Source organism: Eucyclogobius newberryi, unplaced genomic scaffold (genome assembly GCF_026437365.1).
Source record: "Eucyclogobius newberryi isolate DKJ021-1_F unplaced genomic scaffold, fEucNew1.0.hap1 SCAF_98, whole genome shotgun sequence".
Classification (NCBI taxonomy): Eukaryota; Metazoa; Chordata; class Actinopteri; order Gobiiformes; family Gobiidae; genus Eucyclogobius; species Eucyclogobius newberryi.
The window spans coordinates 12,033-84,121 of NW_027316541.1; the positions used below are offsets into that span (position 1 = coordinate 12,033).

Below are 72,089 nucleotides of genomic sequence, written 5' to 3' on the forward strand. Positions count from 1 at the left end.
GGTCTAGAATCTACAGCACTCTAGAATCTACAGCGCTCTAGAATCTACAGCGCTCTAGAATCTACAGCGCTCTAGAATCTACAGCGCTCTAGAATCTACAGTGCTCTAGAATCTACAGCGCTCTGGAATCTACAGCGCTCTGGAATCTACAGCGCTCTAGAATCTACAGCGCTCTAGAATCTACAGCGCTCTAGAATCTACAGCGCTCTAGAATCTACAGCGCTCTAGAATCTACAGTGCACTAGAATCTACAGTGCTCTAGAATCTACAGCACTCTAGAATCTACAGTGCTCTAGAATCTACAGCGCTCTAGAATCTACAGTGCTCTAGAATCTACAGCGCTCTAGAATCTACAGTGCTCTAGAATCTACAGTGCACTAGATTCTTACAGTGCTCTAGAATCTACAGTACACTAGAATCTAAAGTGCTCTAGAATCTATAGTGCACTAGAATCTATAGTGCCATAAATCTATAGTGCTCTAGAATCTACAGTGCACTAGAATCTACAGTGGTCTAGAATCTACAGTGCACTAGAATCTACAGTGCACTAGAATCTACAGTGCACTAGAATCTACAGTGCACTAGAATCTACAGTGCACTAGATTTTACAGTACACTAGAATCTACAGTGCTCTAGAATCTATAGTGCACTAGAATCTATAGTGCTCTAGAATCTATAGTGCTCTAGAATCTACAGTGCACTAGAATCTACAGTGCTCTAGAATCTACAGCGCTCTAGTATCTACAGTGGTCTAGAATCTACAGTGCACTAGAATCTACAGTGCACTAGAATCTACAGCGCTCTAGAATCTACAGTGCTCTAGAATCTACAGCACTCTAGAATCTACAGTGCTCTAGAATCTACAGCGCTCTAGAATCTACAGTGCTCTAGAATCTACAGCGCTCTAGAATCTACAGTGGTCTAGAATCTACAGTGCACTAGATTCTTACAGTGCTCTAGAATCTACAGTACACTAGAATCTACAGTGCTCTAGAATCTATAGTGCACTAGAATCTATAGTGCACTAGAATCTATAGTGCACTAAAATCTATAGTGCTCTAGAATCTACAGTGCACTAGAATCTACAGTGGTCTAGAATCTACAGTGCACTAGAATCTACAGTGCACTAGAATCTACAGTGCACTAGAATCTACAGTGCACTAGATTTTACAGTACACTAGAATCTACAGTGCTCTAGAATCTATAGTGCACTAGAATCTATAGTGCTCTAGAATCTATAGTGCTCTAGAATCTACAGTGCACTAGAATCTATAGTGCTCTAGAATCTACAGTGGTCTAGAATCTACAGTGCACTAGAATCTACAGTGCACTAGAATCTACAGTGCTCTAGAATCTACAGTGCACTAGATTCTACAGTGCTCTAGAATCTACAGTGCACTAGAATCTACAGTGCACTAGAATCTACAGTGCACTAGAATCTATGGTGCTCTAGAATCTATAGTGCACTAGAATCTATATTGCACTAGAATCTATATTGCACTAGATTCTACAGTGCTCTAGAATCTACAGTGCACTAGAATCTATGGTGCTCTAGAATCTATAGTGCTCTAGAATCTACAGCGCTCTAGAATCTACAGTGGTCTAGAATCTACAGTGCACTAGATTCTTACAGTGCTCTAGAATCTACAGTACACTAGAATCTACAGTGCTCTAGAATCTATAGTGCACTAGAATCTATAGTGCACTAGAATCTATAGTGCACTAAAATCTATAGTGCTCTAGAATCTACAGTGCACTAGAATCTACAGTGGTCTAGAATCTACAGTGCACTAGAATCTACAGTGCACTAGAATCTACAGTGCACTAGAATCTACAGTGCACTAGATTTTACAGTACACTAGAATCTACAGTGCTCTAGAATCTATAGTGCACTAGAATCTATAGTGCTCTAGAATCTATAGTGCTCTAGAATCTACAGTGCACTAGAATCTATAGTGCTCTAGAATCTACAGTGGTCTAGAATCTACAGTGCACTAGAATCTACAGTGCACTAGAATCTACAGTGCTCTAGAATCTACAGTGCACTAGATTCTACAGTGCTCTAGAATCTACAGTGCACTAGAATCTACAGTGCACTAGAATCTACAGTGCACTAGAATCTATGGTGCTCTAGAATCTATAGTGCACTAGAATCTATATTGCACTAGAATCTATATTGCACTAGATTCTACAGTGCTCTAGAATCTACAGTGCACTAGAATCTACAGTGCACTAGAATCTACAGTGCACTAGAATCTATGGTGCTCTAGAATCTATAGTGCACTAGAATCTATATTGCACTAGAATCTATATTGCACTAGAATCTACAGTGCACTAGAATCTACAGTGCACTAGAATCTATGGTGCTCTAGAATCTATAGTGCACTAGAATCTATATTGCACTAGAATCTATATTGCACTAGAATCTACAGTGCACTAGAATCTACAGTGCACTAGATTCTACAGTACTCTAGAATCTACAGTGCACTAGATTCTACAGTACTCTAGAATCTACAGTGCACTAGATTCTACAGTACTCTAGAATCTACAGTGCACTAGATTCTACAGTACTCTAGAATCTACAGTGCACTAGATTCTACAGTACTCTAGAATCTATAGTGCACAGCTGATTGTGCTTCTAGTGAGCGTGTGAAGTTATCAAACCCTACTACTACTACTACTACTACTACTACTAATACTACTACTACTACTACTACTACTGCTGCTGCTGCTGCTGCATGAAGATGACTCAGTCTTTCACCTGCTGCACATGTGCATCAGCCTCTGTCTCTCTCTCACTCTCTATATAATACACATATATATATATATATATATATATATATATATATGGGACAAGGACGTGCTCAGTGAATGTCTCAGACAATGAGGAACAGAGGATGATGAGGTGCTGGAGGGACCATCATGGGAGGACACGCCCCTACATGGGAGGACACGCCTCTACATGGGAGGACACGCCCCTACATGGGAGGACACGCCCCTACATGGGAGGACACGCCCCTACATGGGAGGACACGCCTCTACATGGGAGGACACGCCCCTACAGGGGAGGACACGCCCCTACATGGGAGGACACGCCCCTACATGGGAGGACACGCCCCTACATGGGAGGACACGCCTCTACATGGGAGGACACGCCCCTACAGGGGAGGACACGCCCCTACATGGGAGGACACGCCCCTACATGGGAGGACACGCCCCTACATGGGAGGACACGCCCCTACATGGGAGGACACGCCTCTACATGGGAGGACACGCCCCTACAGGGGAGGACACGCCCCTACATGGGAGGACACGCCCCTACATGGGAGGACACGCCCCTACATGGGAGGACACGCCCCTACATGGGAGGACACGCCTCTACATGGGAGGACACGCCCCTACAGGGGAGGACACGCCCCTACATGGGAGGACACGCCCCTACATGGGAGGACACGCCCCTACATGGGATGTACCACCTGAACATAACTGAAGTGGCTGATATCACAAAATCTTACCAATGGCTAGAAAGAGCCGGTCTGAAAGACAGAGGCCCTGATCATGACGGGACAGGGGCAGGACAGGGGCAGGACAGGGGCAGGACAGGGGCAGGACAAGAGCAGGACAGGAGCAGGACAGGGGCAGGACAGGAGCAGGACAAGAGCAGGACAGGAGCAGGACAGGGGCAGGACAGGAGCAGGACCTGAACACCAGATCAATAGAGGCCCAGATCTACCACCAGACAAGACCCAAGGTGTAGCTGTGGGGGCCCCTGAGACCATCCCACACATAACGGCAGGTGCAGATGCTGCAGGTGCAGATGCTGCAGGTGCAGGTGCTGCAGGGACAGCACACATGGAGCTCCATCACCAGGAGCTGACATAGTGTAAGAAACATCTGAGCAGAGCACGAGCTGGAGACCCCAAGGACAAAGTGGAAACACCTCCAAAGGTGGAGAACGACCGAGCCAAGGTCCTTGGGTACTTCCAGATACAGACCACATGGTAATGGAACCAACCGGACATAGTGGTGGTCTCAAGGGTCAGAGGAGCCGTGGTGGTCTTAAGGGTCAGAGGAGCCGTGGTGGTCTTAAGGGTCAGAGGAGCCGTGGTGGTCTTAAGGGTCAGAGGAGCCGTGGTGGTCTTAAGGGTCAGAGGAGCCGTGGTGGTCTTAAGGGTCAGAGGAGCCGTGGTGGTCTTAAGGGTCAGAGGAGCCGTGGTGGTCTTAAGGGTCAGAGGAGCTGTGGTGGTCTTAAGGGTCAGAGGAGCCGTGGTGGTCTTAAGGGTCAGAGGAGCCGTGGTGGTCTTAAGGGTCAGAGGAGCCGTGGTGGTCTTAAGGGTCAGAGGAGCCGTGGTGGTCTTAAGGGTCAGAGGAGCCGTGGTGGTCTTAAGGGTCAGAGGAGCCGTGGTGGTCTTAAGGGTCAGAGGAGCCGTGGTGGTCTTAAGGGTCAGAGGAGCTGTGGTGGTGGACATTGCAGTGCATCATGGGATGGAAACATCCGGAATAAGGAACATGGGAAACTAGAGCAATACCACAGCCTCAGAGAGGAGCTGGAGAAGGTCTGGAGCCTGAAGGTGTCGGTGGGGCCCTCAAGCTCCTAGGGGCCTCTGGTCGAGGACCCGAGCTTGAAAAAGGACCACTCGTGGAGGGAGAGGTTAGAGTTATATAATTTACAGTTGATTTTCTAAATACTATTTATACATACTGTATACTTGACAAAGCTTACATGGAAATACACTAAAACCAGAGTAAACTCTGCGTGTACTCGAGTATCCAGCTGTGGTATAAAGTATTCAGACACATTGATTCATAATCTGATTTGTTGTGTAAATATGCACAATATGTTAAAGAACCAGACACAAAACTATATACTATATTTCTATACTTCTATATACTATATACTATACTTCTATATACTATATACTATACTTCTATATATTATATACTATACTTCTATATACTATATATTATACTTCTATATACTATATACTATACTTCTATACTTCTATATACTATACTTCTATATACTATATACTATACTTCTATATACTATATTTCTATACTTTTATATACTATATAATATACTTCTATATACTATATACTATACTTCTATATACTATATACTATATACAATATACTATACTTCTATATACTATATACTATATACTATACTTCTATATACTATATACTATATACTATACTTCTATATACTATACTTCTATATACTATATACTATACTTCTATATACTATACTTCTATACTTCTATATACTATATACTATACTTCTATATACTATATACTATACTTCTATATACTATATACTATACTTCTATACTTCTATATACTATATACTATACTTCTATATACTATATACTATACTTCTATATACTATATACTATACTTCTATATACTATATACTATACTTCTATACTTCTATATACTATACTACTATACTTCTATATACTATACTTCTATATACTATATACTATACTTCTATATACTATATACTATACTTCTATATACTATATACTATACTTCTATACTTCTATATACTATATACTATACTTCTATATACTATATACTATACTTCTATATACTATATACTATACCTCTATACTTCTATACTTCTATACTTCTATACTTCTATATACTATATACTATACTTCTATATACTATATACTATACTTCTATATACTATACTTCTATACTTCTATATACTATATACTATATACTATACTTCTATATACTATATACTATACTTCTATATACTATATACTATATACTATACTTCTATATACTATATACTATACTTCTATATACTATATACTATACTTCTATATACTATACTTCTATATACTATATACTATACTTCTATATACTATATACTATACTTCTATATACTATATACTATACTTCTATACTTCTATACTTCTATATACTATATACTATACTTCTATATACTATATACTATACTTCTATACTTTTATATACTATATACTATACTTCTATACTTCTATACTTCTATATACTATACTTCTATATACTATATACTATACTTCTATACTTTTATATACTATATACTATACTTCTATATACTATATACTATACTTCTATATACTATATACTATACTTCTACATACTATTTACTATACTTCTATACTTCTATATACTATATACTATACTTCTATATACTATATACTATACTTCTATATACTATATACTATACTTCTATATACTATATACTATACTTCTATACTTCTATACTTCTATACTTCTATATACTATATACTATACTTCTATATACTATATACTATACTTCTATACTTCTATATACTATACTTCTATACTTCTATATACTATACTTCTATATACTATATACTATACTTCTATATACTATATACTATACTTCTATACTTCTATATACTATATACTATATACTATACTTCTATATACTATATACTATACTTCTATATACTATACTTCTATACTTCTATATACTATACTTCTATATACTATATACTATACTTCTATATACTATATACTATACTTCTATACTTCTATATACTATATACTATATACTATACTTCTATATACTATATACTATACTTCTATATACTATATACTATACTTCTATATACTATATACTATACTTCTATATACTATATACTACACTTCTACACTTCTAATCAAATCAAATCAATTTATTTTTGTAAGGCCCAAAATCACAACAACAGTTGCCTCTGAGGGCCACAGGGAGAAATGAATCAACAATGTCTGTGGTGGCGATGAAGTCAGACAATGTCTGTGGTGGCGAGGGACGATGTCCCAGGGTCCTCTGCCCTTAGACTCTCCTTCTCGGTCAGGAAAAACTACAAAAAAAAAAAAAACCTCTTTGGGAAAAAAGCGTAGAAACCTGGAGGAGTTCCAGTGAAGGAGAGATCCGACTCTCACAGACGGACAGACGGACACGAGGGAGACTGGAGCTGGAGCCACTCTTCAGGCAGATGAGGGACCGTCCACACAGGGCAGGGACACTTCACCAGGAGAGGGACATCTGGGTCCACAGGTCCTCAGGAGTGAGAGAAAGAAAAAGAAGGCGGTGAACAGTTTGCAAGTGGAATCAAAAAATAAATGTTGTTTGATAGAATAAGTCAGAAGAAGAGGACAGAGCTCAAGCTGTCATACTTCCCCCAGCACAGTTACTCCTAGGGCAGAGGAGCTAAAGCTGTGGGTTTATGTTTCTGTTCCTAACTACTCTGACCATAAGCGATTTCGAAGAGGAACGTTTTAAGCCTGGACTTAAATGAAGAGACTGTGTCAGCATATTTAACATGGGTCGGAGCTGATTCCATAACACAGGAGCTTGGGAGCTAAACGCTCTACCTCCTACAGTACTTTTAGAGACTCTTGGCACCACCAGAAGGCTCTACCTCCTACAGTACTTTTAGAGACTCTTGGCACCACCAGAAGGCTCTACCTCCTACAGTACTTTTAGAGACTCTTGGCACCACCAGAAGGCTCTACCTCCTACAGTACTTTTAGAGACTCTTGGCACCACCAGAAGGCCGGCATTCTGAGAGTGAAGAGCTCTGTTTGGATGATATGGTTCTATAGCATCTTTGAGGTAGGATGGGGCCATGTCATTTATGGCTTTGTAGGTCAAGAGTAGAATTTTGAATTTGATTCTAAACTCGACAGGAGCCAGTGAAGAGACTCCAGCACCGGCGTAATGTGCTCTCTTCTTTTTGTTCCTGTTAGTAATCTTGCTGCTGCATTTTGAACCAGTTGAAAGCTTTTTATGGAGCTTTTAGGACACGCTGCAAGCAGGAGTTACAGGAGTCTAATCTAGTCGTTACAAATGCATGGATAAGTTTTTCAGCTTCACTTTTAGGCCGGATTCTTCTGATTTTGGTTCTTGTTGCGCAAATGGAAATAAGCTGTTTTACAAGCTTGATTTATATGAGCTTTAAATGAGAGCTCCTGGTCAAATAAGACTCCAAGGTTTCTTACAGTAGAACTGGAGGCTACACTGACATTGTCCAGTGAGACTATCTGCTCAGATAGAGCGTCTCGTAGATGCTTAGGACCAGCACAATGACCTCCAGCACAATGACCTCCAGCACAATGACCTCCAGCACAATGACCTTCAGCACAATGATCTCCAGCACAATGACCTCCAGCACAATGACCTCCAGCACAATGACCTCAGTTTATTCAGGGTTAAGAAGCAGGTAGTTTAGTGTCATCCAGGTTTTTATCTCCTTCAACACTTCTATATACTACACTTCTATACTTCTATATACTATACTTCAACACTTCTACACTTCTACACTTCAATACTTCTATATACTACACTTCTATACTTCTATATACTATACTTCAACACTTCTACACTTCTATACTTCTACACTTCTATATACTACATTTCTACACTTCTACACTTCTACACTTCTATACTTCTATACTTCTATACTTCTATACTTCGACACTTCTATACTTCTATACTTCTACACTTCTACACTTCTATACTTCTATATACTATACTTCTACACTTCTACACTTCTACACTTCTATATACTACACTTCTACACTTCTACACTTCTACAATTCTACACTTCTATACTTCTACACTTCTACACTTCTACAATTCTACACTTCTACACTTCTACACTTCTACACTTCTGCACTTCTACACTTCAATACTTCTACACTTCTACACTTCTACACTTCTATACTTCTACACTTCTACACTTCTACACTTCTACACTTCTATACTTCTATACTTCTACACTTCTACACTTCTACACTTCTACACTTCTACACTTCTACACTTCTATACTTCTACACTTCTACACTTCTACAATTCTACACTTCTACACTTCTACACTTCTACACTTCTACACTTCTACAATTCTACACTTCTACACTTCTACACTTCTACACTTCTACACTTCTACACTTCTACACTTCTACACTTCTACACTTCTACACTTCTATACTTCTACACTTCTACACTTCTACAATTCTACACTTCTACAATTCTACACTTCTACACTTCTACACTTCTATACTTCTACACTTCTACACTTCTACACTTCTACACTTCTATACTTCTACACTTCTACACTTCTACACTTCTATACTTCTACACTTCTACACTTCTATACTTCTACACTTCTATACTTCTACACTTCTACACTTCTACACTTCTATACTTCTACACTTCTACACTTCTACAATTCTACACTTCTACACTTCTACACTTCTATACTTCTACACTTCTACACTTCTACACTTCTACACTTCTATACTTCTACACTTCTACACTTCTACACTTCTATACTTCTACACTTCTACACTTCTATACTTCTACACTTCTACACTTCTACAATTCTACACTTCTACACTTCTACACTTCTACACTTCTACACTTCTACAATTCTACACTTCTACACTTCTACACTTCTACACTTCTACACTTCTACACTTCTACACTTCAATACTTCTACACTTCTACACTTCTACACTTCTACACTTCTACACTTCTACACTTCTACAATTCTACACTTCTATACTTCTACACTTCTACACTTCTACAATTCTACACTTCTATACTTCTACACTTCTACACTTCTACAATTCTACACTTCTACACTTCTACACTTCTACACTTCTACACTTCTGCACTTCTACACTTCAATACTTCTACACTTCTACACTTCTACACTTCTATACTTCTACACTTCTACACTTCTACACTTCTACACTTCTATACTTCTACACTTCTACACTTCTACACTTCTATACTTCTACACTTCTACACTTCTACACTTCTACACTTCTACACTTCTACACTTCTATACTTCTACACTTCTACACTTCTATATACTATACTTCTATACTTCTACACTTCTATACTTCTACACTTCTACTCTTCTACACTTCTATACTTCTACACTTCTACACTTCTACACTTCTATACTTCTATACTTCTACACTTCTACACTTCTATATACTATACTTCTACACTTCTACACTTCTACACTTCTATACTTCTACACTTCTACACTTCTATACTTCTACACTTCTATACTTCTACACTTCTATATACTATACTTCTATACTTCTACACTTCTATACTTCTACACTTCTACTCTTCTACACTTCTATACTTCTACACTTCTACACTTCTATACTTCTATACTTCTACACTTCTACACTTCTATATACTATACTTCTACACTTCTACACTTCTACACTTCTACACTTCTACACTTCTACACTTCTACACTTCTACACTTCTACACTTCTATATACTATACTTCTACACTTCTACACTTCTATATACTACACTTCTGCACTTCTACACTTCAATACTTCTACACTTCTACACTTCTACACTTCTATACTTCTACACTTCTATACTTCTACACTTCTATATACTACACTTCTATACTTCTATATACTATACTTCTACACTTCTATACTTCTACACTTCTACACTTCTACAATTCTACACTTCTACACTTCTACACTTCTATACTTCTATACTTCTACACTTCTACACTTCTACAATTCTACACTTCTATACTTCTATATACTATACTTCTACACTTCTACACTTCTGCACTTCTACACTTCAATACTTCTACACTTCTACACTTCTACACTTCTACACTTCTACACTTCTATACTTCTACACTTCTACACTTCTACACTTCTACACTTCTACACTTCTGCACTTCTACACTTCAATACTTCTACACTTCTACACTTCTACACTTCTACACTTCTACACTTCTACACTTCAATACTTCTACACTTCTACACTTCTACACTTCTACACTTCTACACTTCTATACTTCTACACTTCTACACTTCTACACTTCTACACTTCTATACTTCTATACTTCTACACTTCTACACTTCTACACTTCTACACTTCTATACTTCTATACTTCTACACTTCTACACTTCTACAATTCTACACTTCTATACTTCTATATACTATACTTCTACACTTCTACACTTCTGCACTTCTACACTTCAATACTTCTACACTTCTACACTTCTACACTTCTACACTTCTACACTTCTACACTTCTATACTTCTACACTTCTACACTTCTACACTTCTACACTTCAATACTTCTACACTTCTACACTTCTATACTTCTACACTTCTATATACTATACTTCTACACTTCTACACTTCAATACTTCTACACTTCTACACTTCTATACTTCTATACTTCTATATACTATACTTCTACACTTCTATACTTCTACACTTCTACACTTCTACAATTCTACACTTCTATACTTCTACACTTCTACACTTCTACAATTCTACACTTCTACACTTCTATACTTCTATACTTCTATATACTATACTTCTACACTTCTGCACTTCTACACTTCAATACTTCTACACTTCTACACTTCTACACTTCTACACTTCTACACTTCTACACTTCTATACTTCTACACTTCTACACTTCTACACTTCTACACTTCTATACTTCTATACTTCTACACTTCTACACTTCTACAATTCTACACTTCTATACTTCTACACTTCTACACTTCTACAATTCTACACTTCTACACTTCTACACTTCTATACTTCTATACTTCTACACTTCTACACTTCTGCACTTCTACACTTCAATACTTCTACACTTCTACACTTCTACACTTCTACACTTCTACACTTCTACACTTCTATACTTCTACACTTCTACACTTCTACACTTCTACACTTCAATACTTCTACACTTCTACACTTCTATACTTCTACACTTCTATATACTACACTTCTATACTTCTATACTTCTACACTTCTATACTTCTACACTTCTATATACTATACTTCTACACTTCTACACTTCAATACTTCTACACTTCTATACTTCTACACTTCTATACTTCTACACTTCTACACTTCTACACTTCTACACTTCTACACTTCTACACTTCTACACTTCTACACTTCTATACTTCTACACTTCTACACTTCTACACTTCTATACTTCTACACTTCTACACTTCTACACTTCTACACTTCTATACTTCTACACTTCTACACTTCTATACTTCTACACTTCTATATACTATACTTCTATACTTCTACACTTCTACTCTTCTACACTTCTATACTTCTACACTTCTACACTTCTATACTTCTACACTTCTACACTTCTATACTTCTATACTTCTACACTTCTACACTTCTATATACTATACTTCTACACTTCTACACTTCTACACTTCTATACTTCTACACTTCTACACTTCTATACTTCTACACTTCTATACTTCTACACTTCTATATACTATACTTCTATACTTCTACACTTCTATACTTCTACACTTCTACTCTTCTACACTTCTATACTTCTACACTTCTACACTTCTATACTTCTACACTTCTACTCTTCTACACTTCTATACTTCTATACTTCTACACTTCTACACTTCTACACTTCTATACTTCTACACTTCTACACTTCTACACTTCTACACTTCTACACTTCTACACTTCTACACTTCTATACTTCTATACTTCTATACTTCTACACTTCTATACTTCTACACTTCTACACTTCTACACTTCTATACTTCTATACTTCTATACTTCTACACTTCTACACTTCTATACTTCTATACTTCTACACTTCTACACTTCTACACTTCTACACTTCTATACTTCTATACTTCTATACTTCTATACTTCTACACTTCTACACTTCTACACTTCTACACTTCTATACTTCTACACTTCTACACTTCTGCACTTCTACACTTCAATACTTCTACACTTCTACACTTCTACACTTCTATACTTCTATACTTCTATACTTCTATATACTACACTTCTATACTTCTATATACTATACTTCTATACTTCTATATACTACACTTCTATACTTCTATACTTCTATATACTACACTTCTACACTTCTATATACTACACTTCTATACTTCTATATACTATACTTCTACACTTCTACACTTCAATACTTCTACACTTCTATACTTCTATACTTCTATATACTATACTTCTACACTTCTACACTTCTACACTTCTACACTTCTACACTTCTATACTTCTACACTTCTACACTTCTACACTTCTACACTTCTATACTTCTATACTTCTACACTTCTACACTTCTATACTTCTACACTTCTACACTTCTACACTTCTATACTTCTATACTTCTACACTTCTACACTTCAATACTTCTACACTTCTACACTTCTACACTTCTATATACTATACTTCTATACTTCTACACTTCTACACTTCAATACTTCTACACTTCTGCACTTCTACACTTCTACACTTCTATACTTCTATACTCCTACACTTCTACACTTCTATACTTCTACACTTCTATATACTATACTTCTATACTTCTACACTTCTACACTTCTACACTTCTATATACTATACTTCTATACTTCTACACTTCTACACTTCTATACTTCTATACTTCTATACTTCTATACTTCTATACTTCTACACTTCTATACTTCTACACTTCTACACTTCTACACTTCTATATACTATACTTCTATACTTCTACACTTCTACACTTCTATACTTCTACACTTCTATACTTCTACACTTCTACACTTCTACACTTCTATACTTCTACACTTCTACACTTCTATACTTCTATACTTCTATACTTCTATACTTCTATACTTCTATACTTCTATACTTCTATACTTCTACACTTTTATACTTCTACACTTCTATACTTCTACACTTCTACACTTCTACACTTCTACACTTCTATACTTCTATACTTCTACTTCTATACTTCTACACTTCTACACTTCTACACTTCTATATACTATACTTCTATACTTCTATACTTCTACACTTCTACACTTCTACACTTCTACACTTCTACACTTCTATACTTCTACACTTCTACACTTCTACACTTCTATACTTCTATACTTCTATACTTCTACACTTCTATACTTCTACACTTCTACACTTCTACCCTTCTACACTTCTACACTTCTATACTTCTACACTTCTATACTTCTATACTTCTATACTTCTACACTTCTATACTTCTACACTTCTACACTTCTATACTTCTACACTTCTACACTTCTATATACTATACTTCTATACTTCTACACTTCTACACTTCTATACTTCTATACTTCTATACTTCTATACTTCTACACTTCTATACTTCTACACTTCTATACTTCTATACTTCTATACTTCTACACTTCTATACTTCTATACTTCTATACTTCTACACTTCTACACTTCTATACTTCTATACTTCTATACTTCTATACTTCTACACTTCTAAACTTCTATACTTCTACACTTCTACACTTCTACACTTCTAAACTTCTACACTTCTACACTTCTACACTTCTACACTTCTATACTTCTACACTTCTACACTTCTACACTTCTATACTTCTATACTTCTATACTTCTACACTTCTAAACTTCTACACGTCTACACGTCTACACTTCTACACTTCTACACTTCTACACTTCTATACTTCTATACTTCTATACTTCTATACTTCTACACTTCTATACTTCTATACTTCTACACTTCTACACTTCTACACTTCTAAACTTCTACACTTCTACACTTCTACACTTCTACACTTCTACACTTCTACACTTCTATACTTCTACACTTCTATACTTCTATACTTCTACACTTCTAAACTTCTACACGTCTACACGTCTACACTTCTACACTTCTACACTTCTACACTTTTACACTTTTACACTTTTACACTTTTACACTTTTACACTTTTATACTTTTATACTTTTATACTTTTATACTTTTATACTTCTACACTTCTCTTGATGTTGATTGACAGTATTCAGCTTGACTCATGTGGTTATAATATTCATAAACACACGTTACACATGACAGTTATTTGTCCTGTTCATATGGATTTGGAGCGTGTGATGGACAGTTCAGCACAGCAGGACAAACAGGACAAACAGGACAAGCAGGACAAACAGGACAAGCAGGACAAACAGGACAAGCAGGACAAACAGGACAAACAGGACAAACAGGACAAACAGGACAAGCAGGACAAGCAGGACAAACAGGACAAACAGGACAAACAGGACAAGCAGGACAAACAGGACAAACAGGACAAGCAGGACAAACAGGACAAGCAGGACAAACAGGACAAGCAGGACAAGCAGGACAAACAGGACAAGCAGGACAAACAGGACAAGCAGGACAAACAGGACAAGCAGGACAAACAGGACAAACAGGACAAGCAGGACAAACAGGACAAGCAGGACAAACAGGACAAGCAGGACAAGCAGGACAAACAGGACAAGCAGGACAAACAGGACAAGCAGGACAAACAGGACAAGCAGGACAAACAGGACAAACAGGACAAGCAGGACAAACAGGACAAACAGGACAAACAGAACAAGCAGGACAAACAGGACAAGCAGGACAAACAGGACAAGCAGGACAAACAGGACAAGCAGGACAAACAGGACAAACAGGACAAGCAGGACAAGCAGGACAAACAGGACAAACAGGACAAGCAGGACAAGCAGGACAAACAGGACAAACAGGACAAGCAGGACAAACAGGACAAACAGGACAAGCAGGACAAACAGGACAAACAGGACAAGCAGGACAAACAGGACAAGCAGGACAAACAGGACAAACAGGACAAGCAGGACAAACAGGACAAACAGGACAAGCAGGACAAACAGGACAAACAGGACAAACAGGACAAGCAGGACAAACAGGACAAGCAGGACAAACAGGACAAGCAGGACAAACAGGACAAACAGGACAAGCAGGACAAACAGGACAAACAGGACAAACAGGACAAGCAGGACAAACAGGACAAAGAGGACAAGCAGGACAAGCAGGACAAACAGGACAAACAGGACAAGCAGGACAAACAGGACAAACAGGACAAACAGGACAAGCAGGACAAACAGGACAAGAAGGACAAGCAGGACAAATGGCCCAGTTATTTTAACCTCATGCATAAATAAACTCTCTATTTATCTGAGAATCTTTACATTAAACTGACAGATTGTGTTGGATCCTCATTAAAAACACAGAATCGATTGACACATAAGACAATAAAGCTGTTATTATTATTATTAGGCCCAAGCGCCACAAGCTGGTGAGAGGCCTATTAATCTCGTAAGGCCGTGCGAAGCACGGCTGCGAAAGTGCGCACGTAGTGTGCACGAAATCGAGCGCGAAGCGCTCGCCCACTTCCAAACACTCACTAACGCACTCCTTCACTCATGCACGCCCCGTGCATACTAATTAGTAGTAGGAAAATGGAACATTACCGTTGTAAACGGGCGAAGCCCGTGCAAAAGTGCGCACTAAACGAGCACTTTACATTGGGATGACGACCGCGTCGCCCCTGGCAAGTACAGTGAACTAGCCCATGCCGAAGGCATGGATCATGCATACTTACTCCTGCTATGACAGAAATAGTCAACAATTAGTGAATGGGCGTAGCCCATTCACTAATTGTTGACAACAGCAGCGCGAAGCGCTGCATTCCTCCAAAAACCCTCCTGGCATCGTCCCGTACGCGAGAATCCATGCCGCAGGCATGGGCCATGCTTGTATCTGCTCAAATCAATGGAAGTCTATGGGGAGTGGGCGGGGCATCCCGACGGAATAGGGTGTGACGAGCGCGTAAGCGCTCGTAATGATGACTCCACCCCATGGCAGCATGGGGAAGGCTTAGAGCTTTCAAACGATGTATAATTTGTTGTTATAGTGGAAACGGCTATATTGTTTTTGCTAAAAATATTATTAGGCCCGAGCGCCACAAGCTGGCGAGAGGCCTATTAATCTCGTAAGGCCGTGCGAAGCACGGCTGCGAAAGTGCGCACGTAGTGCGCACGAAATCGAGCGCGAAGCGCTCGCCCATTTCCAAACACTCACTAACGCACTCCTTCACTCATGCACGCCCCGTGCATACTAATTAGTAGTAGGAAAATGGAACTTTACCGTTGTAAACGGGCGAAGCCCGTGCAAAAGTGCGCACTAAATGAGCACTTTAAATTGGGAGCGGTCGTCATCCCCATATAAAGCACTCATTTGCGCTAAGTAGCTCACGAATACGTTCCCCATCTCTTGCATGTTCCGTGCATATAAGCATGTAATGCAAAAATTGAACATTATTACTGTTTAGAGGGCCAAAAACACAAAGTGGGCGGAGCCCACTCAAAATTAACGAAAGTACCCGTCAGTGACCAGGGACCCACACCATGAGGTAGGAAAGCGCGAGCGCTTTCCGAAAATGTATAGTTTATGATATTTGAAAAATGGGAAACATTGTTTTCGCATCGGAATATTATTCTTTCTTTCTTTCTTCTCGGGACCAACCCCCCTATTTTTCACCCAGTGAACATTGACAAAAAGTCACAAAAATGTTCACACCTCTAAAGATCGTGCCTCTCTACATTCTGGCTATTTCCTTTTTCTAAAATAAAAAAAATGTGCGCGTCAGCGCCCCCAAATGTACCAAAAATGCATTGAGAGATAGGAAATGACCCAAAAAAAATCTGATCGTAGAATCATGAAATTTGGCGCAGAGGTAGATGGTGACAAGAGAAGTAAAAAATATTATTACAGCAACGCCGTCCGCCCAACCAAATGTCGGCCATATTGGTTCAAAAATGGCTAAACATGACTTCGGAGTTTTTCCAAACGTCGTACTTTTATGAACTCCTCCCCTCAGGGCGTTGGCTCTAAAAAGCTGAAATTTGGTGAAAATGGTGCTGAGAAGTGGGACATCAAAAGTTATTCAAATGACATTGACCCTGTCACGGTTTCTGTGGGTTTGGGCGAAGCCGCAAACTTTAGCTAGAATTTCAGAAATCTCCCAAATTTAACATTTCTGCCGTTTGCGCAGATAAAGTCCGAATTGCGTCAAATTAGAATCAGTTGTTAAACTCTTTGCCCTAAACCTACTTGAGGTGAAATAAATTAATTTGGCGCCACAGCGCCCCCTACAGATTTTATATGGAGGTTAAATGTTTAGTTTTGCGAAATTTTATGAAATTTGACACACAACTCAATTTTGGCCCCATCAAAAAAGTCAATGACTCATGTCATAATTGTTATGTCGTTGCCGTAACGATGACCAAAACCTCCCATGTTATTCCAATGGGGAAATCGCCAGAACATGTTTACACTTTAGACTTTCACAAACTCCTCCCCCTCAGGGCGTTAGACCGTTTAACCTGAAATTTGGTGAGACTCATCTTCAGGACCATCAAAAGTTATCCACATTTTTATTCAAAGAGTCACGGTGTCTGTGCGGCAGAGCCGCACATTTTGCCAAGAATTCAAAATAAAATTGCTTTTTGACGTAAAACAAAGGGGAGAAGATGTGACAGCGTCACAGATTCAGCAGTAGGCGTAATAAAAGGACAATTGGGGCGCGTTAGCCACGCCCCCTCCTCTTGCGGCGTGGCGAGGGCCGATCATTGCTGCTTGCGGCTACATTTATGATTATTATTATAATTATGATTATTATTATGATTTAAACATGTCGTAGTGTTAAAGGTGGAAGAGAATTACATCAACTGTTGTTCTGGAAAAGACTAAACCTATTGTCTCATCAATTGTCTCATCGATTGTCTCACAGCTGGAGTTAAAAACACAAAACGACCCAAATGCTGCATTTTGAACTCTTAAACATTAATGCACCGTCACAATAACAAATGAATGTCCAATAATCTTTTCAGAGAACTGTATGACAGGGACAATGACAGGTGCTCTCACACTTTGAGGAAGACTGACAGGTGCTCTCACACTTTGGCAGGTGCTCTTGCATAAGCTGCTTTATATATTTATATATAATATAATATATTTAAATTGGACTCACAGGGGAAAACATGAAATAAAGAAAAATGAATTTCAAATTTGCAACTTTAACATGAAATGTGTTGTTTTTGTGCCAAGTATTTTATAAAGAACAATAAAAGTGAAGAACAAATGTAAACGTGAAGATGGACACACATACATACATACATACATACATACATACATACATACATACATACGTAGATAAAAAATGAAATTTCCCCATGTGTGGACAATAATCCATCTATATTGTTGATTGTACTAATACTAGCCACGTGTTCACCAGAACCAAGTCACACACGTTTATTTTACACATTTATGAGCTGTACATTTATAAATAGTCCTTCAGACCAGGTTTAGTCCCCTCTGGTCCCAGGTTTAGTCCCCTCTGGTCCCAGGTTTAGTCCCCTCTGGTCCCAGGTTTAGTCCCCTCTGGTCCCAGGTACACAGCCTGGGCCTCCAGCAGAGTGGTGTCAGTGCTGTGGCCCAGGAATCGAGCGGTCAGTTCCAGATCCTGGAGCCGGAGCCGGACTCTGGTTCCTCTGGGCAGAATCGAGCCGTCCTGAGTCCGGACCACAGCGTGAAACTTTGCACCGAAGTCCACGTACAAGTCCTGTTTGAGAACGTGGACAACTTTTCCCAGAACCACCTGCAACACAAGCACCGACAGGTCAGAGGTCAGAGGTCAGAGCCGCAGACACGAGACCCGAGACTGACCTTGTCTTTAGCGGGTCCCATCTGGACCAAGCCCGAGCTCCGAAGCAGCGACGCGAAACTGTCCGTGTGTCCGCCTTGAGAGCGCTGCAGCCCGGCTTCAGCCCCGGCCGCGTTCCGCAGACCGTCCTGGAGCTCCAGAGCCACGGCGAACCCGGACCCGGCCCCGGTCCCGGTCCCGGCCCGAGGCTGCTCCGGGGCAGAGTCCGAGGAGAAGCCGCGGGAGCCCGGACTCAGAGCGGAGCAGAACCGCAGCCGAACTGAGCTCCAGAGGAGACTACTGAGCCCACATTGCGCCGCCATCATGGATCTGTCCCAGCATGCACCGCGGGAGAGAGAGAGCCTTCTTCTTCTTGTGGACTTCCGGCAGGCACAGTGCTGCCTCCTGCCGGTCAGGCGGTCACACACCGCCAACGTCTAGTGTTTGGTTTGTTCTCTTTTAATCTCTTTTACAGCTTCTTCTCTCATTGAGACATCCAGGTCTTCATCATTTATGATGAGGATCGTTATAGCTGCACTCAAAACCACGTTTATCCAATCAGAATCCTCTTTGACCTTTGCTCCTGCTGCTCCTGCTGCTCCTACGGCTCCTGCTGCTCCTGCTGCTCCTGCGGCTCCTGCGGCTCCTGCTGCTCCTGCGGCTCCTGCTGCGCCTTCTGCTCCTGCGGCTCCTGCTGCTCCTGCTGCTCCTGCGGCTCCTGCTGCTCCTGCTGCTCCTGCGGCTCCTGCTGCTCCTGCTGCTCCTGCTGCTCCTGCTGCGCCTTCTGCTCCTGCTGCTCCTGCTGCTCCTGCGGCTCCTGCTGCTCCTGCTGCTCCTGCTGCGCCTTCTGCTCCTGCGGCTCCTGCTGCTCCTGCTGCTCCTGCGGCTCCTGCTGCTCCTGCTGCTCCTGCTGCTCCTGCTGCTCCTGCGGCTCCTGCTGCTCCTGCGGCTCCTGCGGCTCCTGCTGCTCCTGCTGCTCCTGCGGCTCCTGCTGCATCCTCAACTCTTTTGACTGCGTCGGATGAAATCTTCATGTCATTCCTGATTCCTGCTCTCTGCTCTAGATGAACGGCTCTTCGTCTGCCTGAGGAACGCTCTCTGCTCTAGATGAACGGCTCCACAGGGATCTACAGTGGGTGAATGATTTAATTACTCACTTCTTGAGGTTTGATCGGTCACCCGTCCCTCCCCCTGCACAGACCCCTCCCCCTGCACAGACCCTCCCCCTGCATAGACCCCTCCCCCTGCACAGACCCCTCCCCCTGCACAGACCCCTCCCCCTGCACAGACCCCTCCCCCTGCACAGACCCCTCCCCCTGCACAGCTGCACGTTCCCTCTTCCACAGCTGGACAATGCCCTGCATCTGTTCCTCTTCGCTTCTCTGCCCCGGACCATCAGCTCCCCACTTCACCTGGACTCACCCGTCCCCCCAGCACACAGTCCCCCTGGACTCACCCGTCCCCCCAGCACACAGTCCCCCTGGACTCACCCGTCCCCCCAGCACACAGTCCCCCTGGACTCACCCGTCCCTCCAGCACACAGTCCCCCTGGACTCACCCGTCCCCCCAGCACACAGTCCCCCTGGACTCACCCGTCCCCCCAGCACACAGTCCCCCTGCCACTGACTGTCACAGCAGCTCAGGTGAGGAGAGAGCTGAAGAGGATTAAAGTGAGGAAGGAGCAGGACCTGAGGCATCAGCCCCAGGCTCCTTAAGTCCTGCAGATGAACTGTGTGGAGTTATGGAGCATGTCTTCAACATGAGCCTGAAGCTGAGGCTGGTACCACAGGTCTGGAAGACCTCCTGTGTGGGGCCTGTGCCCAAGACACCGCGCGCCAAAGACTTCAACAGCTTCAGGCCAGTGTCTCTCACGTCCTGATGAAGACACTGGAGCTGGTCCTGGACCACCTCCGCTCCACCGTGAGCTCAGGACCTGCTGCAGTTTGTATACGTCCTGACATCAGAGTGGAGGACGCCGTCATCTCCTGCTGCACCGCTCTCTCTCTCACCTGGAGAAGCCTGGCAGCTCTGTGAGGATCCTGTTCTTTCATCTCTCCAGCACCTTCAACACCATCAGCTCCTGAGGGACAAGCTGGAGACGGCTCCTGAGGGACAAGCTGGAGACGGCTCCTGAGGGACAAGCTGGAGACGGCTGATGTGGAGTACGACCTGCAGAGTGGATCCTGGACCACCTCACAGACCGACCCCAGTTTGTGAGAGCCCGGGACTGTGTGTCTGACACTCGGACCTGCAGTGTGGGGGACCTGCAGTGTGAGGGCCCTGCAGTGTGGGGGACCTGCAGTGTGGGGGACCTGCAGTGTGGGGGACCTGCAGTGTGGGGACCTGCAGTGTGGGGGACCTGCAGTGTGGGGGACCTGCAGTGTGAGGGCCCTGCAGTGTGGGGGACCTGCAGTGTGGGGGACCTGCAGTGTGGGGGACCTGCAGTGTGGGGACCTGCAGTGTGAGGGCCCTGCAGTGTGGGGGACCTGCAGTGTGGGGGACCTGCAGTGTGGGACCTGCAGTGTGGGGGACCTGCAGTGTGGGGACCTGCAGTGTGGGGGACCTGCAGTGTGGGGGCCCTGCAGTGTGGGGGACCTGCAGTGTGGGACCTGCAGTGTGGGGGACCTGCAGTGTGGGACCTGCAGTGTGGGGGACCTGCAGTGTGGGGACCTGCAGTGTGGGGGACCTGCAGTGTGGGACCTGCAGTGTGAGGGACCTGCAGTGTGGGACCTGCAGTGTGAGGGACCTGCAGTGTGGGGGACCTGCAGTGCGAGGGACCTGCAGTGCGAGGGACCTGCAGTGTGGGACCTGCAGTGTGGGACCTGCAGTGTGGGGGACCTGCAGTGTGGGACCTGCAGTGTGAGGGACCTGCAGTGTGGGACCTGCAGTGTGAGGGACCTGCAGTGTGGGACCTGCAGTGTGAGGGACCTGCAGTGTGGGGGACCTGCAGTGCGAGGGACCTGCAGTGCGGGGGACCTGCAGTGCGAGGGACCTGCAGTGCGAGGGACCTGCAGTGCGGGGGACCTGCAGTGTGGGGGCCCCCAGGGCACTGTCCTCGCACCCTTTCTCTTCACCCTTTACACTGCAGACCTCAGACATGGACAGCTGTGTCCTGCAGAAGTTCTCTGATGACTCTGCCATCATCGGACTCATCACAGACGATGATGTGGAGGACAGAGGACTGGAGCAGGACTTTGTGGAACCTACTCCTCATCAACGCGGGGAAGACCAAGGAGATGGTGATGGACTCCACAGAGGCCACGCCCCCCTCACCAGTGAACATCCAGGGACGGGACATTGAGAGAGTGACTCATACAAGGACCTGGTGTTCATCTGAACCACAAACTGGACTCATAACACAGACTGTACAGGAAGAGCCAGAGTCGGCTCTACCTCCTGAGGAGACTCAGGTCTTTTGGAGTGACAGGGCCACTCCTGACAGGGCCACTCCTGACAGGGTCGCTCCTGAAGACCTTCTCTGACTCTGTGGTGCATCAGCTCCTGTAGGTGTGGCCTGCTGGAGCAGCAGCATCACAGAGAGGGAGAGGAAGAAGCTGGACAGAGTCATCAAGAAGTCCAGCTCCGTCCTGGACTGTCCTCTGGACTCGGTGCAGGAGGTGGGGACAGGAGGGTCCTGGCTAGAATCACATCTATGCTGGACCATGAGTGTCTCCCCCTGCAGGACACTCTGTCCCCTGCAGGACACTCTGTCCCCTGCAGGACACTCTGTCCGCTCTGGAGAGCAGCTTCAGTGAGAGACTGATCCACCCTCGCTGTGTGAAGGAGACGTTTCACAGGTCTTTCCTTCCTGCTGTTGTCAGACTTTATAACAAAAACTGTTAGTCCTGAACACTCACAATACTGACCTAACCTAATACTGATGTGCAATTCTGTCATATGTGCAATTACTGTGAAATTCATGTGCAATCCATGTGCCGTCGTGTTGTTATGTCATGTTACTGTCGTGATCACATGTAATGGTATTTATGTATTTATGTATTTATTTATTTGTCTATGGGAGTTTTTGTTTATAGGAGATCTTCTACTGAAAGTGTTTTTCAGACTTCCTATAAGTGATCTGTTCTTTTCTTCTGGATCTGCCTATGTATCTACTGCGTTGCAACAATGAAATTTCCCCATGTGGGACAATAAAGGAATATCTTATCTTATCTTCATCGGTCTGAGGAACGCTCTCTGCTCTAGATGAACGGCTCTTCATCTACCCGAGGAACGCTCTCTAGTCTAGATGAACGGCTCTTCATCTGTCTGAGGAACGCTCTCTAGTCTAGATGAACGGCTCTTCATCTGCCTGAGGAACGCTCTCTGCTCTAGATGAACGGCTCTTCATCGGTCTGAGGAACGCTCTCTGCTCTAGATGAACGGCTCTTCATCTGCCTGAGGAACGCTCTCTGCTCTAGATGAACGGCTCTTCATCTGTCTGAGGAACGCTCTCTAGTCTAGATGAACGGCTCTTCATCTGCCTGAGGAACGCTCTCTAGTCTAGATGAACGGCTCTTCATCTGTCTGAGGAACGCTCTCTAGTCTAGATGAACGGCTCTTCATCTGTCTGAGGAACGCTCTCTAGTCTAGATGAACGGCTCTTCATCTGCCTGAGGAACGCTCTCTGCTCTAGATGAACGGCTCTTCATCGGTCTGAGGAACGCTCTCTGCTCTAGATGAACGGCTCTTCATCTGCCTGAGGAACGCTCTCTGCTCTAGATGAACGGCTCTTCATCTGTCTGAGGAACGCTCTCTAGTCTAGATGAACGGCTCTTCATCTGCCTGAGGAACGCTCTCTGCTCTAGATGAACGGCTCTTCATCGGTCTGAGGAACGCTCTCTGCTCTAGATGAACGGCTCTTCATCTGCCTGAGGAACGCTCTCTGCTCTAGATGAACGGCTCTTCATCTACCTGAGGAACGCTCTCTGCTCTAGATGAACGGCTCTTCATCTGCCTGAGGAACGCTCTCTAGTCTAGATGAACGGCTCTTCATCTGCCTGAGGAACGCTCTCTGCTCTAGATGAACGGCTCTTCATCTGTCTGAGGAACGCTCTCTAGTCTAGATGAACAGCTCTTCATCTACCTGAGGAACGCTCTCTGCTCTAGATGAACGGCTCTTCATCTGCCTGAGGAACGCTCTCTGCTCTAGATGAACGGCTCTTCATCTGCCTGAGGAACGCTCTCTGCTCTAGATGAACGGCTCTTCATCTGTCTGAGGAACGCTCTCTAGTCTAGATGAACAGCTCTTCATCTACCTGAGGAACGCTCTCTGCTCTAGATGAACAGCTCTTCATCTGCCTGAGGAACGCTCTCTGCTCTAGATGAACGGCTCTTCATCTGCCTGAGGAACGCTCTCTGCTCTAGATGAACGGCTCTTCATCTGCCTGAGGAACGCTCTCTGCTCTAGATGAACGGCTCTTCATCTGCCTGAGGAACGCTCTCTGCTCTAGATGAACGGCTCTTCATCTGCCTGAGGAACGCTCTCTGCTCTAGATGAACGGCTCTTCATCTGCCCGAGGAACGCTCTCTGCTCTAGATGAACGGCTCTTCATCTGTCTGAGGAACGCTCTCTGCTCTAGATGAACGGCTCTTCATCTGCCTGAGGAACGCTCTCTGCTCTAGATGAACGGCTCTTCATCTGCTCTCTGCTCTAGATGAACGGCTCTTCATCTGCTCTCTGCTCTAGATGAACGGCTCTTCATCTGCTCTCTGCTCTAGATGAACGGCTCTTCATCTGCCTGAGGAACGCTCTCTGCTCTAGATGAACGGCTCTTCATCTGCCTGAGGAACGCTCTCTGCTCTAGATGAACGGCTCTTCATCTGCCTGAGGAACGCTCTCTGCTCTAGATGAACGGCTCTTCATCTGCTCTCTGCTCTAGATGAACGGCTCTTCATCTGCTCTCTGCTCTAGATGAACGGCTCTTCATCTGCCTGAGGAACGCTCTCTGCTCTAGATGAACGGCTCTTCATCTGCCTGAGGAACGCTCTCTGCTCTAGATGAACGGCTCTTCATCTACCCGAGGAACGCTCTCTGCTCTAGATGAACGGCTCTTCATCTGCCTGAGGAACGCTCTCTGCTCTAGATGAACAGCTCTTCATCTGCTCTCTGCTCTAGATGAACGGCTCTTCATCTGCTCTCTGCTCTAGATGAACGGCTCTTCATCTGCTCTCTGCTCTAGATGAACGGCTCTTCATCTGCTCTCTGCTCTAGATGAACGGCTCTTCATCTGCTCTCTGCTCTAGATGAACGGCTAGGATTAGTTAACCGCGTCTTGTCGCTTCTCTTCTTGTTTTATTTGTCATTTTAGTCCCCAGCGCGGCCTGCAGGCGGCGCACTGCAGTGACGCGCATATATGGACGCAGTGACGCTGTGACGCAGTGACGTAGTGACGCACAGACACAGAGACACAAAATGGCGGTGGTTTGGGTTCGTACTCCGGTTCTGGGCCTCGCACTGCGGCCGTTTCAGGGCTTTACTGCGGCTGCGGAGCTTCTGCAGGAGCTGGAACATTCTACGGTGAGAGTCTGACCCGGGACGGACCGGACTAACCTGGGTTTGACATGTTTAAGCACAAGAATTAGAGCCAGGCTAACGGAGTTGCTAATGCTAATGCTACAAACTCCGCAGACATGTCCAGAGTCAAACTGAACTAGAATCCACTGTATTTATTTAGTTCTGTTTGTGAGTTTGGTTTAGTTTCTGTTTGTGAGTTTTCTCAGTCTGTAACTGCTGGTTTTAATGAACAGTTTTGTTTGAAAACATCTAAATTAGGGCTGTAGCTATAGATTATTATCTTCGAATGAATCGAGTAATGTGTTTAGTTTTTGTACATTCCGTAAACCATTTAAAAGCCTATTAAACCATTTTAGAAATAAACTTTATAGTTCAAAGTAATTGTCAAATGAGGAGTTTCTGCTTAAAATATCAATTTTATTCTTAATTTCACTTGTCCCCAAAACGGTACCACGACCTCAGTGAGCGAGGGAAATGTAAGGTTTGAGGTCCTGATCCAAAGACCTCAGTGAGCGAGGGGCCAGTGAAATGTGGGGGTCAAGATCCTCGCTGCAGAGGAGAACGCTCTTTTGTTTAGACAAAAAAGGGTGTGGCGGGCGGTTCCTCTGTGGGTGTGGCGGGCGGTTCCTCTCCTCTGAGGGTGTGGCGGGCGGTTCCTCTGAGGGTGTGGCGGGCGGTTCCTCTGAGGGTGTGGCGGGCGGTTCCTCTGTGGGTGTGGCGGGCGGTTCCTAAAGTCTTCCTTTGTAAATGTCCAGGGCCTGTGCGACTTCTACGTTGTGTGTAATGGTCGAGTCGTGGACAGAGACGAGCCGCTGCACGATGGATCCGTCTATCACCTGGAACCACGGCTCCGAGGAGGCAAAGGAGGTAAACCGGGACTAGACCGTACGTGGACTGGACTGCGGGGCTAAATGTGTCTGTGTGTTTAGGTTTCGGGTCGATGCTGCGAGCGCTCGGCGCTCAGATTGAAAAGACCACAAACAGAGAAGCTTGTCGTGACTTGAGCGGGAGAAGACTGAGGGACGTCAACCACGAGAAGGAGTGAGGACCACACGCGCCTCTCGTCTGTCCTGGACCTTCTCTAGATCTTCTCTAGATCATCTTCTGTTCTTTGTGCTGCAGAATGGCCGAGTGGCTGAAGAAACAAGCAGAACGTGAAGCTGAGAAGGAGCAACGACGACTCGAGCGACTTCAGAAGAAACTTGCAGAACCAAAACACAATTTCACCGACTCAAAGTACACTCAGCAGTGCCACGAGCTGTCGGAGCGGCTCGAGGACTCCGTCATCAAAGGTCAGACTAAAGCGAGACTAAAGCGAGACTAAAGCGAGACTAAAGCCGGACTAAAGCCGGACTAAAGCCGGACTAAAGCCGGACTAAAGCCGGACTAAAGCCGGACTAAAGCCGGACTAAAGCCGGACTAAAGCCGGACTAAAGCGAGACATCAGGTCTGAGATCTTCTTCTTTGTTCTTCAGGTCTTCAGGTGTCCTCCAGCTCTGTGCTCAGACCTGAAGCCTCCAAACGTCCTAGTGAAGAGCGAGAGGGACCACAGAGCAAGAGGAGCCGCAGCAGCGCCCCCTTCACCTGGTGAGGAACTACACTCTGACCCTTGACCCCTGCAGCCCAGACTCCAAATTGTCTGGTGTAAATGGAATATAGTTATTTCTCTGCCACATGGAAACATCTAGAAACCAAAATGTGCTCCAGCTCAAACATGAACCCAACATCACCTGATGAAACAATGACCCTGCTCAGAATGTTCCACAGTATGACTTTAACTCCTTGTGTCCAGGACCGGGCTGGACCTGAGCGACGACGACACGGACCAAGAGTCTGACCCTGATCCTGACCCAGACCTCCAGGGACAAGACGAGTCCAGCTGTGGTCCAGAGCGGGACCAGGGACAGTCCAGCTGTGGTCCAGAGCGGGTCCAGGGACAAGACGAGTCCAGCTGTGGTCCAGAGCGGGACCAGGGACAGTCCAGCTGTGGTCCAGAGCGGGTCCAGGGACAAGACGAGTCCAGCTGTGGTCCAGAGCGGGACCAGGGACAGTCCAGCTGTGGTCCAGAGCGGGTCCAGGGACAAGACGAGTCCAGCTGTGGTCCAGAGCGGGACCAGGGACAGTCCAGCTGTGGTCCAGAGCGGGTCCAGGGACAGTCCAGCTGTGGTCCAGAGCGGGTCCAGGGACAAGACGAGTCCAGCTGTGGTCCAGAGCGGGACCAGGGACAGTCCAGCTGTGGTCCAGAGCGGGTCCAGGGACAGTCCAGCTGTGGTCCAGAGCGGGTCCAGGGACAGTCCAGCTGTGGTCCAGAGCGGGACCAGGGACAGTCCAGCTGTGGTTCAGAGCGGGTCCAGGGACAAGACGAGTCCAGCTGTGGTCCAGAGCGGGTCCAGGGACAAGACGAGTCCAGCTGTGGTCCAGAGTGGGTCCAGGGACAGTCCAGCTGTGGTCCAGAGCGGGTCCAGGGACAGTCCAGCTGTGGTCCAGAGCGGGTCCAGGGACAGTCCAGCTGTGGTCCAGAGCGGGACCAGGAACAAGACGAGTCCAGCTGTGGTCCAGTGCGGGTCCAGGGACAGTCCAGCTGTGGTCCAGTGCGGGACCAGGGACAGTCCAGTCCTGGTCCGGTCCAGAGTAAACCTGCAGAGTCCAGCTGTGGTCCAGAGCGGGACCAGAGTCCAGAGCAGGTAAAGATCAGACTCAGAAAAGTACTTTGAGATTGTTTTGAGGTACAAATAACAAAAGTCTAAAGATGAACAAGTTCTGTTTTTCTCATCTTCATTTATTTTATATTTATCGATTTAAAACGAGGATGGAAAACATTCATCTCCAACGGACACAACCCCTGACCTTGACCCTGATCCTGACCTTGACCCTGATCCTGACCTTGACCCTGATCCTGACCTTGACCCTGACCCAACAGACACAACCCTGACCCTCCAACCAAGAAGATTCTGTGCTCTAGATTTAGCTGAAAGTTGCTTGTTATTAGAAACAAGTCTAGTTCCACTGTAGAAGAAGTCCAAACCTCCACATGCTCTACAAACAACCAATCAAGGCCCAAAGTCACTGGGATGGGCTCCAGTCCCCCGCCTGAGGCCCAAAGTCACTGGCTCCAGTCCCCCGCCTAAAGCCCAAAGTCACTGGCTCCAGTCCCCCGCCTAAGGCCCAGGCTCTAACAGTTGTTAGCATGCTAACAGCTAGCATAGCTTACCATGGGTATTTCCGGGTTTGCAGCACATTAGAAATGCTGCATTTGAAATGCTGACAGCACCCAGCGGCCTCATTCTGACCCAATATGCACCGTTAGTGTCACAGTGTCGGTGTCACAGTGTCGGTGTCACAGTGTCGGTGTCACAGTGTCGGTGTCACGGTGTCGGTGTCACAGTGTCGGTGTCACAGTGTCGGTGTTAGTGTCACAGTGTTGGTGTTACAGTGTTACGGCGTTGGTGTTACGGCGTTGGTGTTACGGCGTTGGTGTTACGGCGTTGGTGTTACAGTGTTACGGCGTTGGTGTTACAGTGTTACGGCGTTGGTGTTACAGTGTTACGGCGTTGGTGTTACAGTGTTACGGCGTTGGTGTTACAGTGTTACGGCGTTGGTGTTACAGTGTTACGGCGTTGGTGTTACAGTGTTACGGCGTTGGTGTTACAGTGTTACGGCGTTGGTGTTACAGTGTTACGGCGTTGGTGTTACAGCGTTGGTGTTACAGTGTTGGCGTTGGTGTTACAGTGTTGGCGTTAGTGTTACAGTGTTGGCGTTTCAGTGTTGGCGTTTCAGTGTTGGCGTTTCAGTGTTGGCGTTGGTGTTACAGTGTTGGTGTTACAGTGTTGGTGTTACAGTGTTGGTGTTACAGTGTTGGTGTTACAGTGTTGGTGTTACAGTGTTAGTGTTACAGTGTTACAGTTTCAGTGTTACAGTGTTGGTGTTACAGTGTTACAGTTTCAGTGTTACAGTGTTGGTGTTACAGTGTTACAGTTTCAGTGTTACAGTGTTACAGTTTCAGTGTTACAGTGTTGGTGTTACAGTGTTACAGTTTCAGTGTTACAGTGTTGGTGTTACAGTGTTGGCGTTTCAGTGTTACAGTGTTGGTGTTAGTGTTACAGTGTTGGTGTTTCAGTGTTACAGTGTTGGTGTTTCAGTGTTACAGTGTTGGTGTTTCAGTGTTACAGTGTTGGTGTTTCAGTGTTACAGTGTTGGTGTTTCAGTGTTACAGTGTTGGTGTTTCAGTGTTACAGTGTTGGTGTTACAGTTTCAGTGTTACAGTGTTGGTGTTACAGTGTTACAGTTTCAGTGTTACAGTGTTACAGTTTCAGTGTTACAGTTTCAGTGTTACAGTGTTGGTGTTACAGTGTTGGTGTTAGTGTTACAGTGTTGGTGTTTCAGTGTTACAGTGTTGGTGTTTCAGTGTTACAGTGTTGGTGTTTCAGTGTTAGTGTTGGTGTTACAGTGTTGGCGTTTCAGTGTTACAGTGTTGGTGTTAGTGTTACAGTGTTGGTGTTTCAGTGTTACAGTGTTGGTGTTTCAGTGTTACAGTGTTGGTGTTTCAGTGTTACAGTGTTGGTGTTACAGTGTTACAGTGTTGGTGTTACAGTGTTACAGTGTTGGTGTTACAGTGTTGGCGTTACAGTGTTGGTGTTACAGTGTTGGCGTTACAGTGTTGGCGTTACAGTGTTGGCGTTTCAGTGTTACAGTGTTGGTGTTAGTGTTACAGTGTTGGTGTTAGTGTTACAGTGTTGGTGTTAGTGTTACAGTGTTGGTGTTAGTGTTACAGTGTTGGTGTTAGTGTTACAGTGTTGGTGTTTCAGTGTTAGTGTTGGTGTTTTGGTGTTGGTGTTTCAGTGTTGGTGTTTCAGGGTTAGTGTTACAGTGTTAGTGTTACAGTGTTAGTGTTACAGTGTTAGTGTTACAGTGTTGGTGTTTCAGTGTTTCAGGGTTAGTGTTACAGTGTTAGTGTTACAGTGTTACAGTGTTAGTGTTACAGTGTTGGTGTTACAGTGTTGGTGTTTCAGGGTTAGTGTTACAGTGTTGGTGTTACAGTGTTTCAGGGTTAGTGTTACAGTGTTAGTGTTACAGTGTTAGTGTTACAGTGTTGGTGTTTCAGGGTTAGTGTTGGTGTTTTGGTGTTGGTGTTTCAGTGTTGGTGTTTCAGGGTTAGTGTTACAGTGTTAGTGTTACAGTGTTAGTGTTACAGTTAGTGTTACAGTGTTAGTGTTACAGTGTTGGTGTTTCAGTGTTTCAGGGTTAGTGTTACAGTGTTAGTGTTACAGTGTTAGTGTTACAGTGTTAGTGTTACAGTGTTGGTGTTTCAGTGTTTCAGGGTTAGTGTTACAGTGTTAGTGTTACAGTGTTAGTGTTACAGTGTTGGTGTTTCAGGGTTAGTGTTACAGTGTTGGTGTTACAGTGTTGGTGTTTCAGTGTTACAGTGTTAGTGTTACAGTGTTAGTGTTACAGTGTTACAGTGTTAGTGTTACAGTGTTGGTGTTACAGTGTTGGTGTTTCAGGGTTAGTGTTACAGTGTTGGTGTTACAGTGTTTCAGGGTTAGTGTTACAGTGTTAGTGTTACAGTGTTAGTGTTACAGTGTTGGTGTTTCAGGGTTAGTGTTGGTGTTTTGGTGTTGGTGTTTCAGTGTTGGTGTTTCAGGGTTAGTGTTACAGTGTTAGTGTTACAGTGTTAGTGTTACAGTTAGTGTTACAGTGTTAGTGTTACAGTGTTGGTGTTTCAGTGTTTCAGGGTTAGTGTTACAGTGTTAGTGTTACAGTGTTAGTGTTACAGTGTTAGTGTTACAGTGTTAGTGTTACAGTGTTGGTGTTTCAGTGTTTCAGGGTTAGTGTTACAGTGTTAGTGTTACAGTGTTAGTGTTACAGTGTTGGTGTTTCAGGGTTAGTGTTACAGTGTTGGTGTTACAGTGTTGGTGTTTCAGTGTTACAGTGTTAGTGTTAGTGTTAGTGTTGGTGTTTTGGTGTTGGTGTTTCAGTGTTGGTGTTTCAGTGTTGGTGTTTCAGCGTTAGTGTTACAGTGTTAGTGTTACAGTGTTAGTGTTACAGTGTTAGTGTTACAGTGTTAGTGTTACAGTGTTGGTGTTTCAGGGTTAGTGTTACAGTGTTGGTGTTACAGTGTTGGTGTTTCAGTGTTACAGTGTTAGTGTTACAGTGTTTCATTAAAGCCTGTTTCCACAGCGCCCTCTGCTGGACCTGGACTCTGTCTCATGTTCTGACGATCTGGAGGTTTGGGGTCTTAACGTTCTGAAGGAGGAACTGATGAAACGAGGCTTGAAGTGCGGAGGAACGTTAAGTGAGCGCGCCGCCCGACTCTTCAGTGTGAGAGGGAAACGAGAGGAGGAGATGGAGCCGGCTCTGCTCGTGAAGAACACCAGGAAGAACAAGAAGAAGAAGAAGTAAAAGAAGAAGAAGTCAAAGTCATCAAAAGCAGGTTTTGGATTCTGAGGATCTCAGAATCTGGTTTTAATATAGGGAGTGTCCACAGAACCCAAACTGCCATTTCATTTTGTGCCGCGGCTCCTGAAACTGCTGGGGCCATTTGGCGCTGCAGCCGGGGCCTTTAATTTAAGTTTGTATTTTTACTTTTGTTCTGACTTTGTCCAACAGTTGATTTTAAATGCATAATAATCAAATAAAGATTTAAACATCTGCGTTAAATTTCTTATTTAGTTGATTTTTAAAAATCCCCCCCGAGGATCCCCCAGAGGACAGTGTGAATCTCCGTTACAGCGGGATAGAAAATGTCTCCACTATAAAAAAGACACCATCACAGCTGCTTTAACAAGTACACAAGATACCGTCACAGCAGCTCTAACAAGTACACAAGACACCATCACAGCTGCTCTAACAAGCACACAAGATACCATCACAGCAGCTCTAACAAGTACACAAGACACCATCACAGCTGCTTTAACAAGTACACAAGACACCATCACAGCAGCTCTAACAAGTACACAAGATACCATCACAGCAGCTCTAACAAGTACACAAGACACCATCACAGCTGCTCTAACAAGCACACAAGATACCATCACAGCTGCTCTAACAAGTACACAAGACACCATCACAGCTGCTTTAACAAGTACACAAGACACCATCACAGCAGCTCTAACAAGTACACAAGACGCCATCACAGCAGCTCTAACAAGTACACAAGATACCGTCACAGCAGCTCTAACAAGTACACAAGACGCCATCACAGCAGCTCTAACAAGTACACAAGACACCATCACAGCTGCTCTAACAAGTACACAAGATACCATCACAGCAGCTCTAACAAGTACACAAGACACCATCACAGCTGCTCTACCAAATATACACAAGATACCATCACAGCAGCTCTAACAAGTACACAAGATACCATTACAGCAGCTCTGACAAGTACACAAGATACCATCACAGCTGGTCTAACAAGTACACAAGATACCATCACAGCAGCTCTAACAAGTACACAAGACACCATCACAGCAGCTCTAACAAGTACTCAAGACACCATCACAGCTGCTTTAACAAGTACACAAGACACCATCACAGCTGCTCTAACAAGCACACAAGATACCATCACAGCAGCTCTAACAAGTACACAAGACACCATTACAGCTGCTCTAACAAGTACACAAGATAACATCATAGCAGCTCTAACAAGTACATAAGACACCATCACAGCAGCTCTAACAAGTACACAAGATACCATCACAGCTGCTCTAACAAGTACACAAGATACCATCACAGCTGCTCTAACAAGCACACAAGATACCATCACAGCTGCTCTAACAAGCACACAAGATACCATCACAGCTGCTCAAACAAGTACACAAAATACCATCACAGCAGCTCTAACAAGTATACAAGATACCATCACAGCAGCTCTAACAAGTACACAAGATACCATCACAGCTGCTCTAACAAGTACACAAAATACCATCACAGCAGCTCTAACAAGTACACAAGATACCATCACAGCAGCTCTAACAAGTACACAAGATACCATCACAGCAGCTCTAACAAGTACACAAGACACCATCACAGCAGCTCTAACAAGTACACAAGATACCATCACAGCTGCTCTAACAAGCACACAAGATACCATCACAGCTGCTCTAACAAGCACACAAGATACCATCACAGCTGCTCTAACAAGTACACAAGATACCATCACAGCTGCTCTAACAAGCAGACAAGATACCATCACAGCTGCTCTAACAAGTACACAAAATACCATCACAGCAGCTCTAACAAGTACACAAGATGCCATCACAGCAGCTCTAACAAGTACACAAGATACCATCACAGCAGCTCTAACAAGTACACAAGACACCATCACAGCAGCTCTAACAAGTACTCAAGACACCATCACAGCTGCTTTAACAAGTACACAAGACACCATCACAGCTGCTCTAACAAGTACACAAGATACCATCACAGCAGCTCTAACAGGTACACAAGACAGCAGCTCTAACAAGTACACAAGATACCATTACAGCAGCTCTGACAAGTACACAAGATACGATCACAGCTGCTCTAACAAGTACACAAGATACCATCACAGCTGGTCTAACAAGTACACAAGATACCATCACAGCTGCTCTAACAAGTACACAAGATACCATCACAGCAGCTCTATCAAGTACACAAGATACCATCACAGCCTCTCTAACAAGTACACAAGACACCATCACAGCAGCCATTACAAGTACACAAGATACCATCACAGCAGCTTTAACAAGTACACAAGACACCATCACAGCTGCTCTAACAAGTACACAAGATACCATCACAGCAGCTCTAACAAGCACACAAGATACCATCACAGCTGCTCTAACAAGCACACAAGATACCATCACAGCAGCTCTAACAAGTACACATGACACCATCACAGCTGCTCTAACAAGTACACAAGATAACATCATAGCAGCTCTAACAAGTACACAAGACACCATCACAGCAGCTCTAACAAGTACAAAAGATGCCATCACAGCTGCTCTAACAAGTACACAAGACACCATCACAGCAGCTCTAACAAGTACTCAAGACACCATCACAGCTGCTCTAACAAGTACACAAGATACCTTCACAGCAGCTCTAACAAGTACACAAGACACCATCACAGCTGCTCTACCAAATATACACAAGATACCATCACAGCAGCTCTAACAAGTACACAAGACAGCAGCTCTAACAAGTACACAAGATACCATCACAGCAGCTCTGACAAGTGAACAAGATACCATCACAGCTGGTCTAACAAGTACTCAAGACACCATCACAGCTGCTTTAACAAGTACACAAGACACCATCACAGCTGCTCTAACAAGTACACAAGATACCATCACAGCAGCTCTAACAAGTACACAAGATACCGTCACAGCAGCTCTAACAAGTACACAAGACACCATCACAGCAGCTCTAACAAGTACTCAAGACACCATCACAGCTGCTTTAACAAGTACACAAGACACCATCACAGCTGCTGTAACAAGTACACAAGATACCATCACAGCAGCTCTAACAAGCACACAAGATACCATCACAGCTGCTCTAACAAGCACACAAGATACCATAACAGCTGCTCTAACAAGTACACAAGATACCATCACAGCAGCTCTAACAAGTACACAAGACACCATCACAGCTGCTCTAACAAGTACACAAGATAACATCATAGCAGCTCTAACAAGTACACAAGACACCATCACAGCTGCTCTAACAAGTACTCAAGACACCATCACAGCTGCTTTAACAAGTACACAAGACACCATCACAGCTGGTCTAACAAGTACACAAGATACCATCACAGCAGCTCTAACAAGTACACAAGACACCATCACAGCTGCTCTAACAAGTACACAAGATACCATCACAGCAGCCATAACAAGTACACAAGATACCATCACAGCAGCTTTAACAAGTACACAAGACACCATCACAGCTGCTCTAACAAGTACACAAGATACCATCACAGCAGCTCTAACAAGCACACAAGATACCATCACAGCTGCTCTAACAAGCACACAAGATACCATCACAGCAGCTCTAACAAGTACACAAGACACCATCACAGCTGCTCTAACAAGTACACAAGATAACATCATAGCAGCTCTAACAAGTACACAAGACACCATCACAGCAGCTCTAACAAGTACACAAGATACCATCACAGCTGCTCTAACAAGTACACAAGACACCATCACAGCAGCTCTAACAAGTACTCAAGACACCATCACAGCTGCTCTAACAAGTACACAAGATACCATCACAGCAGCTCTAACAAGTACACAAGACACCATCACAGCTGCTCTACCAAATATACACAAGATACCATCACAGCAGCTCTGACAAGTGAACAAGATACCATCACAGCTGGTCTAACACACAAGATACCATCACATTAGCTCTAACAAGTACACAAGACACCATCACAGCTGCCCTAACAAGTACACAAGATACCATCACAGCTGGTCTAACAAGTACACAAGATACCATCACAGCAGCTCTAACAAGTACACAAGACACCATCACAGCTGCTCTAACAAGTACACAAGACACCATCACAGCAGCTCTAACAAGTACACAAGACACCATCACAGCAGCTCTAACAAGTACTCAAGACACCATCACAGCTGCTTTAACAAGTACACAAGACACCATCACAGCTGCTCTAACAAGTACACAAGATACCATCACAGCAGCTCTAACAAGTACACAAGATACCGTCACAGCAGCTCTAACAAGTACACAAGACACCATCACAGCAGCTCTAACAAGTACTCAAAACACCATCACAGCTGCTTTAACAAGTACACAAGACACCATCACAGCTGCTGTAACAAGTACACAAGATACCATCACAGCAGCTCTAACAAGTACACAAGACACCATCACAGCTGCTCTACCAAATATACACAAGATACCATCACAGCAGCTCTAACAAGTACACAAGACAGCAGCTCTAACAAGTACACAAGATACCATCACAGCAGCTCTGACAAGTGAACAAGATACCATCACAGCTGGTCTAACAAGTACTCAAGACACCATCACAGCTGCTTTAACAAGTACACAAGACACCATCACAGCTGCTCTAACAAGTACACAAGATACCATCACAGCAGCTCTAACAAGTACACAAGATACCGTCACAGCAGCTCTAACAAGTACACAAGACACCATCACAGCAGCTCTAACAAGTACTCAAGACACCATCACAGCTGCTTTAACAAGTACACAAGACACCATCACAGCTGCTGTAACAAGTACACAAGATACCATCACAGCAGCTCTAACAAGCACACAAGATACCATCACAGCTGCTCTAACAAGCACACAAGATACCATAACAGCTGCTCTAACAAGTACACAAGATACCATCACAGCAGCTCTAACAAGTACACAAGACACCATCACAGCTGCTCTAACAAGTACACAAGATAACATCATAGCAGCTCTAACAAGTACACAAGACACCATCACAGCTGCTCTAACAAGTACTCAAGACACCATCACAGCTGCTTTAACAAGTACACAAGACACCATCACAGCTGGTCTAACAAGTACACAAGATACCATCACAGCAGCTCTAACAAGTACACAAGACACCATCACAGCTGCTCTAACAAGTACACAAGATACCATCACAGCAGCCATAACAAGTACACAAGATACCATCACAGCAGCTTTAACAAGTACACAAGACACCATCACAGCTGCTCTAACAAGTACACAAGATACCATCACAGCAGCTCTAACAAGTACACAAGATACCATCACAGCTGCTCTAACAAGTACACAAGACACCATCACAGCAGCTCTAACAAGTACTCAAGACACCATCACAGCTGCTCTAACAAGTACACAAGATACCATCACAGCAGCTCTAACAAGTACACAAGACACCATCACAGCTGCTCTACCAAATATACACAAGATACCATCACAGCAGCTCTGACAAGTGAACAAGATACCATCACAGCTGGTCTAACACACAAGATACCATCACATTAGCTCTAACAAGTACACAAGACACCATCACAGCTGCCCTAACAAGTACACAAGATACCATCACAGCTGGTCTAACAAGTACACAAGATACCATCACAGCAGCTCTAACAAGTACACAAGACACCATCACAGCTGCTCTAACAAGTACACAAGACACCATCACAGCAGCTCTAACAAGTACACAAGACACCATCACAGCAGCTCTAACAAGTACTCAAGACACCATCACAGCTGCTTTAACAAGTACACAAGACACCATCACAGCTGCTCTAACAAGTACACAAGATACCATCACAGCAGCTCTAACAAGTACACAAGATACCGTCACAGCAGCTCTAACAAGTACACAAGACACCATCACAGCAGCTCTAACAAGTACTCAAAACACCATCACAGCTGCTTTAACAAGTACACAAGACACCATCACAGCTGCTGTAACAAGTACACAAGATACCATCACAGCAGCTCTAACAAGCACACAAGATACCATCACAGCTGCTCTAACAAGCACACAAGATACCATCACAGCTGCTCTAACAAGTACACAAGATACCATCACAGCAGCTCTAACAAGTACACAAGACACCATCACAGCTGCTCTAACAAGTACACAAGACACCATCACAGCAGCTCTAACAAGTACACAAGATACCATCACAGCTGCTCTAACAAGTACACAAGATACCATCACAGCTGCTCTACCAAATATACACAAGATACCATCACAGCAGCTCTAACAAGTACACAAGACAGCAGCTTTAACAATTACACAAGATACCATCACAGCAGCTCAGACAAGTACACAAGATACCATCACAGCTGGTCTAACAAGTACACAAGATACCATCACAGCAGCTCTAACAAGTACACAAGACACCATCACAGCTGCTCTAACAAGTACACAAGACACCATCACAGCAGCTCTAACAAGTACACAAGACACCATAACAGCAGCTCTAACAAGTACACAAAATACCATCACAGCAGCTCTAACAAGTACACAAGATACCATCACAGCAGCTCTAACAAGTACACTAGATACCATCACAGCTGCTCTAACACGTACACAAGATACCATCACAGCAGCCATAACAAGTACACAAGATACCATATCAGCAGCTCTAACAAGTACACAAGATACCATCACAGCAGCTCTAACAAGTACACAAGACACCATCACAGCAGCTCTAACAAGTACACAAGACACCTTCACAGCTGCTCTAACAAGTACACAAGATACCATCACAGCAGCTCTAACAAGCACACAAGATACCATCACAGCTGCTTTGACAAGCACACAAGATACCATCACAGCAGCTCTAACAAGTACACAAGACACCATCACAGCTGCTCTAACAAGTACACAAGATAACATCATAGCAGCTCTAACAAGTACACAAGACACCATCACAGCAGCTCTAACAAGTACACAAGATACCATCACAGCTGCTCTAACAAGTACACAAGATACCATCACAGCAGCTCTATCAAGTACACAAGATACCATCACAGCTGCTCTAACAAGTACACAAGACACCATCACAGCAGCCATAACAAGTACACAAGATACCATCACAGCAGCTTTAACAAGTACACAAGACACCATCACAGCTGCTCTAACAAGTACACAAGATACCATCACAGCAGCTCTAACAAGCACACAAGATACCATCACAGCTGCTCTAACAAGCACACAAGATACCATCACAGCAGCTGTAACAAGTACACATGACACCATCACAGCTGCTCTAACAAGTACACAAGATAACATCATAGCAGCTCTAACAAGTACACAAGACACCATCACAGCAGCTCTAACAAGTTCAAAAGATGCCATCACAGCTGCTCTAACAAGTACACAAGACACCATCACAGCAGCTCTAACAAGTACACAAGACACCATCACAGCTGCTCTAACAAGTACACAAGACAGCAGCTCTAACAAGTACACAAGATACCATCACAGCAGCTCTGACAAGTGAACAAGATACCATCACAGCAGCTCTAACAAGTACACAAGACACCATCACAGCTGCTCTAACAAGTACACAAGATAACATCATAGCAGCTCTAACAAGTACACAAGACACCATCACAGCAGCTCTAACAAGTACACAAGATACCATCACAGCTGCTCTAACAAGTACACAAGATACCATCACAGCTGCTCTAACAAGTACACAAGATACCATCACAGCAAATCTATCAAGTACACAAGATACCATCACAGCTGCTCTAACAAGTACACAAGACACCATCACAGCAGCTCTAACAAGTACACAAGATACCATCACAGCTGCTTTAACAAGTACACAAGACACCATCACAGCTGGTCTAACAAGTACACAAGAAACCATCACAGCAGCTCTAACAAGTACACAATACACCATCACAGCTGCTCTACCAAATATACACAAGATACCATTACAGCAGCTCTAACAAGTACACAAGACAGCAATTCTAACAAGTACACAAGATACCATCACAGCAGCTCTGACAAGTACACAAGATACCATCACAGCTTGTCTAACAAGTACACAAGATACCATCACAGCAGCTCTAAGAAGTACACAAGACACCATCACAGCTGCTCTAACAAGTACACAAGACACCATCACAGCAGCTCTAACAAGTACACAAGATACCATCACAGCAGCTCTAACAAGTACACAAGATACCATCACAGCAGCTCTAACAAGTACACAAGATACCATCACAGCTGCTCTAACAAGTACACAAGATACCATCACAGCAGCCATAACAAGTACACAAGATACCATCACAGCAGCTCTAACAAGTACACAAGATACCATCACAGCAGCTCTAACAAGTACACAAGATACCATCACAGCTGCTCTAACAAGTACACAAGATACCATCACAGCAGCCATAACAAGTACACAAGATACCATCACAGCAGCTCTAACAAGTACACAAGATACCATCACAGCAGCTCTAACAAGTACACAAGACACCATCACAGCAGCTCTAACAAGTACTCAAGACACCATCACAGCTGCTTTAACAAGTACACAAGACACCATCACAGCTGCTCTAACAAGTACACAAGATACCATCACAGCAGCTCTAACAAGCACACAAGATACCATCACAGCTGCTCTAACAAGCACACAAGATACCATCACAGCTGCTCTAACAAGTACACAGGATACCATCACTGCAGCTCTAACAAGTACACAAGACACCATCACAGCAGCTCTAACAAGTACACAAGACACCATCACAGCTGCTCTAACAAGTACACAAGATAACATCATAGCAGCTCTAACAAGTACACGAGACACCATCACAGCTGCTCTAACAAGTACACAAGATACCATCACAGCAGCTCTGACAAGTACACAAGACACCATCACAGCTGCTCTACCAAATATACATAAGATACCATCACAGCAGCTCTAACAAGTACACAAGACACCATCACAGCTGTTCTAACAAGTACACAAGACACCATCACAGCAGCTCTATCAAGTACACAAGACACCATCACAGCTGCTCTAACAAGTACACAAGATACCATCACAGCAGCTCTAACAAGTACACAAGATACCATCACAGCAGCTCTAACAAGTACAAAAGATACCATCACAGCTGCTCTAACAAGTACACAAGATACCATCACAGCAGCCATAACAAGTACACAAGATACCGTCACAGCAGCTTTAACAAGTACACAAGACACCATCACAGCTGCTCTAACAAGTACACAAGATACCATCACAGCAGCTCTAACAAGCACACAAGATACCATCACAGCTGCTCTAACAAGCACACAAGATACCATCACAGCAGCTCTAACAAGTACACAAGACACCATCACAGCTGCTCTAACAAGTACACAAGATAACATCATAGCAGCTCTAACAAGTACACAAGACACCATCACAGCAGCTCTAACAAGTACACAAGATACCATCACAGCTGCTCTAACAAGTACACAAGACACCATCACAGCAGCTCTAACAAGTACTCAAGACACCATCACAGCTGCTCTAACAAGTACACAAGATACCTTCACAGCAGCTCTAACAAGTACAAAAGACACCATCACAGCTGTTCTACCAAATATACACAAGATACCATCACAGCAGCTCTAACAAGTACACAAAACAGCAGCTCTAACAAGTACACAAGATACCATCACAGCAGCTCTGACAAGTGAACAAGATACCATCACAGCTGGTGTAACAATTACACAAGATACCATCACATTAGCTCTAACAAGTACACAAGACACCATCACAGCTGCCCTAACAAGTACACAAGATACCATCACAGCTGGTCTAACAAGTACACAAGATACCATCACAGCAGCTCTAACAAGTACACAAGACACCATCACAGCTGCTCTAACAAGTACACAAGACACCATCACAGCAGCTCTAACAATTACACAAGACACCATCACAGCAGCTCTAACAAGTACTCAAGACACCATCACAGCTGCTTTAACAAGTACACAAGACACCATCACAGCTGCTCTAACAAGTACACAAGATACCATCACAGCAGCTCTAACAAGTACACAAGATACCGTCACAGCAGCTCTAACACGTACACAAGACACCATCACAGCAGCTCTAACAAGTACTCAAGACACCATCACAGCTGCTTTAACAAGTACACAAGACACCATCACAGCTGCTGTAACAAGTACACAAGATACCATCACAGCAGCTCTAACAAGCACACAAGATACCATCACAGCTGCTCTAACAAGCACACAAGATACCATCACAGCTGCTCTAACAAGTACACAAGACACCATCACAGCAGCTCTAACAAGTACACAAGATACCATCACAGCTGCTCTAACAAGTACACAAGATACCATCACAGCTGCTCTACCAAATATACACAAGATACCATCACAGCAGCTCTAACAAGTACACAAGACAGCAGCTTTAACAATTACACAAGATACCATCACAGCAGCTCAGACAAGTACACAAGATACCATCACAGCTGGTCTAACAAGTACACAAGATACCATCACAGCAGCTCTAACAAGTACACAAGACACCATCACAGCTGCTCTAACAAGTACACAAGACACCATCACAGCAGCTCTAACAAGTACACAAGACACCATCACAGCAGCTCTAACAAGTACACAAAATACCATCACAGCAGCTCTAACAAGTACACAAGATACCATCACAGCAGCTCTAACAAGTACACTAGATACCATCACAGCTGCTCTAACAAGTACACAAGATACCATCACAGCAGCCATAACAAGTACACAAGATACCATATCAGCAGCTCTAACAAGTACACAAGATACCATCACAGCAGCTCTAACAAGTACACAAGACACCATCACAGCAGCTCTAACAAGTACTCAAGACACCATCACAGCTGCTTTAACAAGTACACAAGACACCTTCACAGCTGCTCTAAAAAGTACACAAGATACCATCACAGCAGCTCTAACAAGCACACAAGATACCATCACAGCTGCTTTGACAAGCACACAAGATACCATCACAGCAGCTCTAACAAGTACACAAGACACCATCACAGCTGCTCTAACAAGTACACAAGATAACATCATAGCAGCTCTAACAAGTACACAAGACACCATCACAGCAGCTCTAACAAGTACACAAGATACCATCACAGCTGCTCTAACAAGTACACAAGATACCATCACAGCAGCTCTATCAAGTACACAAGATACCATCACAGCCTCTCTAACAAGTACACAAGACACCATCACAGCAGCCATTACAAGTACACAAGATACCATCACAGCAGCTTTAACAAGTACACAAGACACCATCACAGCTGCTCTAACAAGTACACAAGATACCATCACAGCAGCTCTAACAAGCACACAAGATACCATCACAGCTGCTCTAACAAGCACACAAGATACCATCACAGCAGCTCTAACAAGTACACATGACACCATCACAGCTGCTCTAACAAGTACACAAGATAACATCATAGCAGCTCTAACAAGTACACAAGACACCATCACAGCAGCTCTAACAAGTACAAAAGATGCCATCACAGCTGCTCTAACAAGTACACAAGACACCATCACAGCAGCTCTAACAAGTACTCAAGACACCATCACAGCTGCTCTAACAAGTACACAAGATACCTTCACAGCAGCTCTAACAAGTACACAAGACACCATCACAGCTGCTCTACCAAATATACACAAGATACCATCACAGCAGCTCTAACAAGTACACAAGACAGCAGCTCTAACAAGTACACAAGATACCATCACAGCAGCTCTGACAAGTGAACAAGATACCATCACAGCTGGTCTAACAAGTACTCAAGACACCATCACAGCTGCTTTAACAAGTACACAAGACACCATCACAGCTGCTCTAACAAGTACACAAGATACCATCACAGCAGCTCTAACAAGTACACAAGATACCGTCACAGCAGCTCTAACAAGTACACAAGACACCATCACAGCAGCTCTAACAAGTACTCAAGACACCATCACAGCTGCTTTAACAAGTACACAAGACACCATCACAGCTGCTGTAACAAGTACACAAGATACCATCACAGCAGCTCTAACAAGCACACAAGATACCATCACAGCTGCTCTAACAAGCACACAAGATACCATCACAGCTGCTCTAACAAGTACACAAGACACCATCACAGCAGCTCTAACAAGTACACAAAATACCATCACAACAGCTCTAACAAGTACACAAGATACCATCACAGCAGCTCTAACAAGTACACTAGATACCATCACAGCTTCTCTAACAAGTACACAAGATACCATCACAGCAGCCATAACAAGTACACAAGATACCATATCAGCAGCTCTAACAAGTACACAAGATACCATCACAGCAGCTCTAACAAGTACACAAGACACCATCACAGCAGCTCTAACAAGTACTCAAGACACCATCACAGCTGCTTTAACAAGTACACAAGACACCTTCACAGCTGCTCTAAAAAGTACACAAGATACCATCACAGCAGCTCTAACAAGCACACAAGATACCATCACAGCTGCTTTGACAAGCACACAAGATACCATCACAGCAGCTCTAACAAGTACACAAGACACCATCACAGCTGCTCTAACAAGTACACAAGATAACATCATAGCAGCTCTAACAAGTACACAAGACACCATCACAGCAGCTCTAACAAGTACACAAGTTACCATCACAGCTGCTCTAACAAGTACACAAGATACCATCACAGCAGCTCTATCAAGTACACAAGATACCATCACAGCCTCTCTAACAAGTACACAAGACACCATCACAGCAGCCATTACAAGTACACAAGATACCATCACAGCAGCTTTAACAAGTACACAAGACACCATCACAGCTGCTCTAACAAGTACACAAGATACCATCACAGCAGCTCTAACAAGCACACAAGATACCATCACAGCTGCTCTAACAAGCACACAAGATACCATCACAGCAGCTCTAACAAGTACACATGACACCATCACAGCTGCTCTAACAAGTACACAAGATAACATCATAGCAGCTCTAACAAGTACACAAGACACCATCACAGCAGCTCTAACAAGTACAAAAGATGCCATCACAGCTGCTCTAACAAGTACACAAGACACCATCACAGCAGCTCTAACAAGTACTCAAGACACCATCACAGCTGCTCTAACAAGTACACAAGATACCTTCACACCAGCTCTAACAAGTACACAAGACACCATCACAGCTGCTCTACCAAATATACACAAGATACCATCACAGCAGCTCTAACAAGTACACAAGATACCATCACAGCAGCTCTGACAAGTGAACAAGATACCATCACAGCAGCTCTGACAAGTGAACAAGATACCATCACAGCTGGTCTAACAAGTACTCAAGACACCATCACAGCTGCTTTAACAAGTACACAAGACACCATCACAGCTGCTCTAACAAGTACACAAGATACCATCACAGCAGCTCTAACAAGTACACAAGACAGCAGCTCTAACAATTACACAAGATACCATCACAGCAGCTCTGAGAAGTGAACAAGATACCATCACAGCTGGTCTAACAAGTACTCAAGACACCATCACAGCTGCTTTAACAAGTACACAAGACACCATCACAGCTGCTCTAACAAGTACACAAGATACCATCACAGCAGCTCTAACAAGTACACAAGATACCGTCACAGCAGCTCTAACAAGTACACAAGACACCATCACAGCAGCTCTAACAAGTACTCAAGACACCATCACAGCTGCTTTAACAAGTACACAAGACACCATCACAGCTGCTGTAACAAGTACACAAGATACCATCACAGCAGCTCTAACAAGCACACAAGATACCATCACAGCTGCTCTAACAAGCACACAAGATACCATCACAGCTGCTCTAACAAGTACACAAGGTACCATCACAGCAGCTCTAACAAGTACACAAGACAGCAGCTCTAACAAGTACACAAGATACCATCACAGCAGCTCTGACAAGTGAACAAGATACCATCACAGCTGGTCTAACACACAAGATACCATCACATTAGCTCTAACAAGTACACAAGACACCATCACAGCTGCCCTAACAAGTACACAAGATACCATCACAGCTGGTCTAACAAGTACACAAGATACCATCACAGCAGCTCTAACAAGTACACAAGACACCATCACAGCTGCTCTAACAAGTACACAAGACACCATCACAGCAGCTCTAACAAGTACACAAGACACCATCACAGCAGCTCTAACAAGTACTCAAGACACCATCACAGCTGCTTTAACAAGTACACAAGACACCATCACAGCTGCTCTAACAAGTACACAAGATACCATCACAGCAGCTCTAACAAGTACACAAGATACCGTCACAGCAGCTCTAACAAGTACACAAGACACCATCACAGCAGCTCTAACAAGTACTCAAAACACCATCACAGCTGCTTTAACAAGTACACAAGACACCATCACAGCTGCTGTAACAAGTACACAAGATACCATCACAGCAGCTCTAACAAGCACACAAGATACCATCACAGCTGCTCTAACAAGCACACAAGATACCATCACAGCTGCTCTAACAAGTACACAAGATACCATCACAGCAGCTCTAACAAGTACACAAGACACCATCACAGCGGCTCTAACAAGTACACAAGACACCATCACAGCAGCTCTAACAAGTACACAAGATACCATCACAGCTGCTCTAACAAGTACACAAGATACCATCACAGCTGCTCTACCAAATATACACAAGATACCATCACAGCAGCTCTAACAAGTACACAAGACAGCAGCTTTAACAATTACACAAGATACCATCACAGCAGCTCAGACAAGTACACAAGATACCATCACAGCTGGTCTAACAAGTACACAAGATACCATCACAGCAGCTCTAACAAGTACACAAGACACCATCACAGCTGCTCTAACAAGTACACAAGATACCATCACAGCAGCTCTAACAAGTACACTAGATACCATCACAGCTGCTCTAACACGTACACAAGATACCATCACAGCAGCCATAACAAGTACACAAGATACCATATCAGCAGCTCTAACAAGTACACAAGATACCATCACAGCAGCTCTAACAAGTACACAAGACAGCAGCTTTAACAATTACACAAGATACCATCACAGCAGCTCAGACAAGTACACAAGATACCATCACAGCTGGTCTAACAAGTACACAAGATACCATCACAGCAGCTCTAACAAGTACACAAGACACCATCACAGCTGCTCTAACAAGTACACAAGATACCATCACAGCAGCTCTAACAAGTACACTAGATACCATCACAGCTGCTCTAACACGTACACAAGATACCATCACAGCAGCCATAACAAGTACACAAGATACCATATCAGCAGCTCTAACAAGTACACAAGATACCATCACAGCAGCTCTAACAAGTACACAAGACACCATCACAGCAGCTCTAACAAGTACACAAGACACCTTCACAGCTGCTCTAACAAGTACACAAGATACCATCACAGCTGCTTTGACAAGCACACAAGATACCATCACAGCAGCTCTAACAAGTACACAAGACACCATCACAGCTGCTCTAACAAGTACACAAGATAACATCATAGCAGCTCTAACAAGTACACAAGACACCATCACAGCAGCTCTAACAAGTACACAAGATACCATCACAGCTGCTCTAACAAGTACACAAGATACCATCACAGCAGCTCTATCAAGTACACAAGATACCATCACAGCTGCTCTAACAAGTACACAAGACACCATCACAGCAGCCATAACAAGTACACAAGATACCATCACAGCAGCTTTAACAAGTACACAAGACACCATCACAGCTGCTCTAACAAGTACACAAGATACCATCACAGCAGCTCTAACAAGCACACAAGATACCATCACAGCTGCTCTAACAAGCACACAAGATACCATCACAGCAGCTGTAACAAGTACACATGACACCATCACAGCTGCTCTAACAAGTACACAAGATAACATCATAGCAGCTCTAACAAGTACACAAGACACCATCACAGCAGCTCTAACAAGTACAAAAGATGCCATCACAGCTGCTCTAACAAGTACACAAGACACCATCACAGCAGCTCTAACAAGTACACAAGACACCATCACAGCTGCTCTAACAAGTACACAAGACAGCAGCTCTAACAAGTACACAAGATACCATCACAGCAGCTCTGACAAGTGAACAAGATACCATCACAGCTGGTCTAACAAGTACTCAAGACACCATCACAGCTGCTTTAACAAGTACACAAGACACCATCACAGCTGCTCTAACAAGTACACAAGATACCATCACAGCAGCTCTAACAAGTACACAAGATACCGTCACAGCAGCTCTAACAAGTACACAAGACACCATCACAGCAGCTCTAACAAGTACTCAAGACACCATCACAGCTGCTTTAACAAGTACACAAGATACCATCACAGCAGCTCTGACAAGTGAACAAGACACCATCACAGCTGCCCTAACAAGTACACAAGATACCATCACAGCTGGTCTAACAAGTACACAAGATACCATCACAGCAGCTCTAACAAGTACACAAGACACCATCACAGCTGCTCTAACAAGTACACAAGACACCATCACAGCAGCTCTAACAAGTACACAAGACACCATCACAGCAGCTCTAACAAGTACTCAAGACACCATCACAGCTGCTTTAACAAGTACACAAGACACCATCACAGCTGCTCTAACAAGTACACAAGACACCATCACAGCTGCTCTAACAAGTACACAAGATACCATCACAGCAGCTCTAACAAGCACACAAGATACCATCACAGCTGCTCTAACAAGCACACAAGATACCATCACAGCAGCTGTAACAAGTACACATGACACCATCACAGCTGCTCTAACAAGTACACAAGATAACATCATAGCAGCTCTAACAAGTACACAAGACACCATCACAGCAGCTCTAACAAGTACAAAAGATGCCATCACAGCTGCTCTAACAAGTACACAAGACACCATCACAGCAGCTCTAACAAGTACACAAGACACCATCACAACTGCTCTAACAAGTACACAAGACAGCAGCTCTAACAAGTACACAAGATACCATCACAGCAGCTCTGACAAGTGAACAAGATACCATCACAGCTGGTCTAACAAGTACTCAAGACACCATCACAGCTGCTTTAACAAGTACACAAGACACCATCACAGCTGCTCTAACAAGTACACAAGATACCATCACAGCAGCTCTAACAAGTACACAAGATACCGTCACAGCAGCTCTAACAAGTACACAAGACACCATCACAGCAGCTCTAACAAGTACTCAAGACACCATCACAGCTGCTTTAACAAGTACACAAGATACCATCACAGCAGCTCTGACAAGTGAACAAGATACCATCACAGCTGGTCTAACACACAAGATACCATCACATTAGCTCTAACAAGTACACAAGACACCATCACAGCTGCCCTAACAAGTACACAAGATACCATCACAGCTGGTCTAACAAGTACACAAGATACCATCACAGCAGCTCTAACAAGTACACAAGACACCATCACAGCTGCTCTAACAAGTACACAAGACACCATCACAGCAGCTCTAACAAGTACACAAGACACCATCACAGCAGCTCTAACAAGTACTCAAGACACAATCACAGCTGCTTTAACAAGTACACAAGACACCATCACAGCTGCTCTAACAAGTACATAAGATACCATCACAGCAGCTCTAACAAGTACACAAGATACCGTCACAGCAGCTCTAACAAGTACACAAGACACCATCACAGCAGCTCTAACAAGTACTCAAAACACCATCACAGCTGCTTTAACAAGTACACAAGACACCATCACAGCTGCTGTAACAAGTACACAAGATACCATCACAGCAGCTCTAACAAGCACACAAGATACCATCACAGCTGCTCTAACAAGCACACAAGATACCATCACAGCTGCTCTAACAAGTACACAAGATACCATCACAGCAGCTCTAACAAGTACACAAGACACCATCACAGCTGCTCTAACAAGTACACAAGACACCATCACAGCAGCTCTAACAAGTACACAAGATACCATCACAGCTGCTCTAACAAGTACACAAGATACCATCACAGCTGCTCTACCAAATATACACAAGATACCATCACAGCAGCTCTAACAAGTACACAAGACAGCATCTTTAACAATTACACAAGATACCATCACAGCAGCTCAGACAAGTACACAAGATACCATCACAGCTGGTCTAACAAGTACACAAGATACCATCACAGCAGCTCTAACAAGTACACAAGACACCATCACAGCTGCTCTAACAAGTACACAAGACACCATCACAGCAGCTCTAACAAGTACACAAGACACCATCACAGCAGCTCTAACAAGTACACAAAATACCATCACAGCAGCTCTAACAAGTACACAAGATACCATCACAGCAGCTCTAACAAGTACACTAGATACCATCACAGCTGCTCTAACACGTACACAAGATACCATCACAGCAGCCATAACAAGTACACAAGATACCATATCAGCAGCTCTAACAAGTACACAAGATACCATCACAGCAGCTCTAACAAGTACACAAGACACCATCACAGCAGCTCTAACAAGTACACAAGACACCTTCACAGCTGCTCTAACAAGTACACAAGATACCATCACAGCAGCTCTAACAAGCACACAAGATACCATCACAGCTGCTTTGACAAGCACACAAGATACCATCACAGCAGCTCTAACAAGTACACAAGACACCATCACAGCTGCTCTAACAAGTACACAAGATAACATCATAGCAGCTCTAACAAGTACACAAGACACCATCACAGCAGCTCTAACAAGTACACAAGATACCATCACAGCTGCTCTAACAAGTACACAAGATACCATAACAGCAGCTCTATCAAGTACACAAGATACCATCACAGCTGCTCTAACAAGTACACAAGACACCATCACAGCAGCCATAACAAGTACACAAGATACCATCACAGCAGCTTTAACAAGTACACAAGACACCATCACAGCTGCTCTAACAAGTACACAAGATACCATCACAGCAGCTCTAACAAGCACACAAGATACCATCACAGCTGCTCTAACAAGCACACAAGATACCATCACAGCAGCTGTAACAAGTACACATGACACCATCACAGCTGCTCTAACAAGTACACAAGATAACATCATAGCAGCTCTAACAAGTACACAAGACACCATCACAGCAGCTCTAACAAGTACAAAAGATGCCATCACAGCTGCTCTAACAAGTACACAAGACACCATCACAGCAGCTCTAACAAGTACACAAGACACCATCACAGCTGCTCTAACAAGTACACAAGACAGCAGCTCTAACAAGTACACAAGATACCATCACAGCAGCTCTGACAAGTGAACAAGATACCATCACAGCTGGTCTAACAAGTACTCAAGACACCATCACAGCTGCTTTAACAAGTACACAAGACACCATCACAGCTGCTCTAACAAGTACACAAGATACCATCACAGCAGCTCTAACAAGTACACAAGATACCGTCACAGCAGCTCTAACAAGTACACAAGACACCATCACAGCAGCTCTAACAAGTACTCAAGACACCATCACAGCTGCTTTAACAAGTACACAAGACACCATCACAGCTGGTCTAACAAGTACACAAGAAACCATCACAGCAGCTCTAACAAGTACACAAGACACCATCACAGCTGCTCTACCAAATATACACAAGATACCATTACAGCAGCTCTAACAAGTACACAAGACAGCAATTCTAACAAGTACACAAGATACCATCACAGCAGCTCTGACAAGTACACAAGATACCATCACAGCTTGTCTAACAAGTACACAAGATACCATCACAGCAGCTCTAACAAGTACACAAGACACCATCACAGCTGCTCTAACAAGTACACAAGACACCATCACAGCAGCTCTAACAAGTACAAAAGATACCATCACAGCAGCTCTAACAAGTACACAAGATACCATCACAGCAGCTCTAACAAGTACACAAGATACCATCACAGCAGCCATAACAAGTACACAAGATACCATCACAGCAGCTCTAACAAGTACACAAGATACCATCACAGCAGCTCTAACAAGTACACAAGACACCATCACAGCAGCTCTAACAAGTACTCAAGACACCATCACAGCTGCTTTAACAAGTACACAAGACACCATCACAGCTGCTCTAACAAGTACACAAGATACCATCACAGCAGCTCTAACAAGCACACAAGATACCATCACAGCTGCTCTAACAAGCACACAAGATACCATCACAGCTGCTCTAACAAGTACACAAGATACCATCACAGCAGCTCTAACAAGTACACTAGACACCATCACAGCAGCTCTAACAAGTACACAAGACACCATCACAGCTGCTCTAACAAGTACACGAGATAACATCATAGCAGCTCTAACAAGTACACGAGAAACCATCACAGCTGCTCTAACAAGTACACAAGACACCATCACAGCAGCTCTAACAAGTACACAAGACACCATCACAGCTGCTCTACAAAATATACATAAGATACCATCACAGCAGCTCTAACAAGTACACAAGACAGCAGCTCTTACAAGTACACAAGATACCATCGCAGCAGCTCTCACAAGTACACAAGACACCATCACAGCTGTTCTAACAAGTACACAAGACACCATCACAGCAGCTCTAACAAGTACACAAGACACCATCACAGCTGCTCTAACAAGTACACAAGATACCATCACAGCAGCTCTAACAAGTACACAAGATACCATCACAGCAGCTCTAACAAGTACACAAGATACCATCACAGCTGCTCTAACAAGTACACAAGATACCATCACAGCAGCCATAACAAGTACACAAGATACCATCACAGCAGCTTTAACAAGTACACAAGACACCATCACAGCTGCTCTAACAAGTACACAAGATACCATCACAGCAGCTCTAACAAGCACACAAGATACCATCACAGCTGCTCTAACAAGCACACAAGATACCATCACAGCAGCTCTAACAAGTACACAAGACACCATCACAGCTGCTCTAACAAGTACACAAGATAAAATCATAGCAGCTCTAACAAGTACACAAGACACCATCACAGCAGCTCTAACAAGTACACAAGATACCATCACAGCTGCTCTAACAAGTACACAAGACACCATCACAGCAGCTCTAACAAGTACTCAAGACACCGTCACAGCTGCTCTAACAAGTACACAAGATACCTTCACAGCAGCTCTAACAAGTACACAAGACAGCAGCTCTAACAAGTACACAAGACAGCAGCTCTAACAAGTACACAAGATACCATCACAGCAGCTCTGACAAGTGAACAAGATACCATCACAGCTGGTCTAACAATTACACAAGATACCATCACATTAGCTCTAACAAGTACACAAGACACCATCACAGCTGCCCTAACAAGTACACAAGATACCATCACAGCTGGTCTAACAAGTACACAAGACACCATCACAGCTGCTCTAACAAGTACACAAGACACCATCACAGCAGCTCTAACAAGTACACAAGAAACCATCACAGCAGCTCTAACAAGTACTCAAGACACCATCACAGCTGCTCTTACAAGTACACAAGATACCGTCACAGCAGCTCTAACAAGTACACAAGATACCATCACAGCAGCTCTAACAAGCACACAAGATACCATCACAGCTGCTCTAACAAGCACACAAGATACCATCACAGCAGCTCTAACAAGTACACATGACACCATCACAGCTGCTCTAACAAGTACACAAGATAACATCATAGCAGCTCTAACAAGTACACAAGACACCATCACAGCAGCTCTAACAAGTACAAAAGATGCCATCACAGCTGCTCTAACAAGTACACAAGACACCATCACAGCAGCTCTAACAAGTACACAAGACACCATCACAGCTGCTCTACCAAATATACACAAGATACCATCACAGCAGCTCTAACAAGTACACAAGACAGCAGCTCTAACAAGTACACAAGATACCATCACAGCAGCTCTGACAAGTGAACAAGATACCATCACAGCTGGTCTAACAAGTACTCAAGACACCATCACAGCTGCTTTAACAAGTACACAAGACACCATCACAGCTGCTCTAACAAGTACACAAGATACCATCACAGCAGCTCTAACAAGTACACAAGATACCGTCACAGCAGCTCTAACAAGTACACAAGACACCATCACAGCAGCTCTAACAAGTACTCAAGACACCATCACAGCTGCTTTAACAAGTACACAAGACACCATCACAGCTGCTGTAACAAGTACACAAGATACCATCACAGCAGCTCTAACAAGCACACAAGATACCATCACAGCTGCTCTAACAAGCACACAAGATACCATCACAGCTGCTCTAACAAGTACACAAGATACCATCACAGCAGCTCTAACAAGTACGCAAGACACCATCACAGCTGCTCTAACAAGTACACAAGATAACATCATAGCAGCTCTAACAAGTACACAAGACACCATCACAGCTGCTCTAACAAGTACTCAAGACACCATCACAGCTGCTTTAACAAGTACACAAGACACCATCACAGCTGGTCTAACAAGTACACAAGAAACCATCACAGCAGCTCTAACAAGTACACAAGACACCATCACAGCTGCTCTACCAAATATACACAAGATACCATTACAGCAGCTCTAACAAGTACACAAGACAGCAATTCTAACAAGTACACAAGATACCATCACAGCAGCTCTGACAAGTACACAAGATACCATCACAGCTTGTCTAACAAGTACACAAGATACCATCACAGCAGCTCTAACAAGTACACAAGACACCATCACAGCTGCTCTAACAAGTACATAAGACACCATCACAGCAGCTCTAACAAGTACAAAAGATACCATCACAGCAGCTCTAACAAGTACACAAGATACCATCACAGCAGCTCTAACAAGTAAACAAGATACCATCACAGCTGCTCTAACAAGTACACAAGATACCATCACAGCAGCCATAACAAGTACACAAGATACCATCACAGCAGCTCTAACAAGTACACAAGATACCATCACAGCAGCTCTAACAAGTACACAAGACACCATCACAGCAGCTCTAACAAGTACTCAAGACACCATCACAGCTGCTTTAACAAGTACACAAGACACCATCACAGCTGCTCTAACAAGTACACAAGATACCATCACAGCAGCTCTAACAAGCACACAAGATACCATCACAGCTGCTCTAACAAGCACACAAGATACCATCACAGCTGCTCTAACAAGTACACAAGATACCATCACAGCAGCTCTAACAAGTACACAAGACACCATCACAGCTGCTCTAACAAGTACACAAGATAACATCATAGCAGCTCTAACAAGTACACGAGACACCATCACAGCTGCTCTAACAAGTACACAAGACACCATCACAGCAGCTCTAACAAGTACACAAGACACCATCACAGCTGCTCTACAAAATATACATAAGATACCATCACAGCAGCTCTAACAAGTACACAAGACAGCAGCTCTTACAAGTACACAAGATACCATCGCAGCAGCTCTAACAAGTACACAAGACACCATCACAGCTGTTCTAACAAGTACACAAGACACCATCACAGCAGCTCTAACAAGTACACAAGACACCATCACAGCTGCTCTAACAAGTACACAAGATACCATCACAGTAGCTCTAACAAGTACACAAGATACCATCACAGCAGCTCTAACAAGTACACAAGATACCATCACAGCTGCTCTAACAAGTACACAAGATACCATCACAGCAGCTCTAACAAGTACGCAAGACACCATCACAGCTGCCCTAACAAGTACACAAGATACCTTCACAGCAGCTCTAACAAGTACACAAGACAGCAGCTCTAACAAGTACACAAGACAGCAGCTCTAACAAGTACACAAGATACCATCACAGCAGCTCTGACAAGTGAACAAGATACCATCACAGCTGGTCTAACAATTACACAAGATACCATCACATTAGCTCTAACAAGTACACAAGACACCATCACAGCTGCCCTAACAAGTACACAAGATACCATCACAGCTGGTCTAACAAGTACACAAGACACCATCACAGCTGCTCTAACAAGTACACAAGACACCATCACAGCAGCTCTAACAAGTACACAAGAAACCATCACAGCAGCTCTAACAAGTACTCAAGACACCATCACAGCTGCTCTTACAAGTACACAAGATACCGTCACAGCAGCTCTAACAAGTACACAAGATACCATCACAGCAGCTCTAACAAGCACACAAGATACCATCACAGCTGCTCTAACAAGCACACAAGATACCATCACAGCAGCTCTAACAAGTACACATGACACCATCACAGCTGCTCTAACAAGTACACAAGATAACATCATAGCAGCTCTAACAAGTACACAAGACACCATCACAGCAGCTCTAACAAGTACAAAAGATGCCATCACAGCTGCTCTAACAAGTACACAAGACACCATCACAGCAGCTCTAACAAGTACACAAGACACCATCACAGCTGCTCTACCAAATATACACAAGATACCATCACAGCAGCTCTAACAAGTACACAAGACAGCAGCTCTAACAAGTACACAAGATACCATCACAGCAGCTCTGACAAGTGAACAAGATACCATCACAGCTGGTCTAACAAGTACTCAAGACACCATCACAGCTGCTTTAACAAGTACACAAGACACCATCACAGCTGCTCTAACAAGTACACAAGATACCATCACAGCAGCTCTAACAAGTACACAAGATACCGTCACAGCAGCTCTAACAAGTACACAAGACACCATCACAGCAGCTCTAACAAGTACTCAAGACACCATCACAGCTGCTTTAACAAGTACACAAGACACCATCACAGCTGCTGTAACAAGTACACAAGATACCATCACAGCAGCTCTAACAAGCACACAAGATACCATCACAGCTGCTCTAACAAGCACACAAGATACCATCACAGCTGCTCTAACAAGTACACAAGATACCATCACAGCAGCTCTAACAAGTACGCAAGACACCATCACAGCTGCTCTAACAAGTACACAAGATAACATCATAGCAGCTCTAACAAGTACACAAGACACCATCACAGCTGCTCTAACAAGTACTCAAGACACCATCACAGCTGCTTTAACAAGTACACAAGACACCATCACAGCTGGTCTAACAAGTACACAAGAAACCATCACAGCAGCTCTAACAAGTACACAAGACACCATCACAGCTGCTCTACCAAATATACACAAGATACCATTACAGCAGCTCTAACAAGTACACAAGACAGCAATTCTAACAAGTACACAAGATACCATCACAGCAGCTCTGACAAGTACACAAGATACCATCACAGCTTGTCTAACAAGTACACAAGATACCATCACAGCAGCTCTAACAAGTACACAAGACACCATCACAGCTGCTCTAACAAGTACATAAGACACCATCACAGCAGCTCTAACAAGTACAAAAGATACCATCACAGCAGCTCTAACAAGTACACAAGATACCATCACAGCAGCTCTAACAAGTAAACAAGATACCATCACAGCTGCTCTAACAAGTACACAAGATACCATCACAGCAGCCATAACAAGTACACAAGATACCATCACAGCAGCTCTAACAAGTACACAAGATACCATCACAGCAGCTCTAACAAGTACACAAGACACCATCACAGCAGCTCTAACAAGTACTCAAGACACCATCACAGCTGCTTTAACAAGTACACAAGACACCATCACAGCTGCTCTAACAAGTACACAAGATACCATCACAGCAGCTCTAACAAGCACACAAGATACCATCACAGCTGCTCTAACAAGCACACAAGATACCATCACAGCTGCTCTAACAAGTACACAAGATACCATCACAGCAGCTCTAACAAGTACACAAGACACCATCACAGCTGCTCTAACAAGTACACAAGATAACATCATAGCAGCTCTAACAAGTACACGAGACACCATCACAGCTGCTCTAACAAGTACACAAGACACCATCACAGCAGCTCTAACAAGTACACAAGACACCATCACAGCTGCTCTACAAAATATACATAAGATACCATCACAGCAGCTCTAACAAGTACACAAGACAGCAGCTCTTACAAGTACACAAGATACCATCGCAGCAGCTCTAACAAGTACACAAGACACCATCACAGCTGTTCTAACAAGTACACAAGACACCATCACAGCAGCTCTAACAAGTACACAAGACACCATCACAGCTGCTCTAACAAGTACACAAGATACCATCACAGTAGCTCTAACAAGTACACAAGATACCATCACAGCAGCTCTAACAAGTACACAAGATACCATCACAGCTGCTCTAACAAGTACACAAGATACCATCACAGCAGCCATAACAAGTACACAAGATACCATCACAGCAGCTTTAACAAGTACACAAGACACCATCACAGCTGCTCTAACAAGTACACAAGATACCATCACAGCAGCTCTAACAAGCACACAAGATACCATCACAGCTGCTCTAACAAGCACACAAGATACCATCACAGCAGCTCTAACAAGTACACAAGACACCATCACAGCTGCTCTAACAAGTACACAAGATAACATCATAGCAGCTCTAACAAGTACACAAGACACCATCACAGCAGCTCTAACAAGTACACAAGACACCATCACAGCTGCTCTAACAAGTACACAAGATACCATCACAGTAGCTCTAACAAGTACACAAGATACCATCACAGCAGCTCTGACAAGTACACAAGATACCATCACAGCTTGTCTAACAAGTACACAAGATACCATCACAGCAGCTCTAACAAGTACACAAGACACCATCACAGCTGCTCTAACAAGTACACAAGACACCATCACAGCAGCTCTAACAAGTACAAAAGATACCATCACAGCAGCTCTAACAAGTACACAAGATACCATCACAGCAGCTCTAACAAGTACACAAGATACCATCACAGCAGCCATAACAAGTACACAAGATACCATCACAGCAGCTCTAACAAGTACACAAGATACCATCACAGCAGCTCTAACAAGTACACAAGACACCATCACAGCAGCTCTAACAAGTACTCAAGACACCATCACAGCTGCTTTAACAAGTACACAAGACACCATCACAGCTGCTCTAACAAGTACACAAGATACCATCACAGCAGCTCTAACAAGCACACAAGATACCATCACAGCTGCTCTAACAAGCACACAAGATACCATCACAGCTGCTCTAACAAGTACACAAGATACCATCACAGCAGCTCTAACAAGTACACTAGACACCATCACAGCAGCTCTAACAAGTACACAAGACACCATCACAGCTGCTCTAACAAGTACACAAGATAACATCATAGCAGCTCTAACAAGTACACGAGAAACCATCACAGCTGCTCTAACAAGTACACAAGACACCATCACAGCAGCTCTAACAAGTACACAAGACACCATCACAGCTGCTCTACAAAATATACATAAGATACCATCACAGCAGCTCTAACAAGTACACAAGACAGCAGCTCTTACAAGTACACAAGATACCATCGCAGCAGCTCTCACAAGTACACAAGACACCATCACAGCTGTTCTAACAAGTACACAAGACACCATCACAGCAGCTCTAACAAGTACACAAGACACCATCACAGCTGCTCTAACAAGTACACAAGATACCATCACAGCAGCTCTAACAAGTACACAAGATACCATCACAGCAGCTCTAACAAGTACACAAGATACCATCACAGCTGCTCTAACAAGTACACAAGATACCATCACAGCAGCCATAACAAGTACACAAGATACCATCACAGCAGCTTTAACAAGTACACAAGACACCATCACAGCTGCTCTAACAAGTACACAAGATACCATCACAGCAGCTCTAACAAGCACACAAGATACCATCACAGCTGCTCTAACAAGCACACAAGATACCATCACAGCAGCTCTAACAAGTACACAAGACACCATCACAGCTGCTCTAACAAGTACACAAGATAAAATCATAGCAGCTCTAACAAGTACACAAGACACCATCACAGCAGCTCTAACAAGTACACAAGATACCATCACAGCTGCTCTAACAAGTACACAAGACACCATCACAGCAGCTCTAACAAGTACTCAAGACACCGTCACAGCTGCTCTAACAAGTACACAAGATACCTTCACAGCGGCTCTAACAAGTACACAAGACAGCAGCTCTAACAAGTACACAAGACAGCAGCTCTAACAAGTACACAAGATACCATCACAGCAGCTCTGACAAGTGAACAAGATACCATCACAGCTGGTCTAACAATTACACAAGATACCATCACATTAGCTCTAACAAGTACACAAGACACCATCACAGCTGCCCTAACAAGTACACAAGATACCATCACAGCTGGTCTAACAAGTACACAAGACACCATCACAGCTGCTCTAACAAGTACACAAGACACCATCACAGCAGCTCTAACAAGTACACAAGAAACCATCACAGCAGCTCTAACAAGTACTCAAGACACCATCACAGCTGCTCTTACAAGTACACAAGATACCGTCACAGCAGCTCTAACAAGTACACAAGATACCATCACAGCTGCTCTAACAAGTACACAAGACACCATCACAGCAGCTCTAACAAGTACTCAAGACACCGTCACAGCTGCTCTAACAAGTACACAAGATACCTTCACAGCAGCTCTAACAAGTACACAAGACACCATCACAGCTGCTCTACCAAATATACACAAGATACCATCACAGCAGCTCTAACAAGTACACAAGACAGCAGCTCTAACAAGTACACAAGATACCATCACAGCAGCTCTGACAAGTGAACAAGATACCATCACAGCTGGTCTAACAATTACACAAGATACCATCACATTAGCTCTAACAAGTACACAAGACACCATCACAGCTGCCCTAACAAGTACACAAGATACCATCACAGCTGGTCTAACAAGTACACAAGACACCATCACAGCTGCTCTAACAAGTACACAAGACACCATCACAGCAGCTCTAACAAGTACACAAGAAACCATCACAGCAGCTCTAACAAGTACTCAAGACACCATCACAGCTGCTTTAACAAGTACACAAGACACCATCACAGCTGCTCTTACAAGTACACAAGATACCGTCACAGCAGCTCTAACAAGTACACAAGATACCGTCACAGCAGCTCTAACAAGTACACAAGACACCATCACAGCAGCTCTAACAAGTACTCAAGACACCATCACAGCTGCTTTAACAAGTACACAAGACACCATCACAGCTGCTGTAACAAGTACACAAGATACCATCACAGCAGCTCTAACAAGCACACAAGATACCATCACAGCTGCTCTAACAAGCACACAAGATACCATCACAGCTGCTCTAACAAGTACACAAGATACCATCACAGCAGCTCTAACAAGTACACAAGACACCATCACAGCTGCTCTAACAAGTACACAAGATAACATCATAGCAGCTCTAACAAGTACACAAGACACCATCACAGCTGCTCTAACAAGTACACAAAATACCATCACAGCAGCTCTAACAAGTACACAAGACAGCAGCTCTAACAAGTACACAAGATACCATCAAAGCAGCTCTGACAAGTACACAAGATACCATCTTAGCTGGTCTAACAAGTACACAAGACACCATCACAGCTGCTCTAACAAGTACAGAAGACACCATCACATCAGCTCTAACAAGTACACAAGACACCATCACAGCTGCTCTAACAAGTACACAAGATACCATCACAGCAGCTCTAACAAGTACACAAGATACCATCACAGCAGCTCTAACAAGTACACCAGATACAATCACAGCTGCTCTAACAAGTACACAAGATACCATTACAGCAGCCATAACAAGTACACAAGATACCATCACAGCAACTCTAACAAGTACACAAGATACCATCACAGCAGCTCTAACAAGTACACAAGACACCATCACAGCAGCTCTAACAAGTACTCAAGACACTATCACAGCTGCCTTAACAAGTACACAAGACACCATCACAGCTGCTCTAACAAGTACACAAGATACCATCACAGCAGCTCGAACAAGCACACAAGATACCATCACAGCTGCTCTAACAAGCACACAAGATACCATCACAGCTGCTCTAACAAGTACACAAGATACCATCACAGCAGCTCTAACAAGTACACAAGGCACCATCACAGCACCTCTAACAAGTACACAAGACACCAACACAGCTGCTCTAACAAGTACACAAGATAACATCATAGCAGCTCTAACAAGTACACAAGACACCATCACAGCAGCTCTAACAAGTACACAAGACACCATCACAGCAGCTCTAACAAGTACACAAGATACCATCACAGCTGCTCCAACAAGTACACAAGATACCATCACAGCTGCTCTAACAAGTACACAAGATACCATCACAGAAGCTCTAACAAGTACACAACACACCATCACAGCTGCTCTACCAAATATACACAAGATACCATAACAGCCGCTCTACCAAATATACACAAGATACCATCACAGCAGCTCTAACAAGTACACAAGACAGCAGCTCTAACAAGTACACAAGATACCATCACAGCAGCTCCGACAAGTACACAAGATACCATCACAGCTGGTCTAACAAGTACACAAGATACCATCACAGCAGCTCTAACAATTACACAAGACACCATCTTAGCTGCTCTAACAAGTACACAAGACACCATCACAGCAGCTCTAACAAGTACACAAGACACCATCACAGCTAATCTAACAAGTACACAAAATACCATCACAGCAGCTCTAACAAGTACACAAGACACCATCACAGCAGCTCTAACAAGTACACAAGACACCATCACAGCTAATCTAACAAGTACACAAAATACCATCACAGCAGCTCTAACAAGTACACAAGATACCATCACAGCAGCTCTAACAAGTACACACCCGACGGTCCCTCATCGGCCTGACGAGTGGGTCCAGTTCGCCTCAGTCGGTCCCTCATCTGCCTGAAGAGTGGGTCCAGTTCGCCTCAGTCGGTCCCTCATCTGCCTGAAGAGTGGGTCCAGTTCGCCTCAGTCGGTCCCTCATCTGCCTGAAGAGTGGGTCCAGTTTGCCTCAGTCGGTCCCTCATCTGCCTGAAGAGTGGGTCCAGCTCCTGTCTCCCTGGTGTCCGTCTGTCCGTCTGTGAGAGTCGGATCTCTCCTTCACTGGAACTCCTCAAGGTTTTTACGCTTTTTTCCCAAAGAGGTTTTTTTTTTGTAGTTTTTCCTGGCCGAGAAGGAGAGTCTAAGGACAGAGGACCCTGGGACATCGTCCCTCGCCACCACAGACATTGTCTGACTTCATCGCCACCACAGACATTGTTGATTCATTTCTCCCTGTGGCCCTCAGAGGCAACTGTTGTTGTGATTTTGGGCCTTACAAAAATAAATATATTTGATTTGATTTGACAAGATACCATCACAGCTGCTCTAACAAGTACACAAGATACCATCACAGCAGCCATAACAAGTACACAAGATACCATCACAGCAGCTCTAACAAGTACACAAGATACCATCACAGCAGCTCTAACAAGTACACAAGACACCATCACAGCAGCTCTAACAAGTACACAAGATACCATCACAGCAGGTCTAACAAGCACACGAGATACCATCACAGCTGCTCTAACAAGTACTCAAGACACCATCACAGCTGCTTTAACAAGTACACAAGATACCATCAGAGCTGCTCTAACAAGTACACAAGATACCATCACAGCAGCCATAACAAGTACACAAGATACAATCACAGCAGCTCTAACAAGTACACAAGATACCATCACAGCAGCTCTAACAAGTACACAAGACACGATCACAGCTGCTCTAACAAGTACACAAGATACCATCACAGCAGGTCTAACAAACACACAAGATACCATAACAGCCGCTCTAACAAGCACACAAGATACCATCACAGCTGCTCTAACAAGTACTCAAGACACCATCACAGCAGCTCTAACAAGTACTCAAGACACCATCACAGCTGCTTTACCAAGTACACAAGATACCATCATAGCAGCTCTAACAAGTACACAAGACACCATCACAGCAGCTCTAACAAGTACACAAGATACCATCACAGCTGCTCTAACAAGTAAACAAGATACCATCACAGCAGCTCTAACAAGTACACAAGATACCATCACAGCTGCTCTAACAAGTACACATGACACCATCACAGCAGCTCTAACAAGTACACAAGATACCATCACAGCAGCTCTGACAAGTGAACAAGATACCATCACAGCTGGTCTAACAATTACACAAGATACCATCACATTAGCTCTAACAAGTACACAAGACACCATCACAGCTGCCCTAACAAGTACACAAGATACCATCACAGCTGGTCTAACAAGTACACAAGATACCATCACAGCAGCTCTAACAAGTACACAAGACACCATCACAGCAGCTCTAACAAGTGCTCAAGACACCATCACAGCTGCTTTAACAAGTACACAAGACACCATCACAGCTGCTCTAACAAGTACACAGGATACCATCACAGCAGCTCTAACAAGTACACAAGACACCATCACAGCTGCTCTACCAAATATACACAAGATACCATCACAGCAGCTCTAACATGTACACAAGACAACAGCTCTAACAAGTACACAAGATACCATCACAGCAGCTCTGACAAGTACACAAGATACCATCACAGCTGGTCTAACAAGTACACAAGATACCATCACAGCAGCTCCAACAAGTACACAAGACCCCATCACAGCTACTCTAACAAGTACACAAGACACCATCACAGCAGCTCTAACAAGTACACAAGACACCATCACAGCTGCTCTAACAAGTACACAAGATACCATCACAGCAGCTCTAACAACTACACAAGATACCATCACAGCAACTCAAACAAGTACACAAGATACCATCACAGCTGCTCTAACAAGTACACAAGATACCATCAGAGCAGCCATAACAAGTACACAAGATACCATCACAGCAGCTCTAACAATTACTCAAGACACCATCACAGCTGCTTTAACAAGTACACAAGACACCATCAAAGCTGCTCTAACAAGTACACAAGATACCATCACAGCAGCTCTAACAAGAACAAAAGATACCATCACAGCTGCTCTAACAAGTACACAAGATACCATCACAGCAGCTCTAACAAGTACAAAAGACACCATCACAGCAGCTCTAACAAGTACACAAAACACCATCACAGCTGCTCTAACAAGTACACAAGATAACATCATAGCAGCTCTAACAAGTACACAAGACACCATCACAGCAGCTCTAACAAGTACACAAGATACCATCACAGTAGCTCTAACAAGTACACAAGATACCATCACAGCAGCTCTAACAAGTACACAAGATACCATCACAGCTGCTCTAACAAGCACACAAGATACCATCACAGCTGCTCTAACAAGTAAACAAGATACCATCACAGCAGCTCTAACAACTACACAAGATACCATCACAGCAGCTCTAACAAGTACACAAGATACCATCACAGCTGCTCTAACAAGTACACAAGACACCATCACAGCAGCTCTAACAAGTACACAAGATACCATCACAGCAGCCATAACAAGTACACAAGATACCATCACAGCAGCTCTAACAAGTACACAAGATACCATCACAGCAGCTATAACAAGTACACAAGACACCATCACATCAGCTCTAACAAGTACTCAAGACACCATCACAGCTGCTTTAACAAGTACACAAGACACCATCACAGCTGCTCTAACAAGTACACAAGATACCATCACAGCAGCTCTAACAACTACACAAGATACCATCACAGCAGCTCTAACAAGTACACAAGACACCATCACAGCTGCTCTAACAAGTACACAAGATACCATCACAGCTGCTCTAACAAGTACACAAGATACCATCACAGCAGCTCTAACAAGTACACAAGATACCATCACAGCTGCTCTAACAAGCACACAAGATACCATCACAGCTGCTCTAACAAGTACACAAGATACCATCACAGCAGGTCTAACAAACACACAAGATACCATCACAGCCGCTCTAACAAGCACACAAGATACCATCACAGCTGCTCTAACAAGTACTCAAGACACCATCACAGCTGCTTTAACAAGTACACAAGATACCATCAGAGCTGCTCTAACAAGTACACAAGATACCATCACAGCAGCCATAACAAGTACACAAGATACCATCACAGCAGCTCTAACAAGTACACAAGATACCATCACAGCAGCTCTAACAAGTACACAAGACACGATCACAGCTGCTCTAACAAGTACACAAGATACCATCACAGCAGGTCTAACAAACACACAAGATACCATCACAGCCGCTCTAACAAGCACACAAGATACCATCACAGCTGCTCTAACAAGTACTCAAGACACCATCACAGCAGCTCTAACAAGTACTCAAGACACTATCACAGCTGCTTTACCAAGTACACAAGATACCATCATAGCAGCTCTAACAAGTACACAAGACACCATCACAGCAGCTCTAACAAGTACACAAGATACCATCACAGCTGCTCTAACAAGTAAACAAGATACCATCACAGCAGCTCTAACAAGTACACAAGATACCATCACAGCTGCTCTAACAAGTACACAAGACACCATCACAGCAGCTCTAACAAGTACACAAGATACCATCACAGCTGCTCTAACAAGCACACAAGATACCATCACAGCTGCTCTAACAAGCACACAAGATACCATCACAGCTGCTCTAACAAGTACACAAAATACCATCACAGCAGCTCTAACAAGTACACAAGATACCATCACAGCAGCTCTAACAAGTACACAAGATACCATCACAGCAGCTCTAACAAGTACACAAGATACCATCACAGCAGCTCTAACAAGTACACAAGACACCATCACAGCAGCTCTAACAAGTGCTCAAAACACCATCACAGCTGTTTAACAAGTACACAAGACACCATCACAGCTGCTTTAACAAGTACACAAGATACCATCAGAGCTGCTCTAACAAGTACACAAGATACCATCACAGCAGCCATAACAAGTACACAAGATACCATCACAGCAGCTCTAACAAGTACACAAGATACCATCACAGCAGCTCTAACAAGTACACAAGACACGATCACAGCTGCTCTAACAAGTACACAAGATACCATCACAGCAGGTCTAACAAACACACAAGATACCATCACAGCCGCTCTAACAAGCACACAAGATACCATCACAGCTGCTCTAACAAGTACTCAAGACACCATCACAGCAGCTCTAACAAGTACTCAAGACACTATCACAGCTGCTTTACCAAGTACACAAGATACCATCATAGCAGCTCTAACAAGTACACAAGACACCATCACAGCAGCTCTAACAAGTACACAAGATACCATCACAGCTGCTCTAACAAGTAAACAAGATACCATCACAGCAGCTCTAACAAGTACACAAGATACCATCACAGCTGCTCTAACAAGTACACAAGACACCATCACAGCAGCTCTAACAAGTACACAAGATACCATCACAGCTGCTCTAACAAGCACACAAGATACCATCACAGCTGCTCTAACAAGCACACAAGATACCATCACAGCTGCTCTAACAAGTACACAAAATACCATCACAGCAGCTCTAACAAGTACACAAGATACCATCACAGCAGCTCTAACAAGTACACAAGATACCATCACAGCAGCTCTAACAAGTACACAAGATACCATCACAGCAGCTCTAACAAGTACACAAGACACCATCACAGCAGCTCTAACAAGTGCTCAAAACACCATCACAGCTGTTTAACAAGTACACAAGACACCATCACAGCTGCTCTAACAAGTACACAGGATACCATCACAGCAGCTCTAACAAGTACACAAGACACCATCACAGCTGCTCTACCAAATATACACAAGATACCATCACAGCAGCTCTAACAAGTACACAAGACAACCGCTCTAAAAAGTACACAAGATACCATCACAGCAGCTCTGACAAGTACACAAGACCCCATCACAGCTACTCTAACAAGTACAAAAGACACCATCACAGCAGCTCTAACAAGTACACAAGACACCATCACAGCTGCTCTAACAAGTACACAAGATACCATCACAGCAGCTCTAACAACTACACAAGATACCATCACAGCAACTCAAACAAGTACACAAGATACCATCACAGCTGCTCTAACAAGTACACAAGATACCATCAGAGCAGCCATAACAAGTACACAAGATACCATCACAGCAGCTCTAACAAGTACACAAGATACCATCACAGCTGCTCTAACAAGCACACAAGATACCATCACAGCTGCTCTAACAAGTAAACAAGATACCATCACAGCAGCTCTAACAACTACACAAGATACCATCACAGCAGCTCTAACAAGTACACAAGATACCATCACAGCTGCTCTAACAAGTACACAAGACACCATCACAGCAGCTCTAACAAGTAAACAAGATACCATCAGAGCAGCCATAACAAGTACACAAGATACCATCACAGCAGCTCGAACAAGTACACAAGATACCATCACAGCAGCTCTAACAAGTACACAAGACACCATCACATCAGCTCTAACAAGTACTCAAGACACAATCACAGCTGCTTTAACAAGTACACAAGACACCATATCAGCTGCTCTAACAAGTACACAAGATACCATCACAGCAGCTCTAACAAGTACACAAGATACCATCACAGCTGCTCTAACAAGCACACAAGATACCATCACAGCTGCTCTAACAAGCACACAAGATACCATCACAGCTGCTCTAACAAGTACACAAAATACCATCACAGCAGCTCTAACAAGTACACAAGATACCATCACAGCAGCTCCAACAAGTACACAAGATACCATCACAGCAGCTCTAACAAGTACACAAGACACCATCACAGCAGCTCTAACAAGTGCTCAAGACACCATCACAGCTGTTTAACAAGTACACAAGACACCATCACAGCTGCTCTAACAAGTACACAGGATACCATCACAGCAGCTCTAACAAGTACACAAGACACCATCACAGCTGCTCTACCAAATATACACAAGATACCATCACAGCAGCTCTAACAAGTACACAAGACAACAGCTCTAACAAGTACACAAGATACCATCACAGCAGCTCTGACAAGTACACAAGATACCATCACAGCTGGTCTAACAAGTACACAAGATACCATCACAGCAGCTCCAACAAGTACACAAGACCCCATCACAGCTACTCTAACAAGTACAAAAGACACCATCACAGCAGCTCTAACAAGTAAACAAGACACCATCACAGCTGCTCTAACAAGTACACAAGATACCATCACAGCTGGTCTAACAAGTACACAAGATACCATCACAGCAGCTCCAACAAGTACACAAGACCCCATCACAGCTACTCTAACAAGTACAAAAGACACCATCACAGCAGCTCTAACAAGTAAACAAGACACCATCAAAGCTGCTCTAACAAGTACACAAGATACCATCACAGCAGCTCAAACAAGCACAAAAGATACCATCACAGCTGCTCTAACAAGTACACAAGATACCATCACAGCAGCTCTAACAAGTACACAAGACACCATCACAGCAGCTCTAACAAGTACACAAGATACCATCACAGCTGCTCTAACAAGCACACAAGATACCATCACAGCTGCTCTAACAAGTAAACAAGATACCATCACAGCAGCTCTAACAACTACACAAGATACCATCACAGCAGCTCTAACAAGTACACAAGATACCATCACAGCTGCTCTAACAAGTACACAAGACACCATCACAGCAGCTCTAACAAGTAAACAAGATACCATCACAGCAGCCATAACAAGTACACAAGATACCATCACAGCAGCTCGAACAAGTACACAAGATACCATCACAGCAGCTCTAACAAGTACACAAGACACCATCACATCAGCTCTAACAAGTACTCAAGACACCATCACAGCTGCTTTAACAAGTACACAAGACACCATCTCAGCTGCTCTAACAAGTACACAAGATACCATCACAGCAGCTCTAACAAGTACACAAGATACCATCACAGCTGCTCTAACAAGCACACAAGATACCATCACAGCTGCTCTAACAAGCACACAAGATACCATCACAGCTGCTCTAACAAGTACACAAAATACCATCACAGCAGCTCTAACAAGTACACAAGATACCATCACAGCAGCTCTAACAAGTACACAAGATACCATCACAGCAGCTCTAACAAGTACACAAGACACCATCACAGCAGCTCTAACAAGTGCTCAAGACACCATCACAGCTGTTTAACAAGTACACAAGACACCATCACAGCTGCTCTAACAAGTACACAGGATACCATCACAGCAGCTCTAACAAGTACACAAGACACCATCACAGCTGCTCTACCAAATATACACAAGATACCATCACAGCAGCTCTAACAAGTACACAAGACAACAGCTCTAACAAGTACACAAGATACCATCACAGCAGCTCTGACAAGTACACAAGATACCATCACAGCTGGTCTAACAAGTACACAAGATACCATCACAGCAGCTCCAACAAGTACACAAGACCCCATCACAGCTACTCTAACAAGTACAAAAGACACCATCACAGCAGCTCTAACAAGTAAACAAGACACCATAACAGCTGCTCTAACAAGTACACAGGATACCATCACAGCAGCTCTAACAAGTACACAAGACACCATAACAGCCGCTCTACCAAATATACACAAGATACCATCACAGCAGCTCTAACAAGTACACAAGACAGCAGCTCTAACAAGTACACAAGATACCATCACAGCAGCTCCGACAAGTACACAAGATACCATCACAGCTGGTCTAACAAGTACACAAGATACCATCACAGCAGCTCTAACAATTACACAAGACACCATCTTAGCTGCTCTAACAAGTACACAAGACACCATCACAGCAGCTCTAACAAGTACACAAGACACCATCACAGCTAATCTAACAAGTCCACAAAATACCATCACAGCAGCTCTAACAAGTACACAAGACACCATCACAGCAGCTCTAACAAGTACACAAGACACCATCACAGCTAATCTAACAAGTACACAAAATACCATCACAGCAGCTCTAACAAGTACACAAGATACCATCACAGCAGCTCTAACAAGTACACACCCGACGGTCCCTCATCGGCCTGACGAGTGGGTCCAGTTCGCCTCAGTCGGTCCCTCATCTGCCTGAAGAGTGGGTCCAGTTCGCCTCAGTCGGTCCCTCATCTGCCTGAAGAGTGGGTCCAGTTCGCCTCAGTCGGTCCCTCATCTGCCTGAAGAGTGGGTCCAGTTTGCCTCAGTCGGTCCCTCATCTGCCTGAAGAGTGGGTCCAGCTCCTGTCTCCCTGGTGTCCGTCTGTCCGTCTGTGAGAGTCGGATCTCTCCTTCACTGGAACTCCTCCAGGTTTTTACGCTTTTTT

The 72,089-nt window shown here is 43.8% G+C and overlaps 2 protein-coding genes across 2 annotated transcripts; one reads left to right on the plus strand and one right to left on the minus strand.

The window, feature by feature from the left end:
• Nucleotides 1–19,240: 19,240 nt before the first annotated feature.
• On the minus strand, nt 19,241–19,936 carry mrps28 (mitochondrial ribosomal protein S28). The gene is made up of 2 exons (XM_072439589.1): nt 19,606–19,936; nt 19,241–19,537 (listed from the first exon to the last, which is right to left on the minus strand). The coding sequence occupies exons 1-2, from the start codon at nt 19,906–19,908 to the stop codon at nt 19,289–19,291; spliced, it is 552 nt and encodes a 183-aa protein (XP_072295690.1). The 5' UTR covers nt 19,909–19,936; the 3' UTR covers nt 19,241–19,288.
• A 6,028-nt stretch (nt 19,937–25,964) lies between these two features.
• Nucleotides 25,965–32,654, plus strand: sde2 (SDE2 telomere maintenance homolog (S. pombe)). Its single transcript, XM_072439593.1, has 7 exons — nt 25,965–26,099; nt 26,852–26,963; nt 27,026–27,137; nt 27,219–27,388; nt 27,572–27,683; nt 27,889–28,780; nt 32,274–32,654. Exons 1-7 carry the CDS (start codon nt 25,995–25,997, stop codon nt 32,493–32,495), a joined length of 1,725 nt encoding a protein of 574 aa, XP_072295694.1. The 5' UTR covers nt 25,965–25,994; the 3' UTR covers nt 32,496–32,654.
• Nucleotides 32,655–72,089: the final 39,435 nt, after the last annotated feature.

Coding starts and splice junctions, on each gene's coding strand:
- sde2 (XM_072439593.1), top strand. CDS start 25,995: ATGGCGGTGGTTTGGGTTCGTACTCCGGTTCTGGGCCTCGCACTGCGG. Junction 27,389..27,571: donor CGAGGACTCCGTCATCAAAG/GTCAGACTAAAG, acceptor TTTGTTCTTCAG/GTCTTCAGGTGTCCTCCAGC. Junction 28,781..32,273: donor GGGACCAGAGTCCAGAGCAG/GTAAAGATCAGA, acceptor CTGTTTCCACAG/CGCCCTCTGCTGGACCTGGA.
- mrps28 (XM_072439589.1), bottom strand. CDS start 19,908: ATGATGGCGGCGCAATGTGGGCTCAGTAGTCTCCTCTGGAGCTCAGTT. Junction 19,538..19,605: donor TGGGACCCGCTAAAGACAAG/GTCAGTCTCGGG, acceptor CTTGTGTTGCAG/GTGGTTCTGGGAAAAGTTGT.